At 50.9% G+C, this 66692-nt stretch overlaps 3 protein-coding genes across 10 annotated transcripts in view; 2 read left to right on the top strand and 1 right to left on the bottom strand.

Annotated features, from left to right (window-relative positions):
• The window catches only part of RPS14 (ribosomal protein S14), a 4852-nt gene extending 943 nt beyond the window's left edge, over window positions 1-3909 (top strand). The window contains exons 2-5 of the mRNA XM_079770513.1: window positions 267-417; window positions 1266-1427; window positions 2598-2674; window positions 3791-3909. Coding sequence (XP_079626639.1) covers window positions 269-417; window positions 1266-1427; window positions 2598-2674; window positions 3791-3858 — 456 coding nt within the window. The 5' untranslated portion in view covers window positions 267-268 and the 3' untranslated portion in view covers window positions 3859-3909. The remainder of the gene's footprint in view (window positions 1-266; window positions 418-1265; window positions 1428-2597; window positions 2675-3790) is intronic.
• Window positions 3910-23590: 19681 nt separating this feature from the next.
• On the top strand, window positions 23591-32232 carry CD74 (CD74 molecule). 2 transcript variants are annotated; one of them, XM_079772965.1, is made up of 9 exons: window positions 23591-24118; window positions 27410-27582; window positions 27785-27864; window positions 28371-28433; window positions 29155-29250; window positions 29572-29659; window positions 30646-30837; window positions 31356-31418; window positions 31675-32232. In XM_079772965.1, the coding sequence occupies exons 1-9, from the start codon at window positions 24042-24044 to the stop codon at window positions 31683-31685; spliced, it is 843 nt and encodes a 280-aa protein (XP_079629091.1). In that variant the 5' UTR covers window positions 23591-24041; the 3' UTR covers window positions 31686-32232. The 2 variants fall into 2 exon arrangements, with proteins under 2 accessions (XP_079629091.1, XP_079629092.1); XM_079772966.1 differs by lacking the exon at window positions 30646-30837 and having other exon boundaries at window positions 23601-24118.
• Window positions 32233-33365: 1133 nt separating this feature from the next.
• TCOF1 (treacle ribosome biogenesis factor 1) lies at window positions 33366-65119 on the bottom strand. Of its 7 annotated transcripts, none has more exons than XM_079771153.1 (26): window positions 64967-65119; window positions 62283-62338; window positions 59091-59230; window positions 58230-58303; window positions 57691-57763; window positions 57106-57179; window positions 56335-56544; window positions 55912-56121; window positions 55228-55449; window positions 54851-55054; window positions 54476-54703; window positions 54212-54388; window positions 50150-50287; window positions 49782-49955; window positions 49444-49647; window positions 48147-48257; window positions 43885-44050; window positions 42280-42401; window positions 40783-40896; window positions 40232-40475; window positions 39703-39785; window positions 38721-38901; window positions 36441-36932; window positions 35191-35288; window positions 34450-34493; window positions 33366-33752 (listed from the first exon to the last, which is right to left on the bottom strand). In XM_079771153.1, exons 1-25 carry the CDS (start codon window positions 65072-65074, stop codon window positions 34467-34469), a joined length of 3930 nt encoding a protein of 1309 aa, XP_079627279.1. In that variant the 5' UTR covers window positions 65075-65119; the 3' UTR covers window positions 33366-33752; window positions 34450-34466. The 7 variants fall into 7 exon arrangements, with proteins under 7 accessions (XP_079627279.1, XP_079627280.1, XP_079627282.1 ...); XM_079771154.1 differs by having other exon boundaries at window positions 33366-33749; XM_079771156.1 differs by having other exon boundaries at window positions 34450-34490.
• Window positions 65120-66692: the final 1573 nt, after the last annotated feature.

Raw genomic sequence — 66692 nt, 5'->3', positions numbered from 1 at the left:
GTCCACGGAGACATCTGGTCCGCACCGAAAGGCGCTTGATCATGGGCCATTCATTCATTACCACCTAGGCTACCTCGATAAGGATTCGCATTGGCACTGCATCCACAGTGCAGTTGCTGGACCAGTAAAATATGATGGCACCTTTTCATGTATTAATTTTGTAAACCAAAAGAATAAATGAATGCTAGGAGCTTTTGAGCCCAGGGACATAAGAGCCAGGGGTCGGGGGTTCCGTTAACTTTAGGATTCTTTGATTTTTCTTTCAGAAATGGCACCTCGCAAGGGGAAGGAAAAGAAGGAAGAACAGGTCATCAGCCTCGGACCTCAGGTGGCTGAAGGAGAAAATGTATTTGGTGTCTGCCACATCTTTGCATCCTTCAATGACACTTTTGTCCATGTCACTGATCTTTCTGGCAAGTGAGTACCTGGGTGGAGAGGTGCAGGACCCAACTAATAAATTAGCAAGGGGCGGGGGGAAGACATGACCCTGGAACTGGGTGGCAGTTTAAAGAGGGTTTCTTTCTTTCTTTCTAAAATATATTTCATTGATTTTTTACAGAGAGGAAGGGAGAGGGATAGAGAGTTAGAAACATCAATGAGAGAGAAACATCAATCAGCTGCCTCCTGCACATACTGGGGATGTGCCCGAAACCAAGGTACATGCCCTTGACCAGAATCGATCCTGGGACCCTTCAGTTCGTAGGCCGACGCTCCATCTACTGAGCCAAACCGGTCAGGGCTAAAGGGGGTTTCTTAAGAGAATTTTAAAAAGAATGTTCAGATAAGGAAACGTGCTTAGTTAGTAATTTCCCAGGCACTGGAGTTAGAAGAGAGGTGATGTTTTGTTTATGGCCTTACAGTGTGGCGATCATTGAATCCTCAGTCTCTGGGTACTTTGTAGAGACAGTGGTGGACTGAAAGGGAGCCCCTGGTACAGGTTCTGGCTGCCATTAGCACATTTTTGTGATTTGTGAAGTCACTCAAATTCTAAGTTTGGTTTCTGCGTATGTAAAATGAGGTTAATAGGGCCCACCTCATAGAGTAATTGGGAGAATGAAGTGCAAAAGTAAGTAAACATAGAGTTTAGCTATTGTGGGACTTTAGACTGCCCATGAAAGAGCCCATCATAGCCTTCCCAAAGCCTAGCATGCATGACCTCCATCCTCTGCTATCCCCAGCTGTGGCGCTCTTGACTCATTAGGACATGACACACTCAGAGTCCTTGTTGGATAAGAAAGAAATGACCCTGTGCCTTTTGTCCCCAGGGAAACCATCTGCCGTGTGACTGGTGGAATGAAGGTAAAGGCTGACCGAGATGAGTCTTCTCCATATGCTGCCATGTTGGCTGCCCAGGATGTGGCCCAGAGGTGCAAGGAGCTGGGCATCACTGCTCTTCACATCAAACTCCGGGCCACAGGAGGAAATAGGTAAGGCTGAGGCTGAGAGGTAAGATCACCGGGCTTGGGGTTTGAGGCTTGGTTTTCTTTTGTGACCCTGCACAAGACATCTTGTGTATGTACATAATTAATAATTGGTTCCTGTGTACTGTGCACTCCCCCCGCCCAACTTTATGAAGCACTCACTGCATACCAGATTCTGTGTTCTAGGTATTAGAGGAGGGTGATGGGAAAAAGTCAAGATGGTCTCTACCCTCTTGTATGGCACATCGGCTGTTGCAGTCAGACTTTAAAAAATGTGGAGGGGTTGTTTTCTGTTTGTGGCAAGTGCTGGGAAGCAAAAAGGTGTTGGGAATGGGTTGGTGGTAAAGTGTAATTTAGACTAAGACCTGAATGTGCCAGGAGTCAGTCCAGTGAAGAAAAGATGGGATAGTATTCCAGCTGCTAGAAAAAGGTCCTAAGATGGGAATGAACTTGGCACATCTGAGGGAGAGTGGTGTGAGATGTGATCAGAGAGGTTCTGCTGGGACTGGGGGGTGGGGGTGGGGATAAATAATGGTAATGACCAATGGGATTGGGTCTTGTTTTGTTGTGTTTTTTTTTAATCAGAGAGGGAGATAGAAACATCAGTGATGAGAGAATCATTGATTGGCTGCCTCCTGTAGGCCCCCCCACTGGGAATCAAGCCTGCAACCTGGGCATGTGCCCTTGATCGGAATCGACCCCAGACCTTGTAGTCCGCAGGCCGATGCTCTGTCCACTAAGCCAAACCAGCTAAGGCGGGTTTGGTTTTTTTTAAAGATGATTTCTGTGTAGGCAACAGCCAGACAGGAAGTTATTAAACTGGTCCAGTGGAGAGATGGTAGTGTCTTGGGTGGGTGGAGTAGTTTGAAATGAACATATCACTGAAGAAGACAGACTTTGAGTATGTGGCTAAAAGGGGCAGTGCTTTAAACAGGCTGCAGGCAGAACAGGGTATAAACTGACCCAGCGGCCAAATCTGGCCTGCCACTGTTTTTTGTATGGTCTGTGGACAGAATATTTTTTGTGTTTTTGATACTTTAGTATGTCACAAACCTGTAAGTGGCCCACTAAGTCTAAAATACTTACTCTCTGGCCCTTTAAGGAAAATTTGCAGGTCTCTGAACTAGAGGGTTATGAAATCTTAGAATCCTGAATGACTAGCTCTTCATTTCCTAGGACTAAGACCCCTGGACCAGGGGCCCAGTCAGCTCTAAGAGCCCTTGCCCGCTCGGGAATGAAGATCGGACGGATTGGTAAGTGCCCTCCTAATAGCTAATGCTTGGATTTGCTTTGAAGCATTGACTCCAGAAAGAATATGGTGTGCCCAGTGAGTATAGGGCTTGGTATGATGACTGTTGGCAGTTAGGTATGTTAATGCAGAGCGTAAGAGGTGCTTGTGACAAATCTCTGAACTTCTGACTGACAGTGGCTGGTGGAACTAAGAGGAGAGGGATTATCCTTGTCTTTACAGTGTTCTCAAGGGGGTTACTACTGGCATTTTGTGTGGGCTGCCTCCTATGTTGTCCTTGCCTACTACAGGCAAAACTTCTTTGCTTTATTATGCTTAACGGATGTGTTTTGTACAAATTGAAGGTTTTTGTCAACTCTGCATTAATCAAGTATATCAGTGCCATTTTTCCAACAGTCTCATCTGATGGTTAGCATTTTTTAGCAATAATACAATTTTTAATTGAGGTATGTACATTGTTTTTTTTAGACAGTGCTGCTGCGCACTTACTGTATAGTGTAAACATGGGGAGTGGGAAAACAAAAAAATTTGTGTGACTCACTTGATTGGAGTGGTCTGGAACTGAACCTGCAATATCTCCAGGGTATGCCTGTAACTATCAGTAGGACATACCAGTGATTGTGACAAAAATGAATGCAGAGGGCAGCAATTCCCGAGGTTGAGGATCCCAGCAAGTCCCCTACATTTGTGTAGCCATACGTGTTAGCCCTTCTGTATTGTTTCTCTGCACTTGGTGGCAGGCAATGTGGACTGATTTCTCAGTCCAGCCTTCTCTTTAAAATTTTTCCCCCTGAATATTTTCAACCTTTTACCTATTGAAAAGGAGATACTCTTCAGTTACACTGGGCTAGGTGTCAAGAACCTGGATTTTGTCGCCTGCTTCTGACAGCCTCTGCAAGTTATGTACCCTTTCTGAGCCTCAGCTTCCCTTTCTGGAAAGAGAGTTCAAACCACTTGAGAAATTTTGAGGATGGGGCAGCTCCATGCCATCTATTATATACTGAGGACTCGTTGGGGAGCAGCAGGATCCACTACTGATCCATTACAGCACTGGCCTAGAGAGGCCTGGACTTCTTCCCATCCAGCTCTAGGCAACTATGTTTTCTGTTCCTCCCCACAGAGGATGTCACTCCCATCCCCTCCGACAGCACCCGCAGAAAGGGGGGTCGCCGTGGTCGCCGTCTGTGAACAGGACTCCTCAAATTATTTTCTGTTAATAAATTGCCTTTGTGTCCGCTATTTTGACTCCAGTCGTCTCCTTCATGTTGGGTCCACACCTCAGGGAAGTTGAATTCCTTTCTCTATCTGCGTTTAACCAGGGTGTGGGGCTGACTTGAGATCACAGGTGCCGTGCTAAATCAGCAGGTAAATAGTGCTTCAGATGACATAACCTATCAGACAGGAACACAGGAGGGTTTGATGCAGCCCCTTATGGGACAGTGGGTGAGCCTGCGTTCTGCAGACTGGCTTCCTGGGAGGAGGCGCCTAAGAGGTGGGGAGATGTTGGTGCTGCAGTGAGTCTTTTGTATTCTGCTTAGGGCATTATTACCTCAGTCACTTAAAGCAGATGAAATCCTTGGAGACTGTTTAGAAGGTGGCGATCTTGGTTCCAAAAACAGCCCAATTCTTAAAGAACCAGAGCGGAGTGGAAACTGTTGAGCCAAGTGTAGCCTGAGCAGCAGGAGGAGCCTTCCAGACTGAGCCATATATAAACACATGTGGGTGTAGACGCCCCCCCCCCCCCCCCCCCATACCTTATGTGCAAAATTGGTAGCTTGCTCTATTGCGTCTTGCGTTTTCTCACTTGGCAGATCTTTGAGATTGTTCCACATCAGTACATAAAGATCCAGTCACTCCACAAATACACACCAAAAGCCCTATTTTCATCGGCAATGAAAAAGAAGTTTTGCTTTCCGGAAGAAACTTGTATCAGCTCCAAGGACCCAGTAGTGCCAGGTGGTACTGAGTGTTCTGCAAGGGATTGTCATAGGGCCCTGTGATGGTGATTGTTAAACCAACGGGTTATTGGAAGAGGTAGGGCAGTGACATAATGTTTACACAGAGGTCACATTATTCACAACTCTACCCACTTGGAAGAGCCATGGTCTAGCCATGGCTCCTATCAACTTACCTTAATGAACAAGTCAACCTTTTTTTTTTGGATTTTCTAAATCTTAAATGTGATTACTACCCAAAGTATAAAATGAACCCATGCTAATGTGATTTTAGTAAATGAAGTTTCAAATCTAAAAATTCCAAATAATATAGATACTCCTTCCAGTAAGTGTAACTTAATTTTTCCTCTTCGAGTGTGGGCTGCACTTAGTGACTCCTTTTCCAGAGAATAGAACCTGGAAGAGGGAAAATGCGAACTCTGCTCTGGAGAGACCTTAATCAAACTATTATTAAAGTTGACAGTATTATGCCCTAAATGGTTTGGCTCAGTGGATAGAGCATTGGCCTGTGGACTAAAAGGTCCCAGGTTCGATTCTGGTCAAGGGCATGTACCTTGGTTGCGGGCACATTCCCAGTAGGAGGTGTGCAGGAGGCAGCTGATTAATGTTTCTAACTATCCCTCTCCCTCTCTGTAAAAAATCAATAAAATATATTTAAATAAATGGAACTATATATATATTTTAAAGTTGACAGTATTTGTGATAAGTCATGTTGATACCATGATGAAATGAGAACACTTCACCTCTGCATTATTTCTGAAAACGCATAACCCAATTTGAGGACATTCTACAAAACTAGTTCAATTGTCAAAAGTCATGAAAAATAAGTACAGAGAAGAGCAGAGGAGCTTAAGGAGACCTAACAATACAGTAGATCCTGGACCAGAAAGAGGGCATTCAGGTAAAAAAGTCTAGCCCTGGCTCGTGTGGCTCAGTTGTTGAGCACATCCTATGCAAAGAGAGGTCAGGGCACATACCCAGGTTGGGGGTTTGATCCCCAGTAGGGGGTGTGCAGGAGGCAGCTGATTGATGTTTCTCATTTGATGTACCAATCCTCTAAAAAAAGTCCTATATAATAAAGATGGAATATGCAAATTGACCGTCACTCCACCACAAAGCTGACGGCGCCCACAGCGGAGGTGGGGTTTCCGTAACACAAGATGGCTGCACCCACAGCAGAGGCCGAGGCCAAGTTCCCGTACGAGCCTTAATGAGCAATCATCAGGGACCTGAGGCTGTGCCTCCCCTCCCGCTCCCATGGGGCTTGATGGGGAACCTCAGGCTGCGCCCCCCCCCACCCAAGCATTAGGCCAGGGCACCTGAGGCCATGCCCCCCGCCCCAGTGCAGGCTGGGGGACCTGAGGCTGCACCCCCCTGCCTGGTGGGGCTTGACAGGGGACCTCAAGGTGTGCCCCCTGCCCCGGTGCTGGGCTGGGGGGCCTCAGGCTGCTCCCCCCGCCCTGGCGCCAGACCGGGGGACTTCAGTCCGTGCCCCCTGCCCAGCAGGGCTTGACTGGGGACCTTAGGCCACGTCCCCCACCCTGGTGCCAGGCCAGGAGACCTGAGGCCACGCCCCCTGCCTGACGGGGCTTGACAGGGGACCTCAGGCTGCACCCCCTGCCCAGCGGGACTTGACAGGGGATCTACGGGGCTTGACGAGGGACCTCAAGTTTCGTCCCCTGCCCTGGCGGTGGGCCAGGGGACCCAAGGCTGCACCCCCTGCCTGGTGGGGCTTGACAAGGGTGGGACTGGCCGGGTCTGGATCTAGCCCAATGGGGGGATGGGGTGGGGGCGGCCAGGTCTGGGTCTCATGTGATTTTGAGGTGCACGTGGGTGGGCGGGGACTTGACTCTGGGTCCCGTGGTGCACCCCAGACTCTGACAGGAGGAAGGTTTTCATATACACTTTACTAATTTTCTTTCATCTCTGACACTTCTATTATAGAGAAAGGGCAAATAGCAATATTAAAATATTTCCTCTAATTAATCCCCTTTTAATGTGTACGAATTTCGTGCACCAGGCCACTAGTAATAAAAATAGAAACATTTTTTGAAAAATATAAATAAGGACGAGTCCAATTAGTAGTTTCTTGATTTTGACAAGTGTACATGGTAACAAGATGTTAACATTAGAGGAAACTGGATGAGTGGTATATAGAAACTCCACTTTTGGGTAAATTTAAAGTAGTCCTAAAATAAACAGGAAAAAAAATGAGGGTGCTTTCCTACTGTCAGCTGGTTTCTAAGGCAGGATGTGGTGCACAGACCCTCAAGAGGTAGACATGCCTGGATGAAAATCCTAGTTCCTCAGCCTGGGACTCTTAACTTTGAGGCAAGTTAACTTGACCTCTCAGCCATTTAGTGAAAAATCTCGTGATAATGGCTGCCTCAGACGGCATTACAAGAATTAAATAAGATTAAAGTATTTAGCGCAGTGCCTGGCACTGAAGAAGCTGCTATTCTTGTGCTTGTTCAGTTCTTATGCCAAGCAGCATGAATGACAGCTGGCTGGATCCTGGTGGAAAATGCTGGTGGTTGCTGGAGCATTTTTTTTATTTCCTGTGATGGGACTTTGCAACTTGGCCTGCTGTTCTTTGGTAACCAGGGATGCAATCAGCCAGGTCTTTGAAAGCAGTTCCTTTCAGGGTTTTGTTTTCAAGGTGAGCTAATTTCTGCAGCTCAAGTTGGAATGTAGCAGCCTATTGGCCACTGAGGCGGGCAAGGCAGAACTGAGCTGTTGGCCACCTGAGATTGCAGACCATGGAATCCCAACTTTGGTAGGTGAACCTGATGCCACTGGCTGTAACTGCAACCCAACCAGGTCCTGAGAGATAGCCCCAACTTCTGGCTCTTCTCTCTTACCTGAGCTATAACACTCTCCTAACAAGTCTCTTGGTCTCCCCTGACTCCTGCCTGTCCTAGACACCCCCCTGCAGCTGGGTGATCTAAAACTAATTGGATCGTATCACTCCCCAGCTATTTTTATCATTGCCCCACCCTATTGTCTTCAGTCTAGAATCCAGTCTCTTGCACAAATAGCCAGTGTTTTATCTGGGCCTATCCTAGTCTTTATCCTCTTTGCCCAAGCCAAGCCTAGTTCTTTCCCTTTTCCAGTTCTCCATGTCTTCATGCTTTCTTCCTCCCAGTTCTTAGTGTCTGCTTTCCCCGCTTGGCCTTACTGCCTTCTGCTTATTGGCTAGAATCAGTTTTTATCACTTCCAAAGTTGTCTTTTTCTGGCTGCCGCTCAAGGTGCTTCACTGAATTCCCACAGCATCCATACTGCCTGCATGGCACTACTGGTCACCCTCTGTCCTAATAGCCTATTTTCCTAACCTGTGAACTCTGAGAGGACAGGGAGTGTGTCTTGTTTATTGTCTGCTGCCCCAGCACCAGCCCAGTCTGCAAAGTTTGGGTTTGATGAATCATTGAAAGAATGGATGAATGGGCTTCCATCTTCTGTAGTTAACTAGATTTGTTTGGAGGTCCTTCCTAGATACTGGATAAATTAAAACAGACGTGTTCTTGGGCTCCAAAGAAGTAAAGGAAATCCCCCAAAGCATTAAAGAAATGAGAAAGAAAAAAAAATGAAATGAGAAAGAAAAGGACACCAAGATGAAATAGGTTAGGGAACAGAGAGCTTGTAGGCAAAGAAAGCTGGGGTAGCCATTAGGGCAGATACCAGGATCAAGGCCAGGAGGTTAAACTTAAGCTGTATTCCCAGCCCCAAGGTGAGGGAGCTGAACTTGGCCTTCACAGTAAACAAAATCCTCAGATTTCTGGGCTAATGTCCCAGGTAGGAGTGTTCCCGGGCTCTTGGCAGAAACAAAAGCAAATCTCTGGAGAAAACCATCTACATTTGAGGTCTTGCCGGCTATTTCTGCTTGTTCGCCTTCATTGAACTTTGTGATGATGTGGCTTTCTGTTGTCCAGGAGGGTCAGAAGACCTTTGCCCAGATGTGCGATATTCACAGCACTGAGCCCACCTGATATACACTGAGTGACCAGATTATTATGATCTCTGAACGCATAATAATCTGGCCACTCAGTGTATATCCTATATAATAAAAGGCTAATGTGCAAATTGTCCCCTCGACCAGGAGTTCAACCAGCAGGCAGGCCAGCCAACTGCCCATGTCCCCTCCCCCTGGCCAGGCTGGCCGGACCCCAACCCCACCCATGCACTAATTCATGCACCGGGCCTCTAATACACACACACACACACACACACACACACACACACTGAGTGGCCAGATTATTATGCGTTCAGAGATCATAATAATGTGGCCACTCAGTGTATATGTCTGTCTCTGAGTCCAGTGGTTCTCAACCTTGAGGATGCATCAACCTCAGATTTGGTAGATAATGGCACGGAGACCTGAGGATTTCCTGAGGTTTTGCCTTTCTTTCTTTCTTTTTTAAATATATTTTATTGATTTTTTTACAGAGAGGAAGGGAGAGGGATAGAGAGTTAGAAACATCGATGAGAGAAACATCAATCAGCTGCCTCCTGCACACCCCCCACTGGGGATGTGCCTGCAACCAAGGTACATGCCCTTGACCAGAATCGAACCTGGAACCTTTCAGTCCGCAGGCCGACGCTGTATCCACTGAGCCAAACCGGTTTCGGCAGGATTTGCCTTTCTAACAAGTTCCTAGGTAGTGCTGATGTCTGGTCTGGAGGCCACACTTTGAGAACCACTGGACTGGTCTGTTTAGGTCACTGCTGCATCTTGGCACTGGTAACAGCGTATAAGTTATAGCGCTCTGTAAATATTTGTTGACTCAAATCTCAGGCATTTATTTTCATTGCTTTGAGGTAAGTACTGTTATCCACATTTTACATATGGGGAAACAGTGTCAGCAAAGTTAAGTGACTTGTCCTGGGATACATAGCTAGAAAAAGGCAGAGCTGAGATTCACACCTGCATTTGTCTGTAACCACAGATTACGCCCGTAATCACTGCTCTGTCATACCCCTGACAGGTGGGATGGAGTGACTTGTCCTGGGATACATAGCTAGAAGAAGGCAGAGCTGAGATTCACACCTGCGTTTGTCTGTAACCACAGATTACGCCTCTAATCACTGCTCTGTCATACCCCTGACAGGTGGGATGGAGTGACTTGTCCTGGGATACATAGCTAGAAGAAGGCAGAGCTGAGATTCACACCTGCGTTTGTCTAACCACAGATTACGCCTGTAATCACTGCTCTGTCATACCCCTGACAGGTGGGATGGAGTGACTTGTCCTGGGATACATAGCTAGAAGAAGGCAGAGCTGAGATTCACACCTGCGTTTGTCTGTAACCACAGATTACGCCTGTAATCACTGCTCTGTCATACCCCTGACAGGTGGGATGGAGTTCAGTGCAGTGAGGCTGGCACGGAGCGGAGGCCGAGGAAGAGGACGATTGTCCCTGTTCTTGTGTCTCTGCAGAGGGTTGGTCAGTAGGTGGCAGCAGAGTGCTGCTCCTGAAGCTCGCCCAGCTGCTGCTGCAGGAGCTTGCTGCAGTCAGACCACCAGGTGGTGGCAGGGTTCTGACAAAGCTCCTTCTGGGATGGGGGAGGCATCTGTTCTGCTATCATTACCTCTGAGGGCCTCAGTTTCCCCATCTATACAGAGAGGAAATTGTATCTCTATTATTTCCAAAGAGTCCTTGCAGCTCAAATACCATCTAAAGGAGACAGGTGGCCACTTAAATCTAAATGCCCCCAAATCAAATATAATGTTTCTCTTCTCCCCACCCTGGAAAAACAAAAAACACCCCCACCACCACAATGAAAAAACACACACAAAAAACAAACTGCACTACAAAGCCCCACTATAATAGCCTTATTTAAAATAAGTATAATGGCCCTAACCGGTTTGGCTCAGTGGATAGAGCGTCAGCCTGCAGACTGAAAGGTCCCAGGTTCGATTCCGGTCAAGGGCATGTACCTTGGTTGCGGGCACATCCCCAGTAGGAGGTGTGCAGGAGGCAGCTGATTGATGTTTCTAACTCTATCCCTCTCCCTTCCTCTCTGTAAAAACACCAATAAAATATATTTAAAAAATAAGTATAATGGCCTGGCCATATGCCTGGGTTGCAGTCTGGATGTCCAGTAGGGGGCGTGGAGGAAGCAGCCAATCAATGATTCTCTCTCATCATTGATGTTTCTATCTCCCTCTCCCTCTCTGAAATCAATAAGAATATATTAAGAAAAAAAAAGTATATGGGATATCACAAAACTGAGCCACATGTGTAATTTCAAATTTTCTAGTAGCCATATTAATAAAGTATAAAAATGAAATTAATTTTAATATATTTTATTTAACCTAATATATTCAAAATCTTTTAAAACATTAATCAGTATAAAAATTATTAAGATATTTTACATTCTTTTTTTGTACTAAGTCTTTGAAGTCCAATGTGTATTTTATACTTTCAACACATCTCAATTTGAACTAGCCACGTTTTAAGGCTTCAACTGCCACATCTGGCTAGTGGCTGCCATATTAGATAGCATAGCCCTAGAATATTAACAATTAATGGCAACCATTTATTGAGATAGGTATTGTGCTGAGCATTTTATATTCATTTTTAATCCTCACAATGCCCTGTGAAGTAGGCAAGATTATAGTCTAATTTTGCAGATGAGGACACTGAGGCTCAGGGAGACTGTGTCTCGGCCCAGATCATAAGCAAGTAAGCAAGAGTCTTGGCTTTGAACTTGGCTCCATCTGCCTTGAGTCTGGGCTCTTAATCTTGACATAATCCTGCCCTGATGGTAGTTCTTAAGGATGTGCAAACAATGGGCCCACTGATGGGGATTTCAAATCCAGGGAATGCAAAAGGCTAGGAGCCAATAAGCAGGCCTGTGAGAGGGGCAGGAAGTGAGGCCTTGAAGCTTCCATTCTCCAACCCCCAGTTACGTGCTTGGCATACAACCAGTGACTCTGTCAAGGAGAAATCATGATCTTAGGAAAATCGTGTTTGTATGATGAATAACTGAGATTGAAAAAAAAATTCTGGCATCAGGAGAAAATGAAAATTGAGAAATGCAGCACAATAAGAATAACCTGCAGATGGGTACAGAAGAAGATAGAATGCCAAGGGACAGGGCGAGGCCCAAAGTGTGGAGGCTACAGGGAGGCAAGTTGTAGCTCTACCTCAGGAAAAATACTGATAATGGAAATGTCAATAACTAAAATGCATTAAGCACTTACCAAGCAACTGTAAGGTAGCATCTTATTTAATCCTCAATCATACTAGGAAATAGATACTGCTGTTATTACCATTTTACAGATGAGGACACTGAGGCACAGGATGCTAGTAGGTAGCAGAGTTGAGAGTCAGCCAGAGCAACTTGGGCTGGAGTCCATGCTCTGAATTGCCATGCTATCCTAGAATGGGCTGCTCACATAGGTAGTGAGTTCTCTGTCTTTGGAGGTGTGCAAGCAAGCCACCAGGAAATGCTCAAGCAGGGTCATTCTTGAGTAGGACAGAAGCCCGGTGAACTGATATTAAATTTGTCTGGAGAGTAATGGAGATAGAAATTGCCCACATGAAACAAAGATTGGGAAGGAATTCCGTCTGCTTTTCTAATTCATCCCCTTGGCAATGGAGGCCGCAGGAGGCATGGCCTTCACTAAGACTGGTTCAAGTGAGTAAAGGGTCTGTGGGAGGCAGGGTGATGTGGTAACATGGGCTCTGCAGACAGCTCAGACCTGGGTTCAAATCCTGGGTTTACCACTTACTAGCACTTAGTATTTGTATATCTCATTAAAATGAGAAAACACAGAATAATTTATACTCAATCAAGGAGACGACACAGAGTTCCACGAAGAGGGAATGAAAGTCAGGAGCCAAGGCCTCGGTGTAATTTGGGAAGTTTCACTTCTTCCTCAAAGGGGGTTGTTGGTGGCAGCATTTGGGAAATGAGCTGCCAGGCTGAGGAAGGTCTGCGTGCTGGGGAGTAGAAAAGAGATGGCAGGGAGCTGGTTTTGCTGCCTTGGGGGAGAGGCACTCCAGGGGCCACTCCTGCCTGGGGAGGAGGCTGGCTGACAGAGCGACCTTGCTGTGGAGGGGCAGCTCTGTGGAAGCACCTGGCAGGAGCTGGGCAGGACCCCCTCCCCCCTCATGCTGGCTTCACATCTTCCCCTCCCAGTCACCTCCCAACCCAATTTGCAGACCTGTTCTTGTCAAGGTCTCTCATGACTCCATGTGGCCAAGTGCATGAACATTTCGTGGTCCTCATCTGCCTTGTCATCTTGGTGGTATTTGACACAGTTGACACTCCCTCCTTCACTCCTTTATTGGGATTTGCGATTGCACTCTCTCCCTGACCCCTCCTCCCACTGGTCAGGGCTGCTCTTCCATTCCATCTCTAAATATTGAGAGTCCCCAGAACTCAGCCCTAGTCCCATGGTCTTAATACCGCCTGCAGGCTGATAATTCACAAATGTATATGTTTGTTCTGTAAGTTTCAGTTCAATACCTTTAGCCATCCACTAGATGTCTACATGTGGGTGTCACACAGAATACAGCTGGAACTAAGCTCTAGCATCTACCTGTCCCGGAATGCATTCTCCCAATCTTCCCCATGTCAATGAATGCCATCATCCATTGTACATTGGTGCCCAAAAACCCAGGCATCTCACTTCCAGAGCAAGTCCTGACATTTCTACCTTCAAAATAGCTATTGAATCTGTCCACTTCTCCCATCTCCACCACTACCTGAAGTCACCACCATCTCTTCTATTACTTCAACTTCTAGCTGGTTTCCTGGCTCCCACTCCTGCCCCCTTTAAATCTATATGCCACACATGGTTTTAAAACATAAACCAGACCCAGCCCCTCCCTGCCTGACACCCTCTATTGGCTTCCCATTGTTCTCGGAATAACACCCCAGCAGCTACGAGGCCTGCACAACCTGGGCCCGGTCTGGCCCTTCAACAACATCTGAAACCACTCTGCTTTGCTCACTTCGCTAGATGCACTGCACTTCTTTCTGTTCCTCAAACGTGCCAAGGACTTCCTGTTTCTGTGAATGACATCATCTCCGTCACCCAAGTAGGAAAGCTCAGCAGCATCTCTCCTGACCCCCACCCCATACCTAGTCTGGCCCGAGTTGTATGGACTGTCCTGGCAGTTTTACTCTTCATCCCGTTTCTTCCATGCTCCCAGCCACAACCTCCATCAGGCTACCTGTGCAGCTTGACTTCACCACAGTCTCCTGACTTGTCTTCCTGCCTCCAGGCACAGCTGTGACCTGATCCCAGCCATAGATTGACCCCTGACCCCTATCCTAAGCCCAACCCCAGTCAGAATGGTTGTCTGGTCTCCAACTGAGATCTGACTTCTGCACCACCAGAGACTGGGCTCAGTCCACGTCAGGTATCTTCCAAAGCCCCTGTATCCAGTGCCTGGCCTAGGACTGCTGCTTAATACAGTGCTAATGAGTCATAGGGGAGGCCTCAGCCAGTCCTGCCCAGGTGCACTATCAGAGATCACATGTCCAAAGGCCATGCTATATACTTATCTGCCAGATGGCACTTTGCCCTGGAGAAGAGTCGGGGAGTCCCAGATCCTGAATTGGTTATAGAACATCTGACTTTGGGCAAATCAAATTCTCTCCTGGGTTAATCACCCCGCTTCAATAAGATGGGAAGGAGCAGAGCAGCTAGTCTCTTTCTCCCAGAAACAGCTATTTTGTTACAGTGTTTCTCTATCCAGGCTCTTCTTGGACCTTTACAGCAGTCTCATGTGGCTGTTGGGCTTATCTGTCCCCAGTATGTAGATTCTCGACATAGCAGCCTGAGCCCCCCTTTAAATTTTTTTTAAATTTCAGAGAGGAAGGGAGAGGGAGAGAAAGACACATCAATGATGAGAGAGAATTGATTGGCTGCCTCCTGCATGTCCCACAATGGGGATCAAGTCCACAACCCTGGCATGTGCCTTGATTGGGAATTGAACTGTGACCTGGTTCATGGGTCGATGCTCAACTACTGAGCCACACTGGCTGGGCAGTGGGTCCCCCTTTTAAAACACAAGTCAGATAATAGTACTTCTCTGCTCAAAGCCTTCCCTTGGTTCCTGTTTCACTCAGAGTAAATGCCAAAGTCGTGTTGATGGCTATAGCATCTGGCCCCATACCTCGCTGACCTCAGTCCACTTGCTCTCCAGCTCAGTGATGCTACTCCAGCCACAATGGCCTCCTTGCTGTTCCTCAACCACACCAGACACATGCCCACCGTGGGAACTTTCCTCTGGTGTTCCATCTGACATGGGCTCTTCCTGCTGACATGGGCGCTTGGTCAGCTGCCTCGCCTCCTTCAGGCCTGTGCTCAAATCTCACCTTGTCACTGAGGCTCATCCCGACACCCTACAAAGTGCTGCAACCTGCCCCCATTCTGCTGCCCTTTTTTCTATTTCATCGCTTTCTAGCAAACAATCTGGTTTACTTGTTTGTCTCCTGCTAGAATGTAAACTCCATAAGGGCAGGGATACTTGTCTGCTATGTTCATCCATGTAGTCCAAGCACCTAGAACAGTACCTGGCACAAAGCAGATGTGCAGCCCCTGGATCATGGCTGACATGTACTAGGGTCCAAGGGGCTCCCACGAAGAAATGATGGCTGGGTCATGTGGGGAAGCAGACAGGGTAGACATGCACTGCCCACCTGCCACCCGGGGCGGCTCTCAGGGATCAAGGAAGAGAACAGGATTGGCTGGAGGTCTCAGGAGACTTGACCTCCTGGTTCACCCAGGTAATCTGGCAGGAACTCAAACCTCTGGGGCCTGGAGTGAGTGCCCAGACCAAGGCAGGATAGGTGTCCCAACTTAGACTGGTTTGAGGGGGACAGCACAGGAGGACACGCCCGGAAGGTGCAGAGGGGGCGGATGAGGCCCCTTTGGCTCTGCTGAGGAGCTCCAAATCTCTGCATATTGGTGACAGGGTCCCAGATTCATATTTAGCAAGTTTGCAGAAAAAATATATCACTGAATTACCTAATATTTATTGCATTCTTAGTCTCTATGTCAGGCATATGTATTCGATTATTCACTTCTCACAGTAGGCCCGTTTTACAAGCAAGGAAACTGAGGCACAGAGGAGTGAATTTGCTCAAAATTACCTATCTGATAAGTGGTGGAGCTGGAATGTTTTCCTAATAAAACTTTTAATATTAGACATTTTGAATATTACTATACACATTATGAGCCTGTGCTATGAAAGAGCCACTGTCCCCATAAATGTCAGTGTAGCAACAATGGGAATATAGTGCCTTAGCAGATGGCACAGTTCCTGTATAGGGGGAAATGGGATTTGTACACAACTGCCCTTTTTTCCCAACCATTTATTATGAAAAATTGTAAACATACAGAAAACTTGATGTTTATATACCCTCCGCCTAGATTCAACTGTTAATTTTAACCATTTGAAAACAAGTTTCAAACATGTTACGTCACCTCCAACTACTTCAGTTAGTCTTCAGTTCCTAAAAAAAGTATACTCCTACCAGACTAAAACTTCATTATCACACCTAAGAGAAGCAGTAGTAATTCCCAAATGTCATCTCATATTCAGTCCATATTAAAAATTCCCCAGCATCTCAAAAATACCTTTTGTAGTGTTTTTTCCCCAAATCAGAATCTTGTCAAAATTTACAGATTGCGTATGATTATGTGTTTTTAATCTTTTAAAATATAGAACCTTCTCCATATATCTCCCTTTTTTTATGACATTGATTCTTTGGTGAGTATAGTGGTTGTAGACTGTCCCTGGACTTGTCTGTTTCCTCGTAGTGTTATTGAACTTGTTCTTCTGTCCCCATGTTTACTGTAAACTAGAATTTAGGTCTAAAGGCAGATTCAGGTTAATGATTTTGTAGCCAAGATACTTCTCAACTGATGCTGAGTATTTTACCCCATTAGGAAGCACAATGTCAGGTTGTGCCCCCACTGGTGATGCTGAGTTTGATCACTTGGATTGACAGCAGGACTGCACCATTGCAAAGTGCCTGTCCCTTGTGGCCATCAGCAAGGACCTTTGGGATGATACTTTGGCACGTGAATATCCTGTCGTCCCCCCAAACATTTGTCCCATGGTTTTGGCACCGATTGGTGGTCTTAGCCTGAATTAATTATTACAGTGGGGGTTATAAATAGGTGATTTTCTAATTATATCTTTTCTTTTACATAATTTAACTTGCATTCTTCTGGGGTTGAATTATAGTTCCTTCTAAAGAGGCAGGGTAAATTATTCTAATTGATGCTGGAATTGTCCCATATTTGACTGGCAAGTGCCCCCTTCAAGTTGGGCCTGGGGTCCCTCTTACAAATTCCAGTAGTCTTTGAACACTTTTTTGCTCTCTGAAAAAATGATATTTCCAACTCATCTGTATTCTTTCTTCCTCAGCTCTGCGATTTGCCACTTTGGAACTGGGATGTGATTCCAGGAAGTCTGCCTCAGAGCTCTTTTGTTTAACACTCATGTCTACTGCAGAGGCCAATAGCGGCTCTGTGTGACCTTGTTGTGTGACCTTGGGCCAATTCCTTTCCCCTCTCAGAGCCAGACTTTCTCTGTATGAACAATGAGGGGAGCTGAATTCTGCCTTAACCCTGAACCCCTGCTAAGGGTATGGCAGATACCAAGCCTTCCTTCTTGCCACCTCTGTCTCCTTCCCCGGTTAGGGCGGGTGGGTGGGATGGGGCTCCTCCTCTCGGCTGTGTGGCCTGTCTGACACCTGAGACCTCTTATCCTGTTAAAACGTGCCCACCCTGGGAAGCTTGGTTTGGGGCCCACGCTTCTGGCTGGAATTATCTCTAGCTTTCTGCAGGCAAGGACAAGATGACCTTTGGGGTCACCTTCAGCCTTGGCCCAAAGACTGCCATTTTGTTATCGTAGTCAGCTTAGAACCAATTGACTTCGATGCAATTTTTTCTTTATTTTAAATTGAGTTTTACTTTGTATCAACGTTATTCACATATTTAAAGAATCAAATATTTCTCTAAGGCTGGCTGTAAAAAATAGCAGTTCCTTATCTTCCTCTTCAAAACTTTTTTAGCCAATGTTTTGGGTATTTACCTCCATATTCTGAATAACTTTTGGTATTGTCACTTCCTGATTTTTCAGTTTTAAACATTATCTGGTTGGCTTTTCACTATGGAAGATGAATAGTTAGCCCTCTTTCCTCCTCTATCCCTCTAGGTCACTCTTCCTGTCTTCCCATCTCCTGTATGCCTCTATTATATGTTTGGTTAGATCAGTATTCAGTGTTTACCATATTATGACAATGTAAATGCTCTTCATAGCTGAGCTACATAGTATACTGAGATAACGGTTCATCTCCTCTAACCTTTTTTTTCCTAAGAGTTGTTTTAGTTTTTCATTTGCTTAATTTTCTATTAAATTATCATAATTCAACCTCATATTCTCCAAAAAGTATCTATCTTACCTCTCAGTACATTTGGGCATATCAGCTATCTATCAGTTTATCGTGGACATGTCATTTAGAGCCTTCAGGCCTGATCCAATGTGGATCTGTTGCTTTACTACTGGGATTTTTCTATTCTGTCATCCTGGGGGTCCCTATTCCCTCTTGTGAGTTGAATTTGTTTCCTGTGTCCCTCCTTCATTTTGGTTGAGCATATCTTTCTGAAGCTGAGAAAGCAAATTTTTTGATACTGAATGTCAGGAAATATCTTAACAACACCCTCACCTATTTGTTGGCTTAGGAAAGATTCTAAGGTGTAAATCATTTTCCCATAGAATTTTGAAGGCATTACTTCATTATTTTCTGTTTTCCATTGTTGCTGTGAAAAAGTCCAAAGTCATCTGATTCCTGGTACTTAAAAAAAAAAAATTGCTGGTATTTGTCTTCTTTTTTCCTTTCTAGATGTTTGTGGAATCTTCTTTTTATTTTTTTCTGAAACTTAGTGAGTTTCTGATGTGCCTTAGTGAGAAATTATTTTCATACCTTGTCCTTAGCACCACCTTGCCCATTCAGTTTGGAAATTTATGTCTGAGTCCTGGAAATTGTGCTGAATTACTTCACTGATGATTTCTTCCCCCACCCTTTGATTTTCTCTGTTCTCTATTTCTGAAACTCTGATATTTGGCTGTTGGGCCTCCTGGACTGGTCTTTAGTTCTCTTTTCTCTCTGATTTCTTTCTTTTTATCTTTATGGTCTGCATTCTGGGAGATTGGAAAAAAAACCTTTATCTTTCATCTACTGATTATTTAATATCTGCCCTTATATTTTTAGTTTTAAATAGCTGTGGTTTTGCTCTTCTAATACTGCTTATATCTTCATAGCATCCTAATTGTGTTTCATGAGTGCACTGTGGTCCTTTGTCTCCATTTGTTTCCCCTATGGGGCTTTGGTTATTTGTTCATTCTCTTTTCTGTTAGGTTTCTTCTTTTTTAAAAACATCCTCTCCCGAGGATATGTTTTTATTGATTTTAGAGAAAGAGGAAGGGAGGGGGGGAGAGAGAGAGAGAGAGAGAGAGGAGAGAGAAACAATGATGTGAGGAACATTGATTGGTTGCCTCCCCATATGTGCCCCTACTGGGGATCAAACCCAAAACCTAGGTATGTGCCCTGACTGGGAATCAAACCTGCAATATTTTTGGTGTACAGGAACAACACTCCAACCAACTGAGCTGCCAGTACTATAGGGTTTCTTCTAACATAATCATGATCCTTGATTGTCTAAAAGCCAAGAGGAAGCTGTGACCCATGAGTAGCACGAATCCAGAGAGCTTCCCTGTAGGATTATCTAGTTGGATAATGTCTTTAGGTCATTCCTCTTGGGATGATCATGCTCCCCTGAGAAGGATTCTCCCATTTATTGCCTAGGGAAGAAGGCCTGGTTTCTGACATTCTGGGAGCTGGGTTGGGACTCTCAGCTTCAGTACCAGGCTCATGCCCTATGCTGTGCCTGGGGATAAACTTTCAGTATCCTCTCAGGGCAAGGGAGGGGTGCTTGGGGAAAGGACACAGGTATCCAACTGTTTCATAAACAGACTTCTAACCAATTCTCCTCTTTCTTGCCCCATCTTTACTCCCATCCAGGTGCCCAGTACCCCAATTCCTGAGTCTCTTCTGCCACAGAAATAGGCCGTTTGTCAGCATTTCTAGCTGCAGGTTTAGGATTCAGCTTTCTGGGGTCTGCTAAGGATGTTACCTCTATACCACCTGTTTTCCAACTTCCAAAATTCTGCTGCTGTTTTTCTTATCTCCTGTTCTCTTTGTCCTTATAGATTTACATATAAAAACAAACAAAAATCCCACAAGTCTGTCATTTAGTGATAGAGGCAAAATGAGAGAGGAAGCAAAGGCATGTGTGTTCTAGCCATCATTACAAGAGTTTTTTTAATTGAGCTGTAATTCACATATTAAAACAAAATTATATGTCAGTGGTTTTCTGTATATTAACAAAGTTGTGCAATCATCACCACTAATTCCAGAATATTTTCATCACCTCCAAAGGAAACCCTCTACCCATTAGCAAACATTCTCCATCCCTATCTACCCCCAGCCCCTGGTAACCACTAATCCATTTTCTGTCTCTATGGATTTGCCTATTCTAGACATTTCACAAAAAATGGAATCACAGTATGTAGCCTTTTGTGTCTGGTTTATTTCACTTAACAGAATGTTTTCAAAATTCATTTTGGGGCACTAATCCATTTTTCATTCCTTAAAAAACAACAAAGAAACAGTTGCCCTGGCTGGGTGACTCAGTTGGTTAGAGGGTCATCTCTATAGCCAGGGTGTGGGTTTGGATCCCTGGTCAGGGCACATACAGGTATGAACCAATGAATGAATGAAGGGTGGAGCAACAAATTGATGTTTATCTCTCTAAAATCAATCAATTAAAAATAAGTTTTATTGAGATATTAATTCCTGTTTATCTTACCTAATAAAAGAGAAACATGCAAATTAACCGTCACTCTGCTATGCCCACAGCCAATCAGAGTGAGTATGCAAATTAACCAAACAAAGATGGAGGTTAATTTGCATATGCAGGCTCAGAGTGGAGTGAAGCCTGCTAGGAAGGGAAGGGGGCAGAGGGAGCTACTGGAGTGGTGCTCCAGACAGAAGTGATGACTTGCCGGCTCCTGGGCGGCCGGGGAGCAGGGACTTGCCAGCTCCTGGGCAGCTGGGAGTGAAGCCAGGGCAAGGAAGGCCTATTCTTGCATGAATATCGTGCAACGGGCCTCTAGTGGTTAAATAATATTCCATTATACAGGCATACCACATTCTGTTTACCCACTCATTAGTTGATGGATATTTGAGTTATTTCACTTCTGGGCTATTATGATTTATGGTGCTGTGACTATTTGTGTGCAAGTCTTTGTGTGGATATATGTTTTCATTTCTCTTGTGTAAATATCTAGGAGTAGAATTACTAGGTCAGATGGTATATCTGTGTTTAACTTTATCAGGAATTGGCAAATTGTTTTCCAAAGTAGCTGTACCATTCTACACTCCCATTAGCAATATATGAGGGTCCCAGTTTCTCCACACCCTTGTCAACACCTCTTTTTATCTGTCTTTTTTATTAGAGCCATCACAGTGGGTGTGAGTGGTGCTTCATTTTGGTTTGGTTTTGCATTTCCTTGATGGTTAATGACTTCGAGCATTGTTTCATATGCCTGTTGGATATCTGTATGTCTTCTTTGGAGAAATGTATTTTCATGACCTCTGTCCATATTTTGATCCAGTTGTGTTTTGTTTTGTTTTTGAGTTGTATGAATTTTTTATATATTTTGGATATCAACCCCTTATCAGTTATATTATTTATGAATACATTATAACATTCAGTAGGTTGTCTTTTCATTTTGTTGATGATTTCCTTCATTGTGCAGATTTTTAGTTTGATTTTTTGCTTATTTTTGCTTGTTTCCCTTGCTTGAGGGGACATATCCAAAAAGATATTAAAAAAACTAATGTCAAATAGTTTGCTACATATGTTTTCTTCTAAGAATTTTATGGTTTCAGGTCTTATATTTAAGTCTTTAATCCATTTTGAGTTTATTTTGTATATGGTGTAAGAGAGTGGTCCAATTTCCCCAAATTCACTTGTTGAAGAGAGACTGTCATTTCTCCATTGTATATTCTTATCTCCTTTGTTGCAGATTAATTGGTCATATAAGCAAGGGTCTATTTCTGGGCTCTCTATTCTGTTCCATTGATTTATATGTCTGTTTTTGCACCAGTACCATCCCATTTTTTAATTTTCATTCTCACCCTAAGAGTGAGGATATTTTTTCCATTGACTTTTAGAGAGAGTGGAAGGGAGGGGGAGAGAGAGTGAGGGAGGAAAGGAGGGAGGGAAGGAGGGAGGAAGGGAGAGAGAGAGAGAGAGAGAAAAGAAAGAGAGAGAGAGAGGAGAAACAGTAATATGAGAGAGACATATTGATTGGTGCCTGGACCCGGGCCAGGGATCAAATCTGCAACCCAGATATGTGTACCTGACTGGGAATCAAACCCATGACCCTCTGGGGCACAGGCCAGTGTTGGCCAGGGCCCATTATGTTTTGATAATTATAGATTCATAGTATAGTTTGAAATCAGGGCAGAAAATATCTTAGTAAATAATTGAATAATAACACTTTCATTTCTTTAGCATTTCTTATTGTACCAGGCTCTGGGCTAAATGCTTATTTAATCGGACAACTCTGGAAGTTTAGTATTATTGTTGTTACTTTAAAAAGGAGACACACAATACACAAAGATTGAGGAACTAGCTCAAGTCACACAGCTAGGATGTTTCTGATTTGGGATTAGAGCTCAGGTCTGCTTGCATCAAAGGCCATGCCTTTCTCCCTCCCCCACCCCCCCAAATCCAACACATATATACTGTCTCCCTTCACTCTTTTTTTTTTTTTTTTTTAATATATTTTATTGATTTTTTACAGAGAGGAAGGGAGAGGGATAGAAAGCTAGAAACATCGATGAGAGAGAAACATCGACCAGCTGCCTCCTGCACATCCCCCACTGGGGACGTGCCCGCAACCAATGTACATGCCCTTGACCGGAATCGAACCTGGGACCTTTCAGTCCGCAGACCGACGCTCTATCCACTGAGCCAAACCGGTTTCGGCTCCCTTCACTCTTAAAATATAAGATTCACTGAATCTTAGACCCACAAAGTTTTTAAATTTAAAAAATTTTATTAATGCTAAGTTAAAAACACACAAAAGATGTAAGATTAATAAAACAAACATTGTAGCCCTAACCGGTTTGGCTCAGTGGATAGAGCGTTGGCCTGCGGACTCAAGGGTCCCAGGTTCGATTCCAGTCAAGGGCATGTACCTTGGTTGCAGGCACATCCCCAGTGGGGAGTGTGGAGGAGGCGGCTGAACAATGTTTCTCTCTCATCGATGTTTCTAACTCTCTATCCCTCTCCCTTCCTCTCTGTAAAAAATCAATAAAATATATTTTAAAAAACCCACAACAAACATTGTATACAAGCCACAGATAAGAAATAAAACTTTGCCAACACAGTTAAATCTCCCTTGGGTACCCTTTCCCGGTCCCTACTCCTTTCCCCCTCTCCTGTATTTGAACCACACAATTTGAGCCTTAGTTGGAGAAGGGAAGAGTGGTTAAAAACATGGGCTTCACCAATTCCTAGAGGCCTGATCCTGGGCAAGCACACAGCCTTCACAGGCTCCATGTCTCTATTTGTAATGGAGATAATAAAATAAAACAGTCCTCCAAGGGTCACTGTAAAGTTTAAATGGGAACAAAGCATGTAAACCAATTAGCACAGGGCCTGGCACAAAGGTGGGCTCAGTACAGGGTGGCAAGTATTAGTACCAGAGACTTAAACCATAGACTCGGGTTCATAAAATGCTCGAGTTAGAAGAGAGCAGAGGGAACACTAAACCCAACTTTCCTCCCCTATTTTGAGATCACATAACTGAGGCCAGAGAGATGGAGAGGGACTTGTCTAAGCTTACAGCGGGTGAGCAGCTTCTTTCTGCAGCCACATAGCTATGGGTGAGAAGGAGAGACAAACAAAGGTATTTTCTGCTTCAAAATGATTTCTCGTCTAGGGAGTGAGGTTTCTCGAAACATTCAAAGAGCCTTCTGAATCTAAAGGTCTGCCCAGAAACAAGTGATGAGAGCACTGGACAGCCAATAAAAGCACGCTGGCCTTTCTACCTGCCTTGGAAGCTCCCCCTCCCTATCCTGCTCCATCAAAGGCAGCTTTGCCCAAGTCAGGGTATTTCCAGCTCTGTGGCTTTCACTTCCACTTCTACCAGGTGGCCTCCTGTGGACGAATCAGATTTCTCCTCAGCCCCGACTTTAAGAGGTGAGCCAGGGGTTCAGGGTCTCACACACACAGGCAGCGGAGGCGGCAGCAGCAGCAGCAGCAGCGGCAGCGGCAGCAAGAGGCTTGGTAAACCAGAGGCACAACCATGGAAGACCAGCGCGACCTCATCTCCAACCATGAGCAGCTGCCCATGCTGGGCCAGCGTCCTGGAGCCCAGGAGAGGTATGTGTGAGCAGTAGGAGAGAGCACACAAGTCCTGGGCCGCCCTGGGAAGGAGCACCAGACCAGAGTCCTGGGAGGCACAGAGTTAGGCTCTGACTCGAACAATATATGGGTGGTTTTGAGCAAGTCTCTGGCCTGCCCTGGACTTCAGTTCTCCCTCCTGTAAAATGAGGGAGCTCCTGTAGTGCAGAGCTTTTAACTTTACGTCATGTATGTCTCTTCTGAAAATCAGAAAAGAGCTCTGGACTTTCTCCCTAGAGTTTCACACATTATCAGGGGCTTGATGGAACGCCCTGAAGCTGGGCCATGAACCCTCGGTTAGAAATCTTGGACCAGATTTTAAAAGTGTTATAGATCCTAGATGGAGGGACAAAGTTTCTAAAAGATTCATCATAGAGCAGCTCATCATAGAGGAGTTCCCTCCTACTAACCATGGATGGGCATACGTGTTTGTATCAAGAGTAGAGTAGACGGAGACATCGGCCATCACAGGAGGGATTGAGATGTTAGAAGGAGGTCAGAAAAGGGCAAGGGGAGTTCTGGCTAAATTTCTAGAAGGTGCTGAGGGTTGATGTGGATTGTGTTCTGCCGGTGCCCCTCTCCCTTGCATCAAGGGCACCCCCACACCCCTCTGCCAGCCTCAAGATGGTCTCACCCATGTGTTTCCCTCAACAAAGGGGGGTGGCTAGAGTGTAGTTACCGAATGTCCCCTGCTCTCCCCAATCTCCAAAAATTAATTTGTGAATTATTGGGACTTACAGCTAGATCTGATGTCAGCTGTTGCCAGGCAGAAAGGGGTTTGAGAGAGACACTCAGAGAAGTCACGAGGATCTGCGTTCTGGGGCACAGGTAACCAGATACAGACCATTAGAGCAGTGGTCTGTGAAAAATCCTGGGGAACCCTATGGCTAGGAGGGCCAGCCAGCTCCCCTGTGATGGCTGGATTCTGGTCCAGGTTCTGTACTGTCACATGTGACTTGGATAAATCACTGCTTCTTTCTGGGTCTCAGTAATAATAATGACAATAGCCATGATAATAGTTCCCATTCACTGTGTACTTGTTACCAGTTCTCAGCCACTGCTAGTAATTATGGACACATAACTAAATGCTAAACTCAATCCTAATTCTCACAGTAACCCTGAGTCATATACTTTTATTCTCATTTTTACATGAGAAAATTAAAGCTCATTTTGGTAAGCGACTTACCTAAGTTATCTTAGCTAGTGAATATTGGAGTCAGAATTTGAACCCAGGACTCGTCTGGTTTCAAAGTTTGAGCTGACTACCATCTGACCCCCTTCTATAAGTACAATTTGCAGAGCAGGGAGGTAGGACCTGTCTGACTCAGGCCACCCAGTGAGTTGCAGACCTAGTGTGGGCTCCAGGGTGCCCCTCCTCCCCCTTCTCAAATCCTTCTGTTTTTCCTTTTAGTTCAGTTACTGCTTCTAAAACTGGCTCAGCCCTGTGGGCTCAGGTCCAGACTTGAGCCAGTTTCAGACCCTTTGGTGAACACTTCTGCCTGGCAACATCTGAATCATCATTCCTGCTAGTTCTGGTTGGCTCCCGACTTTGACCAATTACTTTGTTATTGAAGGAGGCAGTGGAAAGGAGGAAATGAAGAGGGGTGATAAGTTGGCCCTGGTCCAGAACCCAGGGGACAGGCATTCAAGATGTATAAAGAGGAAGGAAGCCAGATGTTAAAGTTAACTATTAACTCCCTTGAGAACAGCAGTCAGTGTTAACCAGTGGAGTGCTATGTGCTAGCAATGGAGGCGAGAGCTTTATCTTCAGGATCTTATTTAATATACCACCCTTTGAGTAGATGTTCGTACCTCAACTTAAGATTATGTGGCCTCATCCTCAATATATGTAACTCTCTAGATTCTTAGGCCTTATAGGAAACAGGTTCAGAGAAGGGAAGGGGCTTTTCCTGAGTTCACATGGTCAGAGGCAGAGCTGGGACTGGACTGGATGTGGGGTTGCGGGAGTGGGCAGGTAGATAATGAGCTGGAGACCGTGATCCCAGGCAAGCCTCAGGCTTGGGTGGGCTTTCCACCATCTTTAGAGGCTCGGAAAGGCCAAGAATGGGATTTGTTTCCCTCCTGTCTGGTCTCCTCCTTTCCCCACACAGGGTTTTTATTTTCTCCTTCTAAAATAACAATCCCTTGGGCTTGGCTTTGGCCCAGAAAGTGCAGAGGGCTGGCAAGCAGGAAGCCAGTGAGAATGAGCTGTGTCTGTGATGCTATGAGTTACTAGGCAAAAGGCTGTCCTGGAGCCTCCTAAACTTCCTTGCTGGTTGCTGGAGTAAATAGGGAACAGTCTCATCCTGACAGAGTCCAATGGGGTCCTAGCAGTGCCACCCCTGGGGTGAGGTTGGAAAAACAGGCCAGGAGCTCTCATGGTCCTGGGGCAGGATCCTTACACCCTCCACCCCCCATACTGTAATTTATGCATGTGCCCCCAAACTGCATCCAAGGCAATAGCTGCTAGGGCTCCCTGAGGTCTGAGGTCTGGCCACCTCCCTGTGTGGCTAGCCAGTCCCAAGAACATGAGAAATTCCTCCAGGTCACCCAGCTTAGGCACCATACTCCTGCAGAAATCCCTTCTGAGTGGACATTACCATTTGAAATACTTCTATGCCCTCACTCAACTCTCCAAAAACTACCAAAGCCTAGAAATGCTGAAGTGAGAGGTACCCATGTGACAGCCCAGAGAATAGCAGAGACTTGCTCAAAGACACAGAGTCTGGACTAGTGGGGGTGGTACTGGCCCAGCTCCAGCCCGACACTGTCCAATGCCCCCAACCTACTCTTAAAATGGCAAGGCCTCACTTCCCTTTTTCAGGTGGGCCTGCAAGCTCTGCTGTCCGCGTCCCACTTCCTTCCCTTTTCTGATTTTAATGCAGGGGCTGGGCGGGTAGGATGGTAACTCCTCCCCCCTCGAGGGCAGGCCTGATCCTCAGGAGGCCCCCTGGCAGAGGGAACCTAGGGGACTGAGGCCGAGAGAGGACAAGGCACTTGTCCCTGGCCCTTCCCCACTCAGCCGAGACCCAGGGGCAGCTCCAGGATTTCAACTTGGAGGGCCAGCAATGGTTGGAAGTAGGGGCTGCGGAATGTCTTTAAGCTGCATGTCCATAGGCACTTGTTCGTGTGTATGTGTGTGTGTGTTACGGGTAGCTGGAGGTGGGTGGGCTGATGGAAATGGGGGACACATTCCCCCATTCCCAGCCAGTCCTCAGGGCAGCCACCTCCACGGACTCTCCTGTGACGTATCCTCCCTCCCCCCAACAGCAAGTGCAGCCGCGGAGCCCTGTACACAGGCTTTTCTGTCCTGGTGGCTCTGCTCCTGGCCGGTCAGGCCACCACTGCCTACTTCCTGTACCAGCAGCAGGGCCGGCTGGACAAGCTGACGGTCACCTCGCAGAACCTGCAGCTGGAGAACCTGCGCATGAAGCTTCCCAAGTGTGCGTGCCCCACCTCCATCCTGACACCCCACCCCCACCATTCCTCACCTCAGAGCCCCCATTCCTGCACTTGGCTGGGCCCACTGTCCTCTCTGAAGTCGAGCCCCTCCTCATCTGGGTCTGAGATCTTGGGCCCCGGATCGGAGTACCCTCTCCCCTGGGCACTGGGGCCACACTCATGCTGTCCCTCCTGACCCCACAGCCGCCAAGCCTGTGGGCAAGATGCGGGTGGCCACCCCCATGCTGATGCAGGCGCTGCCCATGGAAGACGCGTTCCAGGGGGTAAGGACAACCGCAGGGCAGTGCGAGGGGACAATGTTTTCTAGCCTGGACGGAGGGCAGGGGCCAAGGGGTGGGAGAAGAGCTGACCCAGGAAAAGCCCAGCTGCGGGAGGACAGGGCCACCTCCGGAAGAGGAGGAACCCCAGGGCTGGGGCCATTCCTGACAGGAGGGCCTGCTCTCTAGTTTACAAGGTGCTGCTCATGCTCCATTGCATCTCACGGTCCCTTCCTATTCTCAAAGCCCTTATGTATGGATAATGTAGCTATTCACAAAATGACCTGCTGTCCACCAAGCCCTGGGTGGGAAAGCGTATGCGGATTTGACCAACAAGGACACTGAGGCAGGCAGGTAAAGTGACTTGCACAAGCTCTCGCATCTGGAGGTGGCAGAGATGGCCTGTGGAGCATCTGGGACTCCAGACTTTTACCCAGGCCCCAGCTGCTGCCTCCGTGCCAGGGCCTGTCCTCTGGGGCCAGTGCTGATACCCCCCACTCCTCCTCCCACAGCCCATGCGGAACGCCACCAAGTACGGCAACACCACACTGGACCATGTGATGCACCTGCTCCTGGTGAGTGGGACCCGGTTGGGTAGCCCTGCCTGCCCACACAAGCCCCTGGCAAGGCCACATTGCAAGACCCGCACCTTGCCTGGCTCATAGTAGACATTCAATATGGGCTCACCAAGTTAGTGAAGGAATGCAAGAGTGGCCCTTAAACTTTGTATGTATTCCAGTCCCGCCACTACCCCACCTTTTTTGAGTGTTTGAGATGGAGAAACCGAGGCACCCACTTTTTCCTTCTCAAGTTTTTACTGCGGCATGTCTACTCTGTGCCAAGCACTGTGCAAGGCTCTGGGCCCACAAGGGGAGCAATCAGTCCCAGGTCCCGGTCCCATGGGGATCCCGGGTTAGCATGGGAAACAGGCAAGTGACCAGGTGATGAGGGACATGCAGGGGGCTTTGTGAGGAAAGGTACAGAGGACCCAACCTAGCCGAGGGTGGGGTCCACAAAGTCTTCCTGGAGGAGGTAGACCTGAAAAGTGAGTAGGCATCTGCAGGAGTAGAAGGGTTACTGGTGTAACTGGTTCTGGAACCAGGATCTCCCACCTTCCAGCCTGAGGTCTTGTACCTGTGCAGCTAGACTGCCTTTACTGTCTCCCCTCCCACCAGCTCCATCATGGCTGCGGTCCAGAGTCCAAGCTTGCTGCAGCTTGGGTCCACCCCTCAGAATGGAAGACCAGGGGAACATGGGTTGCACATTTAACCTTACTTCCTGCCTGCTACCTTGCAGAAAGCTGACCCCCTGAAGGTATACCCACAGATGAAAGGGAGTTTCCCAGAGAACCTGAAGCACCTTAAGAACACCATGGAGGGCCTGGACTGGAAGGTCAGCAGGCTTCCCTGCACTGGCGCCCTCTCTCCGAGGGCAGGGCTGGGAAGAGGTGAGGTGAAGGGGGGCTGGGGAGGCCATTCTCAGGAAACTGAAGGAGGCTTATCAGAACTTAGAAAGCCACTAACACGGAAAAGCACTGGAGCTGAGTAACCAACTTGACCAAGCCCCCTGGCTCTCTAAGGGGGGGAACCAGGATGCAGCTGGACCATGGGGTGCAGGGGCCCTGCCTGGCCCTCCATGTCTCTGCCCTCAGGGGCAAAGCCAGGCAGGGTTGGAGGGCTACTGATCCTGACCCTCTGCCTCTGTCCCCGTTAGATCTTTGAGAGCTGGATGCATCAGTGGCTCTTGTTTGAAATGAGCAAGAACTCGCTGGAGGAGAAGCTCACTGAAGGTTCACCAAAAGGTACAGGGAGTTGGGAGCCTTGGGGTGCTAGGGTTCCTGAGACCTCTCTCGGGACTCTCCCAGAGCTACAGAAGTTAGAGCCTAGAGCACTCCCTGATGCGACTGGACTCTCCCAGCCTCTCAACTGTCACTCCTGTCTCTCCTGCCTGTTCCTCTGGGCTTGGCTGCCCCCCGCCCCCCCCCCCCCCCGGCCCCCGACAGCCCCCATCCTGATCTGAGGGCCCACAGAGTACAGAGGTCTTGCTTGTGGAGGATGGCTCTGGGCAAGTGGGCCTGGAGCAGAAACCACCTGAAACATCCCAGGAGTCATTGCAATGACCTTCCCACCCCTCAGCGGTCACACAGACAGCGGATGCCAGACAAGAGAACCATTTTTTCCACTCTATGGACAATGCACACTAGGATTTTCAGCTCTAAAGCCTTGAAGAATGTCATGTTTAATCCTGGTCATAATCTGTCATGCAGCATTGGGCATTTCTACCCTCTGGGCTTCAGTTTAGGAAGTAGAAAATCAGGGGTCCACCCATGTGGGCCTCAGATTTTTTCATCACATTCATAGAAGGCACTAGATGCTATCTCAACCAACTCCCAGCTTATGTTTGAATCCTTTCTACAACATCCACAAACAAACCCCCATCTCTACTTGGATACCCCCAGTAACAGAAGCTCAGACTTACCAAGGTGTCCATTGCTTTTCCTTAGAAATCAGAATCATGGGTGAAATTCCAAGCTTTAATAGGCATGGAGTGTTGGAAGAAATCATCAAATTTTAAAATGAATTACCCACACAGCAATTCACTTCCTCTTTGATTTTGGACCTCGTTGGTCCAGTCCTCAGTTTTCCCATCTGTGCAATGGGTAGAGCGAGCACAGCCACTTGGGCAGAAGGCATTCGGCCCACAGCAGTGGTATGTGGATCTCTGTTCTACTGAGACCTTGGCTCAGAGTCTGCTCACTCACTGTCTTCACCATGCCTGTCGCTTCAGTACTGACCAAATGCCTGGAAGAGGCCAGCCGCATCCCCGCCATCCACCCGGGCAGTTTCAAGCCCCAGTGCGACGAGAACGGCAACTATATGCCGCTCCAGTGCTTTGGGAGCATCGGCTACTGCTGGTGCGTCTTCCCCAACGGCACCGAGGTCCCCCACACCAGAAGCCGTGGGCGCCATAACTGCAGTGGTAAGCAGTGGCCACTGTGCCAAGGAGTATCAAAGGAGCAGGAAGGACTAGGAAGGCTGAGGGCCAAGAGGCCCTGCCCGGCACACATGTGGCCAGGACACTCAAGGTGTACTCCCGGGGGGCAGCCACTCAGCCACGCATCCACCGTTTGTCCATCTACATCCCTGTGCACTCCTCATCTGTTCGTCCATCTATCCTTTCTCTCCTTACATACACACTCATCTACTTACTCATTCATCTGATCCTTTCACTGTGACTCTTACCCACCCGTGCACTATCCACTGTGCATCCAGAAGTCCTACAGACCCACCCATTTCATCTCATCACCCCCTTCCTGGCCTTTCTCTCAATTCCCCAACTACATTTCACTGCCGCCATCCAGCACGCATCCTTCCAAGCAGCACCTGCTCTCCAGGATCAGCCTGTGCCCAGGTTGGGAAGAAATAACCCCAGACCCCTCACCAGTGGGTACAGTAGCTGGACTTCATGTAACAAATGGCCTTGCTGCTCCTTTGCAGAACCACTGGACATGGAGGATCTGTCATCTGGGCTGGGCGTGACCAAGCAGGATCTGGCCCAAGGTAAGGGCCCCTCCAGAGGGGACCCAGTCCCCAGTTAGGCCAACTCCCTCATGGCCCATTCTCCAGAACCCTCCCTGAGATGTCTACTTCAGAGATGAGGAACAGTGCTGGGCGTGTCTATATCATAGTCAGTACTTGTACCTGAGCAGGGGGCACTGGAGGGCGGAGAGTCCTTAATTGCTCTGAGGCCCCAGGATGCTGGGGAGGGGCAGGGACAATGGTGACTCCAAGCCTAACCTGCTGCTTCTCTCTCTAGCCATCCTGTGAGAACAGCCATCGAAGACACCAGCACCCAGTCCGCCTTGCATGGCCACAGCTTCCGTGCTCTCTTCTGTCCCCCAAACCTAGCCACACACTCCTCCCCTTACATGCCCTGCTCCCGCCGTCTCCCACCCTGCACCTCATTATGTGAGACTCTGGCACCTGGTTCTCCATCATCCTTGGACAGAAATCACATCAGACAGCACAGATTAACAATACAGGAGGGCCCTGCTGCCCAAGCCCGCATCCATCAGCAGACACATAAGGCCTCAGGAGCTGGACCATGAGCTAGGCTGACCCCCATTTCTGACACCACAGCAGCCCCCAACATGGAGCTCCAAGACCTAGACCCATGGACAAGGAGAGAAGGTGCAGGAGAGGGGACGACACTTCTCCCTCTGGCTTTAGCCTTGGCTTTCCAGCCTATGTAACTGAGGCATAAGCCACCCTTCCCTCTCCCCAGAACCAGCCTCCCCACCACAGCCCCTCCTCACTGCCAACGCTCAGTTCCCTCCGCGCAGCAAGCGTGCCAGCGGCCCTTAGCAACATGGTTCCTAATAAAAGGTAGTAAGTAGAACACTTTCGGTTCCTGGCTGTTCTGTTGGGATCTGGTTCATTGGCTGAAGATCTTGAATCCAATGGTCTGGGTGGGAGGAAGCAACCTGGGGAGCCCAAACACAGATGCCTGAGGGGCCAGGCAGGACACAGACACACTTGGTTTCCATGTTTAACCAGAGGCATCCTCTGCTTCAAAAGGAAGTAGGGTCTCGCCTACTCCTCTAGGTCCAGCTTCCATCTCCTCACACCCCTTATCATTGCTAAACTAAGAAATCAAATGCAACAACACAAGGACCCCAGCAGCCACAGAAGCCCATTGCCAAATTTCTTGACTTTCGAGAGGAGGCCAAAATCACAATGTTCTGGGTAAAGTCTCCATTTCCACGAAGCCCACCAGGACTTCTAGACCAACACACTTACGGGGAGTGAGAAGCTTTGAGGGCCTGTCCAAGGGCCCCCCAGATAAGGGTATAGCTGGATGCTAACCTCAGTCTCCAAGACCTCCCCAGCTCAGTGCTGACTATTTCTGCCCGGCCCCTCGCTGTCCTTCGCAGGAGGCTACAAACCTTGGAGGAAAATCTCCTGACCAGGTGCTCACTGTCCTGGGCCCGGGAATGGGCCTTTGCACTGCTAGCCATCCAGTCCTGGAGACGTCACCCTGACATGTCTTTCGAGTTCATCTTCTTGCCTTCCTTATTTCAGAACCTTTGTTATCTGGATACAAGGGCAACTCAGTCCTAACGGGTTTTCTGTTCCTACTGTGCCCGCCACAGCCATTCTCCACCAGGTACCTCAACAGGGCCTGCCCACAATTCCAGTCCTAACTGAACTTCAAAAGGTGGCTTAGAAAGCCCCCTTCCATTTCTTGCCTTCTGGGTATTTGTCTGGCCTCCCTAGCACCTGGCAACCAACCATGGCCATGCTTGCGCTCCCTCTTAGCTATGCCACCTCCTCCAGGAAGCCTTCCCCACCAGTTTAGTACCAGGTACTTTACTGAGGCAAACTGTCCCACTCAGCACAGCATCCCAGAACCTCGACATGTAGTCAACAAATCCTGAGCAATGGTTTGTTCACCTCCAAGTGTCAGCCAGACTCCCAAGAATAAGTCAATTGCAAAATGTTTGCCCCAGGTGCACTGAAATTGCACCTTTCCTTCAAGTCTTTTATTTTCTGAGTTCTTACAAAAACACAAAACAGGAAAAAACTGAAGGCCGTGGAAGGAGCGGCAGGCTGGGCCTCGCTGGGTCTGCAGGGGAAAGGGGTGGAAGGTCCTGAGGCCTCTGGGCATGTTGGGTCTGAGGAGGGAGGGACATTTCACTTAAAAATATATATATACATACATATATATATATATACTGTACACATCTATACGAAGTGTCCTGTGTCAGGGTGGAAGTCAGGCGCGGGGTCAGCGAGTGGAGGTCTCGGAACTGGGCACACTCCCTCCTCTTCCTCGGACCAACCTCTGCAGGGCTTGTGGGCTGAGCCAGCACCGACACTGCGGCTGGCCATCTTCTGGGGAGGAAGGGGAAATTAAAAATTCATTCCAACCCATGGGGAAGGAAACACATGAGACAGAAGATTTCCTGACTTTTTTCCTGCATCGAGGAGAATCAAATCAAATCAAAACCTGGCATCTAGATGCAGGGGACGGGCATCAACTAACTACGGTGGACACTAGCACTGGCCACGCCCCGGGAAGTCGGCTGAGTGCCTGAGGGCCTAACTTCCCTTACGCCTGCCACCAGCCCAGGCAGGCACTTACAGCAGGTGTGGGCCTGCTGGGCCTGCTCGGTGCGGGGCACGCAACCCCTTCCCCACCGCCCGGGAAGCACAGGCCCATCGAATGGCTCCTCTCGGGGAAACCACCTTCTTTCCCATGAGCAAATGCCCTCAAGTTACTGATTACAAGGAAAAGGAACTGGACTGCAGGGAGGGAGAGAGGAGCTCAAGCCTTACCCTCATCCACAAAGAGGCGCCATCCCAGTGCCCATCTCCTAGGCCATGTGCAGTGTCTGCACCCAGGGAGCACCGGGTGCCGGCCACTGACCGTGAGTGACAACCTTTCTCCACCCCTTTCCTGTGGGGCCCACCTCCCAGGTCCTGCCTGGCTCCTGGGGACCACGGCAATGCTGGAGCCCCCCACCTCCAGCCCCCCGCCCCTCTCCAGGGGTCAGATGCTCAGCAAGGGTCCCTGGGCCAGGAAGTGTACCTGATGTCTTGTGCTTCTCAGACAGTCTGCTGCTCTGTCTTCTTCTGTGAGAAGAGAAGGTGAGAGACTCCTGTACCTGACTGTCTCCTCACCCATGCTGCCCCCACCAGGAGGGCATGAGGGCTGCCTCCTGAGGATCCGAGGCTTCCCCCCCTACCTCCAGAACAGATGCTGGGTGCACAGGATTCCCGAGAACAGGGACGGTGCCCCACACACTCTCAAGGAAGGAGCCCAAACTGTGTGGCACAGATGTTCAGCTTCCCTGAACACAGCCAAGGCCCGGGGGCCAGTGAGGCATCTGTACAGGTTCCGAGTCCCCACACCCCCAGCCTTCAGGTGAGCAGCCTTGACCCCCATGAAGCAGACGTGAGTGTTTCTGTGGAGGGGTCCCTGCCAGCTGGGGCACCACATCTCGGGGAACGCTTCCTCTCCCACCTGGGACCTCTAACAGCCTCCCTGTGCCTGGGCTTCCTTCCTTCACCCGCCACAAGGACATCCTTCTACCTCAGACAGGGCAGAGGTCACTCCCACGACTTCTACACAGACCTGTCCCTCCTTAGGGGGGCTCTACTCTAGAGTCACAACTCACCCCCACACACTCCCCGCCCATGGAAATGGGGCAGGACCCTGGTCTAGCTCCCACCCTGTCGCCTGCCATGCACAGGATGGGGCTCATCACATTCCCCCTGGGGACGAGGTTAGGTCCCTTCTCTGGCCTGAAACCCCCAGGAACTACTTTACCTTTTTCTTCTTTTTCTTCTGTATTTGTGAGTCAGGGTCTTTGGTTGTGGCCTTTTTGGCTTTCTTCTTCTTTTCCTTTTTTTCCTTGTCTTTTTTTTCTAAGGGAAGAAAGTAAACTTCCTAAATAACAGATGTTAAGTTTAAGTCTTGGGACCAATGTTGGGAGACATGCAGGGCAGGTCTCCAGGGATCCTAGGAGTCCCTCCTCCCGATGTTGGGTCCCCAGCTCTCCCCACACCCTGGGGAGCCATGAAAACAGGCCCTCAGGCCTGTGACCACCTGCCCTGGCCTCATAATTTCTGCCCCACCTATGGAACACCTGGAGTATTACTATTTTTCTTTAACTCACTTTGACACATTTATTTAAGACTAGCGGCCCGATGCATGAAATTCGTGCGAGAGTAGGCCTTCCTTCTCCCAGCTGCCGGCCCTGGCTTCCCTCTGGCGCCTGGGACCCAGGCTTTCCTCATAGCCCCGGCTTCGTCCGGAAGGACGTCCGGTCTAATTAGCGTATCACACTTTTATTATTATAGACTAGAGGTCCAGTGCACGAAATTCATGCATGGGGGGGCGGGGCGGGGAGGTGTCCCTCAGCCCAGCCTGCACCCTCTCCAATCTGGGACATCCCTCTCACAATCCAGGGCTGCTGGCCCCTAACCGTTCACCTGCCTGCCTACCTGATCGCCTCTAACCGCCTCTGCCTGCCTGCCTGCCTGCCCCTAACTGCTCTCCCCTGCCGGCCTGAAAACCCCTAACCGCCTCTGCCTTGGCCCCCACCACTGCCACCATGGCTTTGTCTGGAAGAACATCTGGTCTATCCAGTCTAATTAGCATATCACCATTTTATTAATATAGATACTCTCTATGGAAAGTGGGAATGCAGTATCACCTATTACACAGGGTTAAATGAGGTCCCGCCGCATGCAGTCTGGCACAGAGCTCACAGGGGCAGCTGTACCTCTGCGGGGAGCTGCGGTCTAGGAGCGCGGACTGAGAAGCCTGAAGCTGAAGGTGCACCGAGCACTGTGGGGAGCAGGCCCCATCTTGGAGCACTGGGTCTCTCTGCCAGTGGGCCCAGGTGCTCCGGGGTCATTCTGGCTTTGTCAATAGCTGCCCCCCATGACCCTGGACAAACCATCTTCATCCTCCCCCTTCTGTGCTGGCTGAGGGCCCGTCCCGCCCGTGTGGTGACAGACAGCCCTCAGCACAGGGCTGGGGAAGTGCGCTCCAGGGTGTGGATGGCCACTTACTCTTGTCAGATTTTTTTTTCTCCTTGTTCTTTGGGTTGGCTTGGCCTCCACCCTCAACCATCACCATCTCTGGCTCCCCTTCTGGCTTGTCCTTCTCTTTGCTGCCACCACTTGCTGTGTCTCTCTTAGATTTCCCCTGGGTAGTACTGGGGGCCTTTTCTGAGGAAACAGCACCCTCCCCGCCTCCCCCGGCCGCCAGCTTCTTCTTCTTCTTGCTCTTGGGGGCCCTGGCCGCTGCCTGCTCTCCCGACAGCTTCCGCTTGTGGCTCTTCTTGCTGCCCTCCTTGGCGGTGCCCGCAGCCTTCTTCCTCTCCTGCTCCAGCAGCTCCGCCAGGACCTTCACCACCGAGGCCTGGACCTGGGCCTCGCTCAGGGGCCAGGGCTCACTCAGGAGCCGCCGGGCGATGTCGCTGTGCAGGGCCAGCGTCGAGGCTTCGGTGCTCCCAGCCCCCTTCCCGGGCTTCTGAGGTGTGGTGCTGGCCTCTCTTCTGCCTGTGGGGAGAGGACGTGTGACATGGACCTGCGGGACCGGGAAACAGACCTCTCACGGTACAAGAGCCAGAGGGGTCCGAGGTCATTCTGCCCACACTGGTAGATAGCTCACATCTTCCTCCCACCTTCAACCTTAGAGCTCTTTTCTGTCTCCTCACACTTAAATCTCAAGTTCAGGCTGGGAACTGACCAGAACTCCAGAATGTTAGTGAAAGGCCTGGGATCTATCAACACAGTGAAGGTCAGACAAGGAGTCCAGAGCCCGGAGGCAGGAGACTGGGCTCTGGGTCTGTCTCCCACTGACTGGCTGTGTGGCCCTGCTTCTCCCAGTCTGTTTCCATGTTTGTAAAATGAGGGGTCGGGTGAACAGTGAGGTCCCCGTATTCTGAACTGTAGATTCACATAAATTTGACGGCTGTGCACCCGTTCATCTCAGGCCCCTCTGTTCACACAGTGGGCCACCCCTTTCCTGTCCAGGACCCCCTCTGTTCACACAGTGGGCCACCCCTTTCCTGTCCAGGACCCCCTCTGTTCACACAGTGGGCCACCCCTTTCCTGTCCAGGACCCGGGGCTCGGGGGTGATGGGTGTGGTATGCACACGTGGCAGCTGATCAGCAGGTTAACTGCCTGCCAGTGACTTCTAGAGCAGCCTTTGTTTAGAATTTTCCACGCCTCTGCTCTCCTTTGATAACTGTGCTGACACGTGTGAAAATGAAAACCTCCACAGCCCCTCTAAAATGTCGGCCTGTCGGCCCGTTCCCAGAGATCGCTGAGGAAGGAAGTGAGCAACAGCTGCTCTGCTCCCGGTCTGTGGGACATCAGCACTGCCCCTGCATCTCCCCCCTCCCCACCCCCAACTTCCCAGGTGACGGGCAGGTCTGGACCCGGTTCCGGGCCTCATAGGCACAGCCTCCTACACGCTGGGCTCAGTGTTCAGTGGCTGGGCTGCTCCGTGGCGTGCAGTGGCCCAGGGTGGGGCCTGACGCGGCTCTGGGTCCAGAGCAGTGCACCGGCGAAGCGTCCCAGGACAGACAGAGGCCCAATTCAGTCCTCTGGTGCTTAGCAAGGGCACCAGTTGGGTGGAGGGGAAACTGAGGAGGGCTCAGTTGGCCATGGCAGCCTCTTCCCCTGCAGCCCACTTCCCGGTTCTCTGTTTACAAACACCCAGAACACCGAGGCGGGGGACCCCTTGAGCTGTCCCAGGTGTGCCCATCTGAGACCCCTGTCCCTCACCTCTGGCAGAGTCGGGGTGGCACGTGACTACTTTCTATGTGTGCCACACCTTGACACCGACTGGATGCATCGACCCTGCCCCGTGTGGTTAGGACAGAGGCCCAGCAGGGCCAGGGGCCCATCTGAGGCTTTGGAGAGTCAGCCCACTGCCCGGGGTCTTCGCCATGTGCTAGAGACTTCCCCACATGTGGCTCCTGCCTTTCATTTGGGCTCCCAGACTCCCTAACCCCACACCATGAGCCATTTGTTAGGAAGAAAAGTCAACTGGGTCGGCCACAGAGAGCCCAGTCCTATACCCCACAAGCCAAGGTGCACTTCCTCTACGACAGGCGGCCTGCCAGGTGCACCAGCAGCCACAGGGTTGATGACCCGACGTCCCGGCCGCCCTGGACCAGAGGAGCCAGGCCCCTGGGCATGGCCCCTACCCTTCGATGAGCACCAGGCCTGCAGAGACAGGACCATGCTGGTGAGACTGTTTCTGAGGGAGGGAAAGAAGGAGGTCACTGCCTGCCCCTCCCTGTCCTGCTGTGCCCCTCCTGCTGCCCTGGACTCACCTGTTTTAGGGGACGTGGTGCCTAGTGCTTGTTGGGGCGCCACTTTCTGCTTGCCATCCGGGGCATCTTTGGTGGCCGAAGCAGAGGAAACCAAGGGGCTGGGGTCTGGCTTGGGAGTGGCCTTTGCAGCCTGGGAATTGGCTGGAGTCAGCCCAGGGGGCACATGACCTGAGAGGAGAGACTGAAGAAGCCCAGTGTGAAAGGGGCTGGGACCCCATCCCAGCCCCGGGAGCATGGCCTGCTGGGAAGGAACCAGCCCAGGGACCCCATCCCAGCCCCAGGAACATGGCCTGCTGGGAAGGAACCAGCCCAGGGACCCCATCCCAGCCCCAGAGCATGGCCTGCTGGGAAGGAACCAGCCCAGGGACCCCATCCCAGCCCCAGAGCATGGCCTGCTGGGAAGGAACCAGCCCAGGGACCCCATCCCAGCCCCAGGAACATGGCCTGCTGGGAAGGAACCAGCCCAGGGACCCCATCCCAGCCCCAGAGCATGGCCTGCTGGGAAAGAACCAGCCCAGGGACCCCATCCCAGCCCTGGAACACGGCCTGCTGAGAAGGAAGCAGCCCAGGGAACCCCAAGATTGGGTCAGCCCTACTGGGCTGGTGGTGGGGACGTCAGCCCTTTGTGTGTACTTCCTGTGCTATTTTAATTAATACATATCTTAAGCAGGCACATTTAAAAAGGAAACTTATTACTGATGCAAATGGAAAATCACTAGCGTCTGCCATGTGCAGATGATAACCTTAAAATAATCCCATCGGTTAAAGAATGTTTTTATCTGGGAATCACCTAACATCAAGGTGAGCCCTTTCTGTACACTCCAAGTCAGCTCCTCAGCCTTCATGCTGACATGGGCTTTGGGGGAAACATCCTGGCTCCACGGCAGGGCCCTGCCAGGGTCCCTGGGAAGAGGAGGGCCCAGCCCTCTGACCTGGGGCTCCTGGCCTAGGACCCCGATGTTGCCAGCCCCCCTGCTGTTACCTGGGAAGGCTCTACCACTTCATCCTCGCTGGACTCTGCTGGGGTTTCCTCCACCAAGGTCTCATTGCCAGTGGGCGCTGGGCCTATAGAGAAGTACAGGTATCCTGTTGGGAGCCTCAGGTATGCCCCCCGCCAGCTGGGCAGGGCAGAGCCTCTCAGGGGGGCGCCTGGGATGGCCGGGCCCGCCTCACCCTCCCATCTGTGCTCACAGCATTCCAGGCGAGACACCTGAATGCTAAGCATTTCCAGTCCAGTCGCTGGCCTTGGGATTGTGGTAGGGTCAGTTATGGGAGCCTGATTCCAAAAAGTCGGAAGTGGTCAAACAGCAGCATCAGAGGGTCTTTGACAGAATTTGGACCAACTTCCTCAAGGGGCTGTACAGAAGGGGAAACTGAGGCCCAGCATGGGACGACTAGGCCAAGGTGGCAGAACCAGTGGAGATACAGAGCCACAGCCTGAGCCTCGCGCTCCACCAAGCTACCGCTCCCCTCCTCCAGGCCCACCCAGCCTTTCCCTCCCCAGTCCTCACCCAGCCTGGGGGCCAGCGGGGCCGCCTGGGGCCTCTTCGCATCCTCCTCGCTCCCTGAAGAGCTGCTGCTGCTGTCGCTATCATCTGAGGTGCCAGAGGCCTTGGCTTTGGGGCGTCCCAAGGGAGGGACTGTGGCCCGCTGGACTGCAGGAGCCTTGGGCTTTCTGACCTGGTTGGTCACTCCTGCTTTCACGGGGGTGCTCTGGGGACTCGCCCCAGGGAGTGAGCCTAGGGCACCGTCAATCTAATTTGGTGAAAGGAGAAAGTAGGAGGAAAGTTAGGGGAAATGAAACCTGATCTTACCGAGCACCTCAGCTAAGGGCCAGGCACCGTGCTGGTTGCTTCGCACAGGCCTCATTCAATCCTCCCACAGCTCTCAGTCGGGCAGCCCTGGCCTGGGAGGCAAGCGAGTGTGTGCTCAGGTCACAGGGCAGGTGGGTGATGATGCTGGGACTCGAGTCCCTGCCTGGGCCTCCCTTCTACCCTCTGTGGTCTTTGATTACTGTCCGCTCCAGGGTAGGGCCAGGACCCCTGGGGGTTCCCCAGCTCACCCCACTTGAAGACAGGGTTCTGGCAACAGGAGGCTGGGCCTCACTGGCTTTCTGGGCAAGGACCTTCAGGGCAGCCTGGGTCAGCGGGAGGTTAGCCAGGTTCCTCTTTGTCACCTGTGGACAGCCAAAGGCAGCCCTGAGACTCCTGGGTTCTCAGGTGTCATCTCGGCCACGCCCTGAGCAGACCCCATCTTGCTAGGGTGGGAGGGGACCCGTATCTACAAGGAGCCATGGGACTGGAGTAGGGACTGAGGGGTGGTCCAAGGGGCCATGCCACTGCCTGGGCAGGAAATAGTGCCAGAGTTGGGTTCTGAGCTAATCACATCATTCTCAGAGGGTCCAAGAACACGCCCAGCCCCCACCAGTCAGTCTGAGCTCCACTGGGGACAAGCCTCTAGTCTGGTGGCTGGAACAGCCTCCCCAACAGTCTCCCTCATGCCACTCCTGCTTTCCACACCCACCAGCAACTAGGGAGAGAGAACGGAGAGAACTGGGGTGACTCCTCCGGCAGCCATGCAGCCCTCACCTCCGACCTCCATGCACTTCCCCAGAGGGTCCCTGCAGCTGGTTTCCCTGCCTGGAGCGGACCCCAGCTCGCTGGCCTGGCTGCTCCTCCTGCTTCCACCTCACCTCCTCAGGAGGCCATCCCTGCCCATCCTTTCTAAAGCAGCTCACCCCATCATTCTCGACACTATTGTTTCCTGCGAAGCACCCACCAGTTCGTGAGTGCTCTATTTTTGGTTTCCTTTGTTAGTGGCTGCCACCCCACTCACTTGGGAACTCCCCAGGGCAGGCACCTCTTGCTCCTGCTGCATCCCCCCCTGCCTGGCAGACAGATACTCAGCACCATCTGCTGGTCAAATGGCCAAATAGATGCAGTGACACCCGCCCAGCTGTGATGAGCCCTCTGAGCTGGGGGTGCCCAACTCCTGCTCCGGCCTCCCCGACCTCTCTCTTGTCCTCTCAGAAAGGAAGAGTGAGGAAACGGAAAAACCAACGGGTGTGGTCCACAGAGCAATGCCTGGGAGCCAGGCGACCTGCGCTCTGGCCCTGCCCCGTCACCAGAACAGTGAGCATTAGCTCCACTGCCCAGCACTTAGATCCAGGCAAGGACCAAACAAAAACACATGGAAAATGGTGGAGGCTGGGAAGTTACTAAGTCACTAGCATGCCCACTAAAAGAGGGCAACTTTTGTTCACGGCATCTCAACACTGGGAGCTAAAACAGAACAAAGCGGACAGGGCCTCTCGGGGCAGCAGTGCACTGCCCGGTGCCACATTCCCAGATACTCCTCCTGACCGCCCACAGGGGCCCAGGAGCTCGGATGGGTGTAACCAGAGGCCAGGAGAACGCTGGCTGCGAGGAGCAGCTACTCCTGGTGGTGGTGGTGGGTGAAAGCAACTGCGGCCCTGCCAGCAGCACGTGTGGCTACGTGGGGGAGGGCAGGGAGCCCCCACCCTGCTGGTCTGCAAGGGCCTCCCTTGTCTGCCACATACCTGAGTGGCAGGTGCCTCCTGCTTCTTGCCTTTTGTCACCCGACTGGACACCTCACTGCTGCTGGCTCCGAGGGCTGTCCTTGGGTGGGCTGTGGGCATGGTCACTGCGTTGGATCTAATGGCTGAAATGGAAGGAGATGGAGAGCATGTTAGGTCACAGAAGCCCCATGGCCTCCCCAGCTGTGGCAACACCCAATTTATTAGCCCTTCCCGGGGACCAGGTGTGGTGCCCAGGGCTTCTGCAGCAGAAGCCTGTGTCATACCTTCCCCCAGACCTCTAGGCAGGAACGGTCACGCTGTCCATGCTCCAAGGCGCAGGAGGTCACATGGCTGCTGGGACAGTGACCGTGACCCTGGCTCTCCCCAGCCCCTCCCCACACTCCAGTTCTTGTGATGTCCCCGCAGCCGGCCCGGCTGCCAAACGAGACTCTCCATGTATTTGACACCGTCTATGAAAACCACCGTGGTCACCTGCAAAGGCTCAGGTACATGACGCCCACTGTAGTACTGCGTATAAACGCTTCCACGGCCCAAACAAAAGCCCCCACGTCCTCCAACGTGGCGCTGGCTAAATAAACTACGGCATGCCCACCCAAAGGACTGCTCTGTAGCCAGAGGGAATCACGCTGTAAATGTGGTATGCCACAATATTGTCAATTAAAGATTACTGAGCATACGTACAGCATGGTCTCACTAAAAAAAGTTATAGCTTAGGTTTTTGTCAATTTAGCAGCTGTAAAATGTTAACAGTAATTATTCCAGGCAGTAGGATTATAGGTAATGTTTTTCCTTTGGTGCTAGTCTGTATTTCTTAATTAGCATCACCAAATTAGGCATTAATATCCTCATTAAAAAATGTCATAAAAACATTTATTAACCGTTTTTCCTGCTATCACTGGTAGAGTCACAGGTTGCAAACATCAAAGAAATCCCAGATGTGGTCCTGTCTCCCACTGACAGATGGAATCTTCCCTGCAATGTCTGTTTAGGGATCACCTAACCCCTTTACATGCTACCAGGAACGGGAGGCTCACTACCACCTCACAGCCCTCTCGAGGTTCAGGCAGTCAGCTGTTACAAAGCTCTTCCGCAGACTCTGGAGAAACCTGGTCCCTCCTGCCCACAGCCTCTGGCCTGGGTTCTAGCCTCTGAGCTGGTACAGCGAAGCCCTGGCAAATCTTCCTCCTGAGCCAGTCCCTCATCGAGGTGAACCCAGGCAGTGCGCACAGACCCTGCTTGCCCGGAGGCCCTCCTGACCAACAACGTGCTCTGTGACCCTGCCAACCTCCTCTCCCCTCTGGGCGCGTGTGGGCAGCCGCTGGCAGCTGAGCCCGGCCCGGCCGTTGCAGTAGGGCCGTGGTCGGCAAACTGCGGCTCGCGAGCCACATGCGGCTCTTTGGCCCCTTGAGTGTGGCTCTTCCACAAAATACCACGGCCTGGGCGAGTCTATTTTGAAGAAGTGGCGTTAGAAGAAGTTTAAGTTTAAAAAATTTGGCTCTCAAAAGAAATTTCAATCGTTGTACTGCTGATATTTGGCTCTGTTGACTAATGAGCTTGCCGACCACTGCAGTAGGGGATTAGGCCCTTGGTGGCGGGCATGCTCACCGGGAGTCAAGCACTGCGTAGCGGGGATCACATCCTCATCCTCGCTCTCGGACGAGGAGCTCCTGGCCTTCTTCGGGGCACTTGCAGCCTGGGTGGGCACAGGGGTAGCAGCCTGACCAGCTGGACTACGATTAGGGTCGACAAAAATCAGAGGGGTTTTAATCACCTTAAAAAACAAAAACAAAAACATCCCCCCAGTGATTAAAGGCTGGGCCAGGGGGAGGGAAAGATGGGGTGGGGAAGGGTTTGACAAGGCAAGGGGGTCCTGAGAGCTTAGGGCAGCCAGACAGAGGCTGTTCCCCCGGGCACTCACAGCTCCCCCCGCCCCTGCACCTGCTAAGACCCAGCACAGCACCTCACAGCTCACAGGAGCCCCTCCAACCCTCACAACAAACCCCTGAGGTCAGTGAGGTTAGCTCCGCAAGTCCTGAGGGGGGAAGAGAGCTGCCTAAGGTCACACAGCCCACTTCAGAGGCGGATGCCTGCTGAGCGGACACAATATGCATCCACCTGGGGAGTGGCTCAGTCTGCTGGTCCCACCCACATGTGCATGCAGCCACTGGGGTGGGACCAGCAGCTTCAACAAATACCCTGCACAGGGGAAAACCAACAGGTAACACTGAGAGGACCACAGCAGGGTGTGCCCTTAGCTGGAGACACGACATGAAAAATATCAGTCATGAGACCATGTGGATGAAATGGGGACGCCGACGGGCAGGTCGCTTTTTCAGGTGTGACATTATATGGTGGTTGTGCCTTAAAGCGATCACTAAGTGGAGGATTTGGATGAAATGGGCTGGGAGGGTATGTGCGGGTTCTCTATGCTGGTCTATCTGTGGGTGCGCTTTACATTTTCCAGTTAAGACATTCCAAGAAAAAGCAGCAGCAGCTGCGCCCCGGTACTCGGTGGATTAGCCTGGGACCGCAGCGCTGGCGACTGTAACCGCCGCAGGCGCTGCACCGGCAGCCCCGCGCCAGGGAGTGGGGAGCCTGCTTCCCATTCCCCAGAGATCAGGTCTGGCCCGAGTTCTGCTTTCTCTCTGGCCAGTGGGGAGACCAGGAGGGACCTTCCGAGGTCACAGTCGGGGACCCAGGTCTCCTCCAGGAACCACCCTGCCCACCTCCCACGCCTCAGCCCCAGGGTGCTGTGGGAGAGGGAAAGTGAAAAGAAAGCAGAAAGGCACCGCCCGAGGGTGGGAGCTCTGCTGGGCTCGGGCCCTTCCTACCCCTGCCAACAGCCTCCCCCGCGGCTGCTCCGATCTGCCACTTCCAGAGCCTGCCTGCCCACGTGATGGAAGGGCGAGGATGGAAAGTGGGAGAAGGCTTACAGTTGAGGGAGGGAATCTATATATATGCGAGAAGACAGAGGAACAGATTGTTGGGGATGCAGAGAGGCAACGAACCCACCGAGGCAAACAATAGCGTCTGGGATGTTAAAAGCAGCTCAGCAGCAAAAGCCGCCTCCACCTTGTTCCACTTGCCCACACCACCGGCGCCCCCCGGCCCCCCACTGGGTTCAGGGGGTGATCCTACCTCTGCCATGACCTCACTGTGGGGCCAAGCCCTGAGCTTTGTGCCTGTTTCCCACCTGTTGAAAGGGTTGTTAGGCAAGTCAGCCTGCGTCCACTCACCAGAGGGGCTCTGATGTGCTTTGGAAACTGCAAAGCACAGTGCACACAGGGCGATGAGGGCCTTTCTTGGGTGGTTGGAAAAGGCTCATGGGAAGATGAAGCAGCCTAAACATTTGGCTGTGCCTCCAGGTAGATGCCGGGAGGTAAGGACCCAGCGGGAACACAGGGACTCCCGTCCTACCGCAGGGTCTACCGGCTGCAGAACCAAACCTGCGGGCAGTGCTCACCACCTCGTGTAGGAGCTGGGCCCTTCACAACTGGGCCCTCATCCTAGGTTGGGCAGAGCGGGGGTGGGGGAGCCAAGTGGTACATGAAGGCACCCATGGTGGCAAGGCTCGAGGGCAGCTCTTCTCCAGAGCCTCTCAGAACGGTCTGGGTGGTTAACCGACCCTGGGCAGCCCCATTCCAGGGACCGAGAAACCCCACTTGCTGGGGATGTGGCCCGGAGCCTCCATGGTGCATGAGCCCCAGGGACTCCCTTCCAGGGGTCAAGAGCCGGGACAGGTAGTTCTTCAGGGGCCTGAGCTCCCTCCCAGACCAACCAGCTAAGCCTGTGCTTTAACACCCTAATTTGGTTTCTTTCAGCTCTTTTTTTTCTCTCTGCTCAATCTGAAACGGGCAGGGCCAATGTCTTTTTATTTGGGTAGCTAGGCCAAGCCCTGACACAGACCGTGGCTGGCTTACTGCCAGCACAATGGGCTAAGCCACAGACCACCCCCTGAAGTCTCTCTCTAAGCTAGAGGGGGGTAGGGGTGGGGACACAGAAGCAGTGATGGGGAATGGAGCCACAATCTTCTCTCTACCTCCCAGCCTGGGGCTCCGCCCACCACTCTGGCATCAATTCCTTTCCCCTATTGATGGGCTAATAATAAAAACAGCAAAACGTGTCCATAGAGAAGTACTCGGTAAAAGCATAATAACGATAATAATCATAATTAGTGAGCTGGGGATTAGGAGCAAAAATCCCCGTTTGGAGGAGGCAGCCGTGTCCCCAGGCTGTGCCTTTTCCCCCGAATCCTCCTGGGGGAATGCAGACTGCTGACTATTCTTCCTTCTTTTTTAATAGGGACTCCGGAATCTTCAGGACCAACGTACCAATTAAATGTTTCAGTTTAAGCACGATGTTCATTTTAATTGTGTTAGTCTGCCCCCGCAGAAGGGCGAAGCGGCCCCTTCCCTCCCTCCCAGCTGTTTAGATCCAGAGCAGAGGGCAGCCCCAGCCCCGTCTCCTCCTCCCCTGGAGGGCAGTGTCGAGGCAGGGCCGGGAGTGGGCCAGAGTGGGATTGGCCTGGTTCCAACATCAGGTCTGTCCACTTGTTATCGGCCATGTCACGCTGGGGCGGTTCAATTGCCTTCTCTGAGCCTCATTCTTTTCCCCTTAAAATGGGAATAATGGAAGGACCTATCCTCCTCACAGGCTCGTTGTGGGGATTAAACAGAATATGCAAGTCTGTGGCTTAGGACAGAGCATGGTGCACAGGAGGGGACCGACAATGTTAGCTGTAGTTCAGAGTTTATCTTGTAATTAGGTATTGAGTGGGCCCATCACTGGGTGTGGGCAGCACTTGACCTTACTGATGGACTGATTAGCATGTGGTCTGACATGTAAGGGGAGAAGGGCAGAGACCCTACTGGTCTGGGCGATGCAGAACTCTAGCACTGAGGGGCCTGGCAGGGGCTCCCAGGAGCTTGGGGCTGGAGGAGGACGAAGGGCGGTGTTACCTGCCAGAGGCCTGGGCTTCACACAGAAGCTTGGCCACCAGCCCAGCATGCTTGGGCCTGAGTTGGGGAGACAAGTGGGCTTGGTCCCGCCCTCGGGGCACAATCTGGGGAGGATGACGGCAGCAGCAGAGCACGTGAAGATCGGGCCAGTCCCTGGGATTCCAACGAGCCCCGCAGAGACTTCCAGTCCCAACAGGAAGCAGGGATACTTGGGGAGCCGAGGACTGGTGTTTGCCCTTCCTCAGATTTTCTTTTTTTTTTTTTTAATTGATTTCAGAGAAGGGAGAGGGAGAGAGATAAAAACATCAAGGATGAGAATCAGTGATTGGCTGCCTTCTGGGGAACGAGCTCACAACCTGGGCATGTGCCATAACCGGGAATCAAACCGTCACCTCCTGGTTCATAGGTCGACACTCAACCACCGAGCTACACTGCCGGGCCTTTCCTCAGCTTCTTATGGGCCATGAGGATTTCAGGAAATCAACTCGTAGGGCCTTGATTCCTGACATCAAATGGGCAATACCACCCGCCCTGCTGCAGGAACAGGCGTTTGCTCTCAGGCAGGGTGCTGTGGACCTGCGCCAGCGCGCAGACGCAGGAGGGAGGACGCCACCCTGCCTGTTTACAGCTGAGCCCCCCAGGCCTCAGAACAGCCAGCGCGCCCAGCATCACTGGGCTGGTGGTGGGAGAGCCAGCTCTCACCCTCGACTATCTGGCTGAGGCCTGGATGTTCAGACACTCTGCGGCCTACCTCATGTGGTTATTGTGAAGACAAATGTGTCAAAATAGAGGCAAGAGCTCTGGAAACTGTGAAGTGCTGTTTAAATGGGAAAGATCTGCCCTCAACCCCACAGGCCCTCCAGCCCAGCTCTGAGCCTGCCGTGTCCTCGGAGAGAAGGTGCAGCCTACCTGGCTTGCCGGCAGCTCCTCGTCACTGCTCTCCGAGGACCCCTCGGCATTCTTCTTTGGGGTTGCTGGGGCCAGTGTGTTACTTTTGGCAGCTTTGGAATTTCTCTCCTTCTGATGGGACAAGCACATGGTGGGGGGAAGCAGGCATTAGCTGAGGGGGAGCAGGACTGAGGGACTGGGAAGCCATGGCCAGCTGCAGCGACCAGGGGAAGGCAGCGTGCCCCTCCCTACATGCACATGGCGGGGAGGGGGGAAGATGGCACAGATGAACGGACACAAGGGCTGCTAGCCCAGTATGGCCCACAGCCACCGGAAACACCGGCCTTCACTCTGCTTACCCTCCTGCCAGAGCCGACTCTGAACCTGAAAGGGATGTATGAATAAGACACTGCTAAAACCTGAGGACTAAGTGCTGTTGGCCGGGCACGTGCACGGGAGGGGACAGCAGCCTGGATGAGGTTATAGGGGTGAGCCAGTGGCCCCAGCACAGTTCACACTTGGCTGCAACACCCCAGCTAAAAGCCTGGCACAGGGACTTGCAGCTTTCCTTGAGAAAAGGAAGATCCTGCCACAGGGAGGACACATTCCACAAGTCACAATTGGCTGGAGCTGACAGGGACTATCTCTCGGATGGGGCAAGGGCTCTCTACTTTGTCCTGGTTGCCATCACTCTCTCCTGATACCAAGGCTCAATATCAATCATTTCCATTACACGCTTGAGCCCTGTAAGTCCTAGAGTTTGTTACCATGAACTTTGGCCGGACACAGCATCCCTGCTGCCTTCTGCAGGCAGACAGAGGGAAAGTGACCCAGGTAAGTCAGTTCTTCATTCCCTCTCCCCACACCCAGGCTTCACACTAAGCTGGACGAGCTCTCCCCAGGAAGATGCCCATGTTGGTGTGAGGCCCAGGAAGGGGACTTCCTCCAGCTCCCCGGGGCCTGGTGGCACCTGCACTACCACCCAAGCCTCCCATGACTCTGACAACTTCGGATGCTTGGCCTCATGTGTCTTGGCAAAGAATGGGAGTTTCTGGCTTAGCCTTCCATGGGGCTGGTGTGTCCATCAAGGTGTGGAGGCCTTGGTAGGTGTGGGAGTGCTTAGGACACCTTGCATCAGGGAGGCCTGGTTTGGGGAAGTTTTACAGCAGGGTTCACCGAAGGAGACGTGGGAGACATCCTGGAGACAGAGCCTTAATCTATCTAGTCTTCCTTCCCCACCCGGCCCTGAGCCCGAATTCTGACCCAGGAATGGGTGACGGTGGCTTGGCATTGTGGCTGCTTCCTCATTAGGTCTCACCTGAGCTGGGGTCACAGCTGCTGGTGCCTCCCCGTCGCTGTCCGACTCCTCCTCGCTGCTGCTCTCCGAGTCCTCTTTTTTCCTAGCCTGGGCGACCGTGGGTCCTGTCTTCCCAGGGGGTGGCAGGGCAGACCCTTTCCTGGGGGACCCCTTGGAAGGGGCCGAGGCAGTTCTGACCTGGGTGGTCTTCCCTGAGGGCTGTGCCTGGAGTGACAGAAACAGAATCAGGGCAGGGAACGCAGAGGGACACAGGAGATGGATGGGCACATGGAGTTGTGCGGTGGGGGACTCCTGACAGGGGAAGCATAGGGCTGCTCTCTGCCCTCCCGGGGCCTCACCGGAGTGGGTGCCTCCCCCTCGATGTCCGTCTCTTCCTCACTGCTCTCTGAGTCGTCCTCGACTGGCCCTGGGGCCTGGGCCGCTGGGGCCGCTGCCTTCCCCACAGCTGGCACAGACACCTGGCCCCTCACCGAGACGGCACTGCTCTGGGGGGTTCTCACTGGCAGCTTCGCCTGAATTGCAAGGAGGTAACAGTATTGAGGAGAGAAGTAAACAGCACAGTTCTTTTTAGGTTGAACCCCACCCTCAGTGTGATGGTGGCGACGCTGCTCCCGCCCATGCAGGGCCCTCGTCCAGGCAGGGGCCACTGCTTGGTCCTCCTCTCCGCTCCACCCCCTGCACCTCCTGGGGCGCTGGTCCCACTTGCCTTGGCCGGGGACCCCTGTATGGCTTGAGCAGCTGCAGTGACCACTTTCCTGGGAGCTGATGCTGCCCCTTTGGCTGAAGCCACTCTGGTGGGAGTGGGGTGGGCTTTGCTCTGAGGGGTTTTCACTGAGGCCTTCACCTGGAAGGAAAAAGGCAACCATGGAAGGGAGAAGGTGAGAAGCAGTAGAGCAGCCATCCAAGAACACCAGTTCTGGAGTCAGAAGTCTGAGTTTGGATTCTGGCGCCTCCAGGTAATAGCTGTGTGAACCTGGGTAAACCATTTGACCCTGCTGGGCCTCAGTGTCCTCCTCTGTAAAACAGGGGTAATGATAAGGCCCACCCCTGGGGTTGCCATGAGGATTAAGTGAGAGAGTTGCAGTATTTAACAGTTCCTGGCACGTAGTAAGCACTAAAATCCATTGATGAGAGCACTTTTCTTAGTGTCAGCTAATCACCAAGACTACCTAGAGCCGAGGTGCTTTCGAGGCGCCCTTTCAGCGAGGTGGCCGTATGATTAAGTTCTAGGGGATGGAATGTAAGGTGAGCACACACTGGACTCTCTTACACATGTAGTTAACATGTGTCTTTTTCCTTCTGGCTGAGCTAGTAGCTGGAACTTAAGCAGCCAATTTGATCTATGAGATGGGGGCCAGCTATTGAGGAGGGCAGAACAAGGCAGAAAACCATAGTTTGAGATTTTTCTTCAGCTTAACTTTATGTTAATTGATTCTAGGGAATCCCCCAAATGCCTATCAGGGTCGCCAGCAGAGATGAGAACAATAAAGAGAGAAATCCTTGACAGTGTAGTGCAAGCATGTCAAACTCATGGCCCTCGGGCCGCATGTGACCCACAACGAATATTTTTGCGGCCCAGCCAATACAACGGTATGTAAGACACATTTTAATAAAAATTTCGTAACTTAATTTTTACAATATACTGTTATACATAATTATTAATAACGAACTACAATGTTCACTATTATAATAATGTTGCATTTGTTTCCCTTATGTGCCTTATGCGCAGGCGCACCATTTCTCTCCACTAATACTAGCAGTGAGTATTTTAGCAGCCAACTGCCAAGTCATTAGTCTTGTACTGACTTGTTTGGTGTGTGCAACAGGAAGTATTTCGCTTTCAGAGAACAAGAAAAATAGGTTTATTTGCGTTGTTTATTAATTTGTGCAGTTATTCAGTGTCTGATAAGTTAATGTTCAAGAAAAAATATTAATTTTTATTAAAATGTGCTATTATTTTATGTTAATGATTACTCATTTATTTCAGCCCTTTGTATTCAGCATGTCTCTATCAAAATAAACCTATGTTTCTATGAAAATTGAAGCTTTTGTGTGTTTTTTTTTGCGGCCTGCAAAAACGTAAACCTTGTTTATTAGGCCCATGCTAGCCCTTGAGTTTGACATGCTTGGTGTAGTGTGTGAATGCAAGCCCTGCTAATATGAAATAGAACAAGCAATTTGGCAGCACCTTAAGGCCCCTGCCTCTGTCAGAGATGTCACTGGATCAGTGCCAGAAGAAATCCTCCATATCCCTGATTCCTCATCCACATGAGAACAAACGAAATGAAGAGTCAATCCCCTAAAGCACAGCCTACGTATGACTTAAGGCCAAGGTGCTCAGTACAGCACTCAAGTCATCCATATTGGAATAATGACTCTTATGTACACAAAACAAAGGCACAAAGACTAACCTGACCTTACAGGTGTTAATAAATTTAAAAGGACTGAAATCATACAAAACATATTCTCCAGCTACAACAGGATTTAATTGGAAATCAATAACAGAAAGAAATCTGCATAATCCCAGATATTTGGAAATTAACCTACTTCTAAACCCACAAAAAATAAAAATAAAAACTGTATCACTTCAAAATCCATGGGATGAAGCTAATGTAGTCCTTAGAGAGAAATTTAGAAAAAAATAGTACCAATCTAACAAACTCAGAAAGCAGGAGAGAATATGACCCAACTTATTTTATGAGGCCAGTTATCACCCTGATGCTAAAGCCAGGCAAATACATCAAAAGAAAACTACAGACCAATGTTCCTCATGAATATAGAAACAAAAACCTTTAACAAATGATTAGCAAAGGAAGTCAACACATAAAAAGGAGTATACACCACAACCAAGTGGGATTCAAGAATGAAAGTTTGATTTAATACCTGAAAATTAACTAATGCAATATATGAATAAAACAAAACAAAAATTTGACAAAAATCCAACTCCAACTCATGATAAGAATTCTGAATAAATTAGGACTAGAAGAATACCTTCTCAACTTGATAAAGGGTATCTATGAAAAAACTACAGCTAACATTGTACCTAACAGTGAAAGACTAAATGTTTTACTCCTAAGAGTAGAAATAAGGTAAGGACAGCTGCTCTCACCACTACTATTCAACACGGTACTGGAGGTGTTAGTGCAATAGGGCAAGAAAAAGAAATAGAAAGACATCTAGATCAGAAAGGAAGAAGTAAAACTGCCCTTATTTGCAGACAACATGATCTGTGTATAGAATCTACAAAAGCCACTAAAACTGATAAGCAAGTGTAAAAATGTCGACATACAACAAAAGGTCAGGGCCAGAAGACACCCTACTGCTCCTTCAGCCATTCTCACACAAGGGCATTTAAATCCTGAATCATCTTCCTGAGTCTCTGGCAAATTTAGTTTTCTAGAACCAATCCTCTGTCTTTGCTGCTCTGTTTTGGACCTTGATTCCCAAATGGATGGTTTAATTTGAGCTGGGTTGGCGTCTGTGAGCAGATCAGAGACTATCTGACTCATTTCTGACCCCCTGAGAGCTGAGCAGTGTGAAACCCAGTTAGCATGCATAGCATTTTGAGGGTGAAGCAATGTAAGTATTACCTCACTTAATCCTTATAATCCCGCAACAGAGGCATAGTTACTATCCTCATCCTTCAGGTGAAGGCATGGAAAAGGTGAACAAGACTCCTCTTATTAGCCCCGTCTGTTTTAGCAGAAGCTCTGCAGACTTCCTGAAGCAATGATAGGCACCATCTCTGACAAGGGCATGGGCTTATAGCTATCCCCTAGAGAGGGATTAGCATCTCTATTTTTCACCCTGAGAGAGAGTAAGACCCCAAATCCATATCATTACTGTGGCTGAAAAGTTTTGGCCAAGGTGTGGCAGAAGAAAGTGAGAAAGACAAAAGGCTCTTGAGGCAGCCACTCTGGGGCAGAGGCCCAGCTCTGACCCTCACTGGGTGGCTGAGCTGGAGCACATTACCAAACGATGCCTTTAAACTCCAATTTCCTTCTGCAGAAATCAACACAGATGATCACCTATCTCATGGTACAGGTGGGAGGCTCAGATGGGAAGACAAATATTTAAGGGATCAGCATATTGAAACTTGTTTTGGAATGTGTCCGCAGCTTGGAAAAAGTGGATGGGAGACTGTTGGGCCAAGACTTGGGGAGGGCACATGTGTAGTTTAAAAGTCCCATAAGGTAATAGTGAGAGGAGAACCAAAAAAAACCATAGAAATGTGTGCTCTGGTAGAGGAAAAAAGAAATGACTAATTTCTAAGTGGTTATTAAAAGAAAAGCAACAATTAAAAATAATAAACGGTGGGTGGGTGAGTGCAGGGAGTGAGCTATCTTCACCTCTCCCAGTTCTTCCAGGCTGGGAGATGACTCGATTCTGTTGCACAACAGCCTGGCCGCCCTCAGGGAGATGAGAGCTGGCTGTGTGCAGGCCCCTTGCTGGGTGTGGCAGGTGAGATCTTGTTAAATTCTCAACCCTGTAAGGGTTGATTTTCAATTTACAGGAGAGTAAACAGAGGCCCTGATGGATTATATCACTTTTTAGGGACTTGAACCCAGGTCCCTAAACAAAAGGTCAGGGCCAGAAGACACCTACTGCTCATTCAGCTCAACCCCCAATGTTTGCTTGAGGGTGAGCTGAGGCTGCCCCTGAGACTTCTGCACACCTGAGGACAACAGCAGAGCCCAGACAAGCCCACCCTCAGCCCTGTCCCAGGCACTGACGTGGGTGGGATGGGCTGGCTTCTCCTGGGCCTCACCTGTGCTGGAGCCGAGGGAGCCTCGTCACTGTCTGAGTCTTCCTCACTGCTCTCTGAGTCTTCGTGTGTCTTAGCTTTGACCTGGGCCGACATGGGCCCTGCCTTCCCAGGGAGTCCCAGGGCGGTCCCTTGCCCTGAGGCAGCTTTCACTGGGAGGTTTTTCCCCACAGACTTAGCCTAGAAGGACAGGGACGAGAACTATGTCACAGGAACCCAAAGGACCACAGGGGCTGGTGCTCAGTCAGCCAAGCACACTGGCCTCACCTGTGGCCCTGCTGTGGCAGGAGCTGCCTCCTCCTCACTCTCTGATTCCTCGCTGCTTGAAGAATCCTCCCCCGGCCTCTGGGTGCCCCTGGCCACAGCCGGGGAGGATGTGCAGGCTGGCGACGTCGCTGTGCCCACTCGCACTGGGGGGACCTTGGCAGATGCAGGGGTAATGGGAGTGCCCTTCCTTGGGGAGGCCTTGGTCTGAGTTTTCATAGCCGGTTTTGCCTGAGGGGACACAGAAGTCAGAGGCTGGAGAAGGACCCTGGATTCCGAGCCTCCATCTACCCTGGGCTGAAGCTCATGCAGTCCCCAGAGCTCCCTGTGGAGCTGACCAGTGGGGCCGCTCAGGGTCAGGCTATGCAATGGCCTCACCTGGGCTGGAGTCGTGGCCACAGATGCCTCCTCCTCGCTGTCTGACTCCTCGCTGCTGCTCTCCGAGTCCTCCTCCTGCTTCCGGGCCTGAGCCAAAGTGGCTGCAGACCCTGCCTTCCCAGGGGGTGCTGGGACAGCGCCTTTCCCAGAGGGTCCCGTGGCTGAGGTGGCTCTGCCCTGGGAGTTTTTCCCCAAGGGCTTTGCCTGGGAGCGACAAAGGACAGATTAGGGCAGGGGGCCCACAGAGGGAATGTGTGTGAGGTAAGATAGGTGAGGAGGGCGAGTGGGGGACCAGTGCTCTAGGTGCAGGGGGAAGGACAAGCCCATGGGTGGCTCTGCAGGCAGGGCACAGGCCAGGTAGTGTCCTCCAGCCTCACCTGAGCCAGGTTTGAGGTTACAGGTACCACTGCTGGCGCCTCCTCCTCACTGTCCGATTCCTCACTGCTGCTCTCCGAGTCCTCCTCTGGCCTCCCTGCCTTGGCCTGGGCAGTTGCAGGCCCTGCCTTCCCGGGGGGTGCTGGGACAGCCCCTTTCCTGGGGGACGCCTTGGCGGGGGTCGAGGCAGCTTTGACCTGCGGGGTTTTCCCTGAGGCCTTCACCTGGAGCGAGAGAAGCAGAATCAGGGGAGGCAGCCCAGAGGTGGATGTGAGGAGACCCAGGAAACCCGACAGAGCAATGATGCCGCACACGTCACGCTGTGAGAAGGGGTGGGACAGGCTCGGAGCATGCCTGGGAATGGGAGAATAAGTCTTTGTTTTGTTAGTCCTCACCCGAAGATAATTTCCATTGATTTTTAGAAAGAGTGGAAGGGAGGGGGAGAGACAGAGTGAGAAAGAGAAACATTGATGTGAGAGACACACATTGACTGGTTGCCTCCTGCACAAGCCCTGACCATGGCCAGGGATTAAGTCTACAACCAAGGTACATGCCTTTGACTGGAATCGAACCCAGGACCCTTCAGTCCGCAGGCTGACGCTCTATCCACTGAGCCAAACCGGCCAGAGTGGGAGAACAAGTCTTTAGAAGGCCTTTCGGCACAGGCTCTCCTTCCCGGGCCTCACCTGAGGTGGGGTCTTGGCAGCTGGCGCCTCCTCCTCACTGTCCGATTCCTCGCTGCTGCTCTCCGAGTCCTCCTCTGGCCTCCCTGCCTTGGCCTGGGCAGTTGCAGGCCCTGCCTTCCCGGGGGGTGCTGGGACAGCCCCTTTCCTGGGGGACGCCTTGGCGGGGGCCGAGGCAGCTTTGACCTGGGGGGTTTTCCCTGAGGCCTTCACCTGGAGTGAGAGAAGCAGAATCAGGGGAGGCAGCCCCGAGGTGGATGTGAGACCACACAGGGCAATGACACTGCACACACCACACTGAGAAGGGGTGGGGCAGGCTCGGAGCATAGCTGGGGCTCTTTGGCAGCGGGAGACCCAGTCTTCAGAAAGCCTTTTTTGTGGGGGAGGGGGGGAGAAAGGCTGCGGGGTCTCCTTCCCGGGTCTCACCTGAGGTGGGGTCTTGGCAGCTGGCGCCTCCTCCTCACTGTCCGATTCCTCGCTGCTGCTCTCCGAGTCCTCCTCTGGCTTCCCTGCCTTGGCCTGGGCAGCTGAAGGTCCTGCCTTTCCAGGGGTTGCTGGGACCGCTGCTTTCCTAGGAGACCCCTTGGCAGGGGCTGAGGCAGCTTTGACCTGGGGGGTTTTCCCCGAGGCCTTCACCTAGTGAAAGAGAAAGGGCAATTTGTTCCCTTCTTCCTGAAAACTCTCTGGCAACACCTTCAGGATAAAGCAGAGGCCTTAGTGGGGCTCTCGGGACCCCCTGCTTCTCTCCTCACTCCCTGCCTTGATTGATGCTCTGACCTGGCCTATCACCTCCATTCCTGAATCCTTCACACCCCCTGCCCATTTCACCTGGCCTCCTCCTCCGGGTCCCAGACAGACACCAGTTCCTTATGACAGCGTTCCCCTTGGGGAGGCCCTGCTCCAGTGCCAACTCTCCCAGGAAGCCTTCTTTTGTCACATAGGCAAATGGTGCCTCTTCCCCGCAACCCTAGACCTTCTCAGGCCGAGTGCAATGAGCAGCACCTGGTCCTCCCCGACCATGGCCCGCTAGACCCCCTACCCCGCCCCCCCCCCCCCCCCACCACCACCTTTCTAGCTCCCAGTCATCCTGAAACACTTGCTGAACTGATCTGGTCCCACTTGTCTGTGAAGCCAGGCTCCTGGGAGGGAAGAGTTCAAGGTGTGCAAGGGCAGCTCCTGAGGATGGGGTGCAATTACCTCCACTTCCGACTCATTGCTCGAGCTGGAGGTCTCCTCGCTGGAGCTGTCGACCTGGCCTGCTGATGCCAATCCTGCGCGACGCATAGGGAGGGCACTGAGGACCACCCCTCCCAGCCCCACCCGCACTCCACCACACCAGCTCATCGGAGCCAGGTGCTGAGCGCATGAGCATCATTCAGCTCCAATGTCTACTGAGCTCCACAGCTGAGGTACATTCTACTCTCGTGCTGTTTCTGAGGCTCTAACACTTGTGCCAGCTTAGAAAAATCTCCCTCCTGCGTACACTGAGGCAGGCAGGACAAACGCCCAAACCCAAGCCTCTCAGTTTAGTCTCTAAGTCTCCGAGAGGGGCCTTATACCCCCCCTGAGATCAATAAGCCAGAAAATACTCCACCACCCAGGCTACTCAACTCCCTCAGCAAAGCCTGATGCATCCCTGTGGTTGATTCTCCCGCATCAAGGGAGGGGAAAATGGCCTGAGGTGGGGCCTCGTTGTCATGGAGACGTCTCTGAATTCCAGAATGTCCCAGAGCTGGAAGCAGCACCCAGGCCTGCCTCCCGTCCACTCAGGGGGCTTCTCACCAGGCTTGGCAGTGGTTCCAAGGGCAGGTTGTGGTGTGGAGTTCACAGTCTTGTTGCCTTTCTTGGTCTCTGCCTACAGAGAACAGGTGACAGACACACTTGGGTATGGCCTGGTGAACTAAGAACACGGACCACATCTGATCCCAGCTCTACCACTTCCTAGCCCTGTGAGTTTGGACAAACCACCTCCCTACCTCTCTGTTTCTTCACCTTTAAAGTAGAGCTAAAAATGGTGCCTCCCCTCATGGAGGTGTGGAGAGAACCGGGTGACCTTTCTGGGGACACAGCTGTTACTTGCTAAGTGGTTGGTTGCAGTTTGTTGTGGTTATTATCATTATTTTATAATTATTTTTACAGAAAAGGAAACAGAGGCCCTGAATGGTGAAGGGACTCGGCAAGATCCCACAGCTGGTAAGGTGGGCTGAGATTCGAATCCAGGATGGGCAATTACCCACAAACCTACCCTTCTCTCACGGAGACTGTCCCTTACAGGGCACTTCAACTCTACGGGTAACAGCTTGGGACACGGTCCCACTCACCGTGGCTTTTTCTTTCATGCTTGATGGCAAAACCGCCCCCACGACTGAGGAGTTGGTGGACGCTAGTCTTGGGGCTGCAAAACACAAACACCGCTGGATGAGCTAGGCGAGGCTTTTCTCATTTAGGAACAGCAAACAGGTTTCCGCTCATGCAGGAATCGGTGTAGCTGCCTGGTGCTGTCACAGGTACGGATGGACCTGAGGCTGAGCCCAGATTTGTGGGAAAGAGCTCTGTGGTACATTAGCCACGTCCACCAGGAGCCAGAGAGAGGCAAAATGAAAGCTACGTGTCTGCATCCTCGATGGAGTCCCAACTCCCTGGTGACGAGACAGCGGCCCTCAGAGGAAAAGGACTGGCTCACCATCCTGCTACATGCTACCAAGAAGGCACTGGGGCCCTGACTGGTTTGGCTCAGTGGATAGAGCGTCGGCCTGCGGACTGAAGGGTCCCAGGTTCAATTCCGGTCAAGGGCATGTACCTTGGTTGCGGGCACATCCCCAGTAGGGGGTGTGCAGGAGGCAGCTGATCGATGTTTCTCTCTAATCGATGTTTCTAACTCTCTATCCCTCTCCTTTCCTCTCTGTAAAAATCAATAATAAAAAAAGAAGGCACTGGGGATACAATGTTTGGTGCGGAGGAAGGGCTCAAACAAATACTGAAACAGACAGGTAGGCCTTTCTGAAATTCCCCCTAAAAGGTCCTGGTCTTCCCACAGCTCACTGAAGAAGCTGGAGGCGGTCCCCCTGGAACAATCCAATACCCAAAAGCTTGTACCTAAAAGGTGCCGGGCCCTAGGCTAAGCCCCCACAAGCACCAATCATGGGAGCCCCCCAACAGTGCCCAGCATGCAGGGCCCTTACCGGCTTTGGCGGTTTCAGCTGCCACCGCCTCCTCCTCTTCTGAGCTCTCCGAGGTGCTAATGGGGTCTGACACCCGGGCCTTCTTGGCCTGCAGCGCTGCATCTTCCTCGGCCTTCCGCTTCTGGCCAACCTCCGAGGTTCTGCAGGACAAGGGTGACCTGCTACACCAACTGGTGACAGGGACAACTCCAGGAGATTTGGAAAGAAAGACCTGCCCACATCCCGCCCCACCTCCAAAGGAAATATGCATAGACTTTCGATGAAGACATAGTGTAGATGAAATTCTGCGTTTTCACTCATTTCATGAAGCAGGGGTGGGGAACCATTTTTCTGCCAAGGGCCATTGGGATATTTATAACCTCCTTCTCGGGCCATACACAATTATCAACTTAAAAATTAGCCCGCTTAAAAAAAAAATAAGACTTAAAAATTAGCCTACTATATTTGGTCATTTAATTAACTTAGCCCTAATGCCTTGGCAGGGCCAGACCAAATGATTTCTCGGGCTTTATACGGCCTGCGGGCCAGATGTTCCCCACCGCTGTCATAAAGTGTTTTTTATCTGTCTAGTGGTCTTCAAGATAATCCGGAATGGTCAATAACATACTAACAGTAGCTAACCGGTGTTGAGTGACAGGTGCTAGCATCTGCAGGCCACCCAGGGTCCTCCCTCCTCCAGAACTTTCGGCACCTGCAGTGCCCTCTTCCTAGAAGACTCTGCCCAGGTCCTCCTTGTCTTCAGGCCTCAGCTCCATCACAGCCTCCTCAGAGAGGCCCTCCCCGATCACCCTCCTCCCCCAAGATATTCTCAGCCTGTCATCCTGTTTCATTTTCTTCAGAGCACTTTCTCGCTCTTGTTGTTTTACTTACTTCCTGCCTGACACCCCACTGCACATTAAGGTCCGGGGATGGGGAGGGACCTTTTCCAGCTCACTAAGGTACCCTTCACACACAGCACACGTCTCGAAAAATGAATGACTAAGTGACTTGCCCAGAGTCAAAGAGCAAGTCTGGGGCTGGGGCATTGGCAGGATAAGCACTCAGATGGCTGAGTCGCTGCAACTTTCAAGGATCATCTCTTCGACTCCACCCTCCCACCCCGAGGGAGTCACTGTCTATGCCCACGCTCTCCAGCTATGAGACATTGCGCTCCACAGTTTGGGGTGTGCTGCTCAGGTCCCTGGTTCCCTGCTCAGGTCTCCTTGTTGAGACTATCCTGTTAAAAACAGGGTTCATTTTTTACATGTATCAATTGTTCTGCCTCTCTCTTCCTAACAGAGTGTTTTACAAGGGAAGGGGTGGTTCTCTAGTTTGTTCCCAGTGATATCAAGAACAGTCCTGGCTCACAGTAGGTGCTATATAAACGGGGGGCATGGAGGTGGGGGGAGAAGATGCCAGGTTTAGCACTGTACTTACTATTGTTATCATCATTTTACAGAAGACGACACAGGCTCAGGGAAACCGTTTGTCCATGGTCATACAGCTAGTTGCTGGGTTTGAATTTGCCAGGAAGCACTAGGCTCGGCTTCCTCTGGTGGGTATGAGGGTCCGTCTCACTCAGTACCCCTCACCCACAGGGGCCAGGGGCAGGAAAGGGCTGTGGTGCAGCTCACTGGAGCGGGTCTCTGGGGAAGGAAGTGCTGTGACTGATACCCAAGACACCCGGGCAAGTTGGAGAGGGTGAGGGAGAGGAAGTGTGGGGTGTGCCCTGTGCTTGCTTTAGCAGCAGAGAAGAGTAAAAAATGAAGGCCTGGCTGGGCTTTTAAAGACCTTGGAACCTGGGACCCCACCCATGCCGTTCCCGTCTTTGCTTACATACCTCTGATAACAGGGAGCTCACCACTCCCACTGTAGCCTATCTAATTTTTGGACAGCTCTGATGACCAAGCACTTGTGTTCAGAAGCTGAAACCTCTTCCTAAAGCAGGCACATACGGATCCCACCTGTCACCCAGGGCCCCAGAGAACATGCCACTGCCTTTGTCCTTACAGATGTGCAAACAATGGTCCCCTCACCTGCCCCTTTGCCATCTCTTTTCCATCCTGGGCAATTCAGTATTCTCTATGGGACATGGCTCCAGGTCCTTCACTCACCTGGTCTGCTGACCGGCCAGGGCATGGAGAGAATACAATTGTCCCCTCCTTCATTCTCAAACCATTCTTCTGTTTATGCACCCTTGGATTATTTTTCAGTCCTTGAAAAGTACTTAAGTTCTTACATGCTTCACAGGCATTTCACACTCAACGTGTCCTTGAAATTTCCCCCTCCAAATCAGGCTCCCTTGCAACTCCATGCACAAGCCAGATACCTGGGATTGGACTGGATCGCCTCCCCAACCCATCCACAGATCCTGGGTTCATCCCTGAATATTCCTGGAACCTACTTCCTACCTTCTACTATTCCTGTCTCAAGCCCCATCAGCTCTTGCCTGGATGGTGATGTCCAAGCTACAGAGCGATCTCATCACTGCTTCACCCTCCCATGGCTCCACGCTCTTGGGATAAAGACACAACTTCTCACTATGGACGATCAGGCCTTGCATGGGGTGAGCCCTGCCGACCGCCCAGCCTTATCTGCACTGTGCTCCCGGCTACAGGCCTCAGCATCAGTAGTGCCTTCTGCTAGGTACACTCCACCTGCTTCTCCATACCTATTGCCTAGGTCACTCCCCCACTCCCTGCAGCTTTTAAATCAAAGGTCACTGCGGGAAAACTTCCCCTAGAATCTCACATGAGGTTTATGTGGTTCTGGCACCGGGTACCTCCTTTTCGTAATCCTTATAAGCACTGTAATTTCACATTCATTCGTTTCATTCTTTGATGTATGCCTACCTCCCTGTATCAGTCGGAAGTCAACTCCAGGAAAGAAGGAGGCATGTCTGTCTCATCTCATAACACATCCATGCTTACAACAGGGCTTGGCATTTAATAAGTGCTCAATAAATGTTTGCTGATTGAATGAATAACGTTACTGAGAAGCTTCTGTCCTTATTATTACTCAATATTGATTATAGCTCTCAATATCCTCTTCTACTACCAGACACCCATCCGTGTGACCTGCCTTCCTGGGGGCGATAATGGTGTCTACAGTGGGCTTTGGGGACAGATCTTAGGCCAGATTAGTACCCTAGCTTATTCCAAGCTGATAGCTTGGGGTGTCCCTACTCCACACTTTCAACACCGTCAGACTTACTGTTGCCAGTGCGTATAGATGTCCAGAAGGGTTACAGGCTGAGCTGGGAAACTTTTCTGCAGAGAAGAAAAGAGAGAGCAGCAATTAACCCCTCAGCACAGCAAGGGTCCTCCTTGGCTCCCATTCTCCACACTCTCATGACTCGCACAGACAGGTGGTTGAGAAGGGGGGGTCTTTCTGCTCTGGGAAATATGTCTGCTTGCCCTGCCATTACCACCCAAAACCTTGTAGAGACAAGCAGGGCAAGTATTTCCAGTTAAAACCTTTTAAGACAACATGTTGGTGAGAGGTGCCTTTGAGAGACTGGGCTGGAATGCTCCAGGATAGCATTTCTCCAGTCCCCAGCCTCCCTGGCACGTTCCATGCTTAGAGGCCACAAGACAGGGCTCTTCCCACCCCTGACCTTTTAAAAGGCTTTTAAAGGCCAGGCTGGTCAAGCTCCCCGGGGCAGTAGGAACCACAGCTCAGACAGCGAGGCATCCAGGTGGCATGACTACAGCCCACTTATCCACTGGGAAAGTACTGGAGCCAAATGGTGCCAGTCCCTTGACAGAAGCAGAGGGAACCAGGTGAAATCCAGGCCTTTGGAGCCAAGGCCAGAGGGCCCACTGCCTCTGCAAGTATCAGGAACCTGGGATGCCAAGAGCTCCAGGGAGGCTGAGTGAGCAATGTGCGGTGACGGCAGAGGGCGTCAGGGCTCTGGGCAGAGTGACCAAGAGGGTACCTCTGGAGTCATGCAGAACTCCTGATAAATTAAATAGCTGGGCTCATCTCTTCACCTCTTCACACTTCAGGGTCCTTCTTACGACATGGGGATGATAGCAGTACCCACCTAGCTATCAGGCCTGAATGGGATCCTCTAGTCAGTGCCCAGCACAGTGAGCCAGTAACACTGAGACATCAAGGACCAGTCTCATGATACTCCTCCCCAGGCACACTGTCCTCCTCACTGCCCCTCAATGTGTCAGGCCACCCTGCACCCGTCAAGACTTGCTATTCTTTTTGTCTGGAATGCTCTCTACTGCTAACTACACAGCTCCCTCCCTCCCTTCCTTCCTTCAGGCCTCTGGCCAAATGGCACCTCTCAGTGGGGCCTCCTGACCACCCTAGTCATAACTGGGCATTCCTACCCCCCTTTTCCTGTCTTATGTTTATAGCTAGCACATACCATCACCAGACACATTATATCATTAGCTTTTAAAATATTTGTCACCTGTCTGTTCCTGCTAGAATGTACCCTCTATGAGCAAGAGCCTACCTTTACTTAGGCAAATGCCCCAATGAAGACAGGCACTGTCTTTTGCCCTCCTTAGCTGGTAAGTGATATAACTGGAGTAAGAAGAGCAACTGAAGTCTAAAGAGGGTTGGAAAAAGCCTAGATAATGTCTTAGGGCCCATCACCCTCTAGTCTCTCCGGGAGATCCTAAGAGCAAGCATCCACTGGAGCCAAAAGGATATTGATTAATCACTTTATCAGCTTAAAACCTTCCAGGGGCTTACCATTGCTTTTCAGATTAAGACCAAACTGCCTACAGCAGGGCTCCAACCAGCACCACCACACCCCTTCCCACCCCCAAGGGACCTCTATCACCCCTGTACTTGACATTTCAGCCACAATGGACTTTCCCAAGGCCAACAGTCAGCAACAAGTTCCATCCCACCACAGGGCATTTGCACCTCTGCCTGGAATATAGACCTCCCTTCTGACAGATGTCAGATCAACACCACTTCCTCAGGTAAACAGTCCTGCATACCTCTGACAAGGGCAACCTGCCATCCCTGCTTAGCACTCGATGCCTCTCATTCTTGGCATTTAACATAAGTGTTGAGTGTACATTTTTATGATTTATATCTACCTTCCCTACCACATTTAAAAAAATATATATTTTTATTGATTTCAGAGAGGAAGAGAGAGACAGAAACATCAATGATGAGAGAGAATCATTGATCAGCTGCCTCCTGCATGCCCCACACTGGGGATTGAGCCCGAAACCTGGCCATGTGCCCTTGTCCAGAATCGAACCTGGGACCCTTCAGTCCGCAGGCTGACGCTCTATCCACTGAGCCAAACCAGCCAGGGCTTCTCCACCACATTTAGATCTTAAGCTCTAGGAAGGCTGGGGGCCGTGCTCATCATTTTGTCACCAGCACCCAGAGCGCCAGATTAACAGTTGCTGAATGAATGAAGAAATGACTACTACACCAGAAGTTGAAATCCCAAAGCTGTTTGACTCAGTACAGAAGGGGTGTTAAGGGCCCGAGCTCCGGCTCAGATAAGGGGTCACAGGCCCCTTTTCTGGACGCTCTCTTTCAGGGCTGGTGGGCAATCCACCCCTCAAACATGCAGCTACCTTCTCCACCCTAGGGGGCCGGACCGAGCCACGTGGCCCGGCACGTAGGAAACTTTAAAACGCCGCTACCAGGAAGGAAGAGAGGGTGGAAGTACGGGACGCGGCAATTACAGAGCCCTGCGTGTGGATCACACGTCCGGGCCCGCCCACTGCAAGCGATCGGGAAACTGAGGCCCAGAGGGGCTGGGAACCGCAGGGAGGCCAGAGGCGGCGGATCCTTCGTACCCCTGGTCGCGTCCTCGAGCACCGAGGGGCCTGGCTGTGGGAAGGGGCGTGGGGAGCCGCTCTCCAGATCTCACACGCGGCCCTCACACACGGTCCGCACCCGCTTACCTGGCAGCTCTGCTCCTTCACTTCCCGCGCCGCGCGCACAAAGCCTGCCTGCAACAGATGCTGGTAGATCAGGGGAAGCAGCTCCCGCCGCTTCCTGGCCTCGGCCATGCCCGCGACCTGCCACCGGTTGGCTCACCTGCACGCCCCCCTCAATCCCCGCCCGCCACTTCCCTCGTGCCCTAAGACCTCCCGCGCCCCACTTCCGGCTCGTTAGCCCGGGCCGCGCGGCACGCCGGGAATTGTAGTCTTATCTCCCGGAGTGGCCCGCCTGGTCCCAGCAAGGAGAAGGGGTGGAGGCTCGGAAGGATATGAGACCTCCCATTGGCTGGGAGGGGGCGTGATTATACTTGAACCCGCCCCCTGGGCCAGGCAGGATAAGTATGACTCTCTTACATCCTTCAGTCTTGACCCTTGAAGGAGTTGTCTGCTATCTTGGCTCCCTGAGTGATGCGATTGGGTTTATTCATCTCTGAACATCCTAATCTGAATGTTTTCTAGACTCGAATTTCCAGTTACAAACTCAGTTATTTACATCGCACTTCTTCGGACCCGTGAACTAGAAACCTGTGGATGAAAAGGGGGCCAATATTAAACCTGAGAGGCTCAGGAGAGATCTACATGGTGGGCCTTACAAACTCAGAGTCAGAAAGTGGCCTGAAATTAAAACTTCCTAACTAAAATCGAGTCATGGTGGGTAGTCACGTCCTAGACCTTCCTGGACAAAGGTCAATCTTTACCTTAATTGCGCTGTTGTCTTTTTCTGCACCTATGATAACATACCTTTGGAATATCAAAGTAATTTTCTTTTTTTCTGAACCCCTCAAAGTACAACCACCGTCCCAGAGCAGAGACCACAAATCCCCTCATTGTTATATCATGATTTATGTTAACTGTTAGCTATCCTATACCCACCAAAGGAAAAGAAGTATGTGTCTATTCGTTTTAAAAATATGTTTTTAGCCGAAACCGGTTTGGCTCAGTGGATAGAGCGTCGGTCTGCAGACTGAAAGGTCCCAGGTTCGATTCTGGTCAAGGGCATGTACATTGGTTGCGGGCACAGGGGGTGTGCAGGAGGCAGCTGGTCGATGTTTCTCTCTCATCGATGTTTCTAGCTCTCGATCCCTCTCCTTTCCTCTCTGTAAAAAATCAATAAAATATATTTTTAAAAAATAAAAATATGTTTTTATTGATTTTTAGAGAGAGAGGAAAGGAGAGGAAGAGATAGAAACATCTATGAGAGAGAAACATCAACAATGATCGACTGCATCCTGCATGCCCCTTGCTGGGAATGGAGCACATAACCTGGACATGTGTCCTGGCCAGAATCGGTGTATGCTCAACCACTGAGCAACACCAGCAGGCAATTCATTTTACTCTTTATACAATCTCATAGATTCCCCTGCCTTTGCTTTGCTTTCTCCTGCCTCCCTAACCTATCACCAATGGATTTTATATAACCCCTTTACACCTCCTCCTTTTATTGTAATTTACAAAATAAGATGCAAAACTGCCATTCTCTGGCACATGTTCTCAATCCATTGAGATTTTGCTTCCCAACAATCGTCAGTTAGGCTCAAATAAATTCATAACATTTTTTACAGGTTTGGATATTTCTTATATTGGCAAACTATTTGTCCTTATCATTCATTCGCTGAGCAAATAGTTAATGAGCACCATATCTTGAGTAGCATGGGCTAGTGAAATGAGGGGGTGGATAAAAAAGACC

Source organism: Cnephaeus nilssonii (genome assembly GCF_951640355.1).
Source record: "Cnephaeus nilssonii genome assembly, chromosome: 5".
In the NCBI taxonomy this organism is placed as follows: Eukaryota; Metazoa; Chordata; class Mammalia; order Chiroptera; family Vespertilionidae; genus Cnephaeus; species Cnephaeus nilssonii.
Note: the sequence above shows the minus strand (reverse complement) of the source record. Positions and strands in the feature narration are given on the sequence as shown.

Excerpts from the sequence above, each read along its gene's own strand:
- CD74 (XM_079772965.1), top strand. The coding sequence starts at position 24,042 with ATGGAAGACCAGCGCGACCTCATCTCCAACCATGAGCAGCTGCCCATG. Across the intron at positions 29,251-29,571 it reads TGGAGGGCCTGGACTGGAAG|ATCTTTGAGAGCTGGATGCA; the intron begins GTCAGCAGGCTT and ends TGTCCCCGTTAG. Across the intron at positions 29,660-30,645 it reads CACTGAAGGTTCACCAAAAG|TACTGACCAAATGCCTGGAA; the intron begins GTACAGGGAGTT and ends CTGTCGCTTCAG.
- TCOF1 (XM_079771153.1), bottom strand. The coding sequence starts at position 65,074 with ATGGCCGAGGCCAGGAAGCGGCGGGAGCTGCTTCCCCTGATCTACCAG. Across the intron at positions 35,289-36,440 it reads GAAAAAAAAATCTGACAAGA|AAAAAAAAGACAAGGAAAAA; the intron begins GTAAGTGGCCAT and ends TTCTTCCCTTAG. Across the intron at positions 34,494-35,190 it reads AGAAGAAAAAGAAGAAAAAG|AAGAAGACAGAGCAGCAGAC; the intron begins GTAAAGTAGTTC and ends CTCTTCTCACAG.